The 71,852-nt window shown below is 45.2% G+C and overlaps 4 protein-coding genes and 1 pseudogene across 4 annotated transcripts; 2 read left to right on the top strand and 3 right to left on the bottom strand.

Moving 5' to 3' along the window:
* Positions 1-8,248: 8,248 nt before the first annotated feature.
* LOC124684342 (probable homogentisate phytyltransferase 1, chloroplastic) lies at positions 8,249-13,008 on the bottom strand. Its single transcript, XM_047218677.1, has 12 exons — positions 12,905-13,008; positions 11,435-11,724; positions 11,240-11,323; positions 11,089-11,163; positions 10,897-10,980; positions 10,588-10,677; positions 9,775-9,876; positions 9,498-9,593; positions 9,289-9,360; positions 9,115-9,210; positions 8,656-8,760; positions 8,249-8,497 (listed from the first exon to the last, which is right to left on the bottom strand). Exons 1-12 carry the CDS (start codon positions 12,975-12,977, stop codon positions 8,456-8,458), a joined length of 1,209 nt encoding a protein of 402 aa, XP_047074633.1. The 5' UTR covers positions 12,978-13,008; the 3' UTR covers positions 8,249-8,455.
* Positions 13,009-19,980: 6,972 nt separating this feature from the next.
* Positions 19,981-22,744, bottom strand: LOC124699473 (pentatricopeptide repeat-containing protein 10, chloroplastic-like). The gene has a single exon (XM_047231778.1). It carries the CDS (start codon positions 22,622-22,624, stop codon positions 20,207-20,209), a length of 2,418 nt encoding a protein of 805 aa, XP_047087734.1. The 5' UTR covers positions 22,625-22,744; the 3' UTR covers positions 19,981-20,206.
* A 1,813-nt stretch (positions 22,745-24,557) lies between these two features.
* Positions 24,558-29,399, bottom strand: LOC124663015. The gene is made up of 9 exons (XM_047200782.1): positions 29,150-29,399; positions 28,154-28,203; positions 27,908-28,002; positions 26,581-26,863; positions 26,349-26,478; positions 25,956-26,008; positions 25,741-25,837; positions 25,583-25,652; positions 24,558-25,242 (listed from the first exon to the last, which is right to left on the bottom strand). The coding sequence occupies exons 1-9, from the start codon at positions 29,397-29,399 to the stop codon at positions 24,930-24,932; spliced, it is 1,341 nt and encodes a 446-aa protein (XP_047056738.1). The 3' UTR covers positions 24,558-24,929.
* Positions 29,400-35,580: 6,181 nt separating this feature from the next.
* On the top strand, positions 35,581-39,946 carry LOC124663026 (annotated as a pseudogene).
* Positions 39,947-44,164: 4,218 nt separating this feature from the next.
* On the top strand, positions 44,165-44,710 carry LOC124663036. Its single transcript, XM_047200798.1, has one exon. It carries the CDS (start codon positions 44,165-44,167, stop codon positions 44,708-44,710), a length of 546 nt encoding a protein of 181 aa, XP_047056754.1.
* The last annotated feature ends 27,142 nt before the right edge of the window (positions 44,711-71,852 follow it).

Raw genomic sequence — 71,852 nt, forward strand, 5'->3', positions numbered from 1 at the left:
TGCTTCACTATCTATTTTGAGTGGCTGGACCACAGCAGTAACAATTGATAAATTGAAAAGGGAAGAGTGGATATGCTGCTTTAGAAATTGTATTGGAGAGGGAGCACACAGTTCAGCAGTAACCTGTCTACATGTGTCCATCTTCAGTATATGTATTTTTTTGCTCATTTATATCGGCCTTCAGAGCTGGATAGCTATCATAAAAGTTCGAACCAATTTTGCTGTTAAAATTAAGAAATCTTGGACATTCAACGAGCACTACTCTCGATCTTTTAAGATTTCTCAAGCATATATAGTTATTGTTGCATATTTCTCCATTGTTTTGGGTGTGCATTTATTATTGAAAACAAACTCTTGTCCTGTGTATAGATTGTTAGCCGATCCATCACACAGTTTTGTAACTTCCTATATTTCTAGATGAAATAGTAATCTTTTTTTTTTTAGGAGACCTCTGAACCTCCACAGTATAAAGAGTGGATTCTCTCCTGAAAAATAAAGAGTGCCAAGCGTATTACTGATATAGAGCTACAGGTCAGCGCATGTTAATTATCTTTCCCATATAGCCCTGTGGTCAAATGGTTCCTATTTCGTGGTCATTTCATATGCTTTCTGCCTACAATTCTTGTTATTTTGCATCCCACAATTTGTTTAACGGCTGCTTAGATGAATGTCTTTGTTTGCGGTGTACGCTCTTTCTATCATGCTAATGACCAATTTTCATGCATTTAGATGTGATAAGAACATGCGATCAATTACTGTAAACAAAATTAGATATGTCTATCCAAAAACTATATGTGAATGCTATGTGAGTTAATATGAGATATTATTTTGCAAGTTGTAGATAGCACCATTTGTTTTGCAATGGAATGGACCGTTTATTCACTTAGTTTTGAGATATCGAAATGTGACCATATATATTTTGAGTTCTTGGAAGTTAGTTAATAAGCACGGTAGACGTTGGCTCTCTTGAAATTGATGTGTGCATCATGCATGTTGTGGTAATTAAAATGGATAATTCAAAGATTTACATTGGTCTATTTCTATATGAAGCCACTGGCGATAGAGAATATCCATGTTATCTTGCTGAGATTTTCTTTGCAGGCATATAGCCAATCAGAATGGTGTCATTTTTATGGAAAATTAGAAACCAGACCTATACTGGCGATTATCATGGTTTGAATATGACCTGCCTTTTTTCCTACTGTTAATAAAGGCTATTACATGTTACACTGCAATGGTTTAATTTGTACCTTCATTTGTTACTTTGTAGATGCAGATGCCTGACATGTTTACACTCCAGCGAAAGAGGGACCACTCACTCCTTGATTGCAATTCAGAACATAAAGCATAGTTTAAATAGCTAGCTATGAGATATAGCCACGACCTGTGAAAAAGGTTATAGCCAGGCTATAGCCAAAAGTTATAGCCTGGCTATAGCGGGCTATAGCCATCTTTTAGCATGAGAATGCCTTTAGCCGCACTATAGCCCGGCTATTTAAAACTATGACATAAAGTTGATACTTCTTTGCAATTAATGCTACCTTCTTGGATCTACCCATTTTTATCCATTGTTTATTATTTATCTCCACTTCATTTTGATTGTGGACATGTGGATGCTTGAGTTTAATTTTTTTATCCTTCTAAGCCAGAGTTGTATTAGTACAAATATCAGCCTTGTCTGTTGCACGTTGGATTGCCAAGCGTTGAATGGAACTCGAAATGAAACCTCTCTGTGTTACTTGTTCAGGTCATGCTTTCCGTCCCAATTAGTCACAAATGAATAAAAACGTTTTTTTTTTACTAATTTGATGATTCAATTCAGAAGTTTCACCGTGTCCCAGAGCAGCAATTGACGACCATGTTTGGTGTCTGCTTTCATCATGCGGTGTGATGAATGATTCCTAAGAACGAACAGGGATAGGTGCATGCTGGGCAGGAGCCGTCCTTGTGGTGGGTGAAGGGTTGTGTTTTGCATGTAATTCAATGGTAATTTTATGGTGGTTGTTGTGACAGTAGTTACAAGGAAATTGTAGTGTCTCACCACCAGGTTTGGCGTCCGTGGGTGGTGTCGCTGCCTCGCTTGCGTGAGTTGGAAATATGAGCCTCACTGGCCAAGAAGCTGGTATCACTACCTCAGTTGCGTGAATTGGGACTATGAGCATCACGGAGCAAGAGGCTTGAGGATTTTTTATATAAGGAAGGGGAAGCCTGTTGGGCCGTGGCATATGAAAGAAAACAGAGACAAAGCATTATCGTTGTCATTAATTTTGACGTGTGTTACACGTACACCCTTACTAGTATATATAATGAGTGTGTTACAATGGTACAATACGTACACGTATACAGAAGCTATACATTCTAACACGGGCATAGCTCGTAGAACCAGGTAAGGTGGGCATTCCAATTGATGCCAATAGCATTGGGTTGAGATCTAAGATTTTAGTGCAACTGCTTCAAAGAAAAGTGCAACTGACCACTTGTTTTTATACATGTCACAATTGTGATTTTACACTCGCCACCGGGCGTGAGGTACATGTGACTCCATCAGCCACCAGATGGAACCGTTTAGAAGAAGAAGTTACGGACCGATCGAGATTTTGGCCGCACAAGGGTGAAAAAACATGCGACGACGACAAGACTAGTTCAATAAAACCGTTAGGACCATCGATGGGATCTTTTTGGATCGATCGGTCGGGACTGGAGATCGATCGAGTGATCGACGAGACGTCGCGATCGCGCGCTCTGATTGACCGATTGATTTGGGGCCGGATTAACTCGGTCGGGGGTGAATAGTGGGCGGCTTCAATTCCCCGGTCGGCCGGCCGGCCCCGGCGGCCGGAGCAATTAACTTTTCCTGCCGGAGCTAGCCTCGCCGTCGCCGGGAGTAGTCTTGGCTCTTCCCCGTCCCCGGCGTGTTAATCATCGTACGTTCTCGTGCATGGCGGATCATCGACGACTCGACTGGCTACTGTGCATTCGCCGAGATATGGCATGTGATCCATGTCTCGCATAGTGGTAGCGACTGGCGAGTAGCTGTGTGCGAGCAGTCGTGCACGCGCGGATGCAACAGTAGGCACCTATAGCTATAGCTCGGCCACTGCTGGTACCTGTTCACTTACGTCATGCGCCGGTGGCCGGCCGGCCGGCCGGCGCCGCTGTCGCATCGCATGCGTACGTGCGGCGACCGGGAGCGCCGCCCGGAGACACCGCCGGCGGCCAGCCGGTCGGTGTCCGTACGCATTGTAGCTACCACATATCTTGGCTCAAACATTCCTACCTACACAGCGTAAGCAATTATCATATCGGACCGGGGACCGGCGGCTGCCGGCCGTGAGCGGTTTAAGGCGCCGGCTATCCGGCAACGATATCGATAAGCCGATGTGACTGCGCCTGGAACTGTACACGACGATCCGGCGCCGTACCGTACCGCCGTGGGATCCAGTGCCGGCCGGCGGCGAGGCAAGCGCAGCAGGTGGGCAATGAAGTGTGTTCTTCCGTCGAGGTCTCTTCCTTTCCTTTAACTGCGCACGATCGCGGCCCACCGGGCCAGGAATGTCCTTTCTTTGTGTTTTTATAGTGAACAGCCGGAGCCCACCGGGCCCATCCCGGATTAACTGCACTTCTGCACGCATGGTACGTAAACACTCTGATTTCTCTCTGTTAAAGGCAAGAGAACAGTCTTGAGACTCTCGGTCTCAACCAGGACAATGGACACAAGCTCTTATGGGGGACGGTAGATTCGGAGGTGATCAAGATGAAGGGGGTACTTGAGGGCTACTGATGCAATGGCTCGGGCCAGAGGATCAACAATGACATACATGTCTTCACTCTTCTTTGGGAAGGGCTGTCCCGAGGCCAGCAGAAATAGTATTAAAGCAATACCGGAGATGTTCACAATGAGGCTTTCAATGACAAGTATCTTGGCCTTCCCACCGATGTGGGTAGGTCAAAGAATGGGGCTTACAATTATCTCAAGGATGGAAAGGTTGGATGGAGAAGACCCTCTCGGTTGGTGGTAAGGAAATCTGATTAAACCCGTTATCCAAGCCATCCCAACATATTCAATGGCATTGTATAAGCTACCAAAGGGTTTGTGTGACCACATCAATTAGTCCATAGAGAGAAAATTCGGGGGTAAGAAGGGAGGACGGAAAGAGGCAAGGGTCTCATGGGATACTCGACCTCGCAATGCCAAAGTAAATGGACGGATTAGACTTTCGTGACATAGAGATTTTCAATCTAGCTCTTTTGGCACGCCAACTTGGAGATTTTTAAATGACCCCGGTTCATCGAGTGTTCGTATCTTGACGGCGGTATACTTTCCTACCACCAATATTTCTTGGGCTGCAATGGGATCAAAACCATCGCAAATCTAGATGTCTTTATGCGAGGGATGGGATATGGTAAAACGGTCCTTGATCAGACGCATTGATGATAGAACCACGACCATCTGGAATAATATCTAGATTCCTCGAGATCAGTGCTTACCTCCGCATGCATGAATTTCTAAGGACAATCCTCCTAGGATGGTCCCGGCTTCATTTGATCCGCAAGAGAACTCTTAATGTACTTACTCTATCACTGCTGAAAAGAGACTAGACAGTGTATTTATATTCAACATTCTCCCTCACGTCTATGCCATTTTAGTCTTTTGTAGTGGGTTTGGTGCAGGCCGCAAAATCTTTTTCATTTTGTTTTTATTCTGCGCGAGTAGAGTCTTGAATTTGAGACATTTTGACTCTGATACCATGACAAGTTGCTGCACTGGTCAATTAAACCAAAAGTACAACCAATAGAAAAAAACTAGTCAATGTATTTATATTCAACACGAGCCTGTCTACATCGCTAGACGTGCACACGCTGACGCGCGCGGTACGTACGTGTAACCCTTTGAAACTGAAACTTCACAGCAGCTAGCGCGGCAGCATGGCGGACTAGCTGCCTGCCGGCCGTGTGTCCTCGATCACAGGAGGGGGCGCACGCAGATCAGAGAGGGGCCGGCCGGCCAACGGCCGAGAGGCGAGAGCGGAGGAGCCTACCATGCCATGCTTCCTGATCAGCGGTGACATCGGCATCACCGGCGAGAGCAGCTGGGGCATGCATGCATGCCACTCGCTGGCATGCACATGCTCGACCATCTCGATCGAGGGCCCTGCGCAGAATCAAGCCTCGACGATATGGTGAAGATCCTGTAGGGCCGTGCCCCCAACATAGCCATCCAGTTTATCCCGGCGCGATCGACGCTACAGGACAAGCTTAGCAGCACACACGCTGCACGCATGTGTGTAGATACAAAATTCGTATCAGGCCTCCTGTGAATCATTGCCAAGCATGCATCCACGGTGCTGTAGTCCATGAATCACAGATGGATGGTCAGCTCGGTTGCTCGCACGCCCTTTTTATGCATCTAGGGAGATCTTTTGCACATAGCCACGAATTGTTGGGTCAAGTATAAAGTTATGCTATGCGTCTAGCTTGGTTGTAAATAATTTATTTTCAGTTTATTTGTGCACTTTGTTACGCTGCCAGCAGAGTTAGATTTTGGCTTGAAGATGGAAATTCAGCTTGTTTGGTTGCATATTGTCTAGTGTTGTGGGAACCACTTGTCACAAGTGGTGATCTTACCACTGTGAACTAGCAAGCACCATGTCAACCTAACGAGCACCACCAAATCAACGTCGTTTGAGAACCAACCTGTGGTTGGATGGTTAGGAGGGCAGTGGCACCCCCAACCCACCAGAGTTCAAATCCCAGATTTGACACTTTGGTGTCTCATAAAGGCGGAATATTCTTCAGTGGGAGGCGACGTTCTCGTCGACAGCGAGGCGCCTGTGGTGACTTCGTCAATCTCAAGACCCGCCAGATCAGTTCTTTGATGCAGTATCTTGGAGGTGCTCATAGGGGTAGGGTGTGCGTGTGTGCGTTCATAGGGGTGAATGTGTGCGCGTATGTATGAGCGCCTTTGATTGTACTGTGTTTCGCAAAAAAAAAAAAAAAAAAAAATCAACGTCGTTTAGCCTGAGATACTAGCAAATAGCAGTTCTTCAGGATGTTACCTAGCTGCTATTAAATAGGAGTTCGCTAGGGTATTACCGAGGTACTAACAAGTTTCAGTTATGTACACAAATAGGGGTTGTTCATAGATTAGGACGGCATGGCAATCTTCTTCTTCCTCTCCACTTCTTCCTATTCATAGCCTGATCGTGCCTCTAGCAGCACACATAGCATCATCCCGCTCCTGCATCTTTGTTCCTTCAAGCCTGACTATCACTATCATTGAGACCGACACCATGGCTAGAATCAATGTCGCCATGTGCCACGTCGTCCTCATCCGAGAAGAACTCATCAAGACCTCGGTGTAAGATCCAGTTGTGCAGAATGCAGCATGCAAGAACTAACTTAATTTGGGTAGGAAAGGATGAAATAGCTTCTGATCATGTTCTTCGAAGCAACAAATGTCCGCTTGATCGTCACTTTATGCTTTAAGTGTCTGACATTGAAAAGTTAGTTGGAATTTTTTGGGTAGTGCCTTGCAAGGAACTCACTAAGATGGTACCTTGTTGATATCAAGGGCGGAATAATACTAGGGCGACAAGCATATCTTGCATCAGCTAGGTGGAACTTACCCTTTAGGATTTTGAGGTCGGCCATCAGGTCTCTCTAAAATGTTAATCAGAATCGTGCATCATAGGCTGATCCTTCCCATCCAGCTAATACATATGTGAACCTCATATCAAAATCAACAGTTACAAGCATATTTTGGTTGGTGTCGTGCTTTCTCCCCTGCATGCATTAGAGTCGCTTCTGGACACTCTACCAGTCACATGAATACCATAAATTCCATCAACACAATCCTAACATGTGCATGAACAAATTGTTAGGCCCCATTGCAATAAATCATGTTATGGACTGCATGTTAGAGTAAATCTCACCTTAAAATATTGAAACCATCGGCAAGTACTAGCAGATAGCGGCTTGATCATCTCTCCACCTTGAGCTTCCCAATAGCATACATAACTTGCTTGAAGTACATATATATTGTCTCAGTTGATTTCCTTTATGTGTTTTGGATCACTCAAAATCTCTGGTTATGTCCAAGAACATGAAGGAAAATTTCCACTTGATCTTCAATACAAGTGTGGATGTTATCTTTAAGAAACCCCTAACCCTTAATGTGTTCACAATATAATTAAAAGGGGATCTTTTCATCCTAAGCATATTGATAGCCTCTACATCGTTGTTATTGTCATCCACTCTCCGCCGTGTTCAAACATCGGAGCATATGTTATGGGGGGCATGGCATTGCTACAAATCACTCTCTGGTGGATCAAAAGTATTCAAGCCTGAATCACCGCTATGATGGTAGCTGCCTGAACGAAAAGCTTCATCTCGGCGTCCTAATTAAGTCGATGTTGCATAAGTAGCATGGAAATCGGCCACAATTTGAAACTAACGAACTATGGAGCTAACGGTGGGGGATGGGGTTGTAGGTGCTTATAGCCTTGGTTGAGGACGGCAACATGCTGCCGGAGCCGAAGACGACGGGAAAAGAGGGTGGTGGAGACGGCGAGGGCTCGTCGGTGCCGTTGATCTGCAATTGCCGCTGTCAGTGAGAGAGAGTGGGTGGCAGAGCCGGTGGCGAAAATCTGTGAAGTCGGAGTAGCCGGTGTTGCATATCTAAATTGCCGCCGTCGCCATCTTAGAGGAAAAGTGAGAATGGTTTTCTTCTCTGATGATGGTGACCGACTAAGAGTACAGTGAGGCTACAGTTCACGCCAAACTAGGAAGCCAATTTTTCAGCTCCCTACGAACGCTTATCCCAGCGACAACTCTCAGCTCAAACGTGCCTGTACCGTGGGTGCGTTAAGGTTCATGCCAGCCAAGAACGCACAGCCCGGTTGGCAAGCAAACGGCTGATTTTTGCTTCCTGGAGCCGGGTAACAGGCTTACCAGCAACCAAATTCGCCCCTAAACTTTAAGATAGTTTGGGCCAATAGTGATGGCGTTCCGTGTCCCGGAACACCGAAGATGACAAACAACCACAGCGAGATTCACGAGCTTTCTAACAAAACAATGGGATTTCGACGGATCATATCAGCCAATAATTGCACCATCGCAAAGTCAATGTGCAGATGGAATGTAAGGCCACAAGGTATGTACGAACAAGATGAAATGGGGTGAGCTAGCTTTATTTTTCCCAGAACGTGCCTTCTGCAAGAGTTTGTTGCTACCACCTACTTCTACAGCTCACCAGGCCCAGCCTGGGTACGTTTCCAGGGGGTTGGGAGTTTGTACACCTTCAGGGAGTGACCTCATCAGGGCTGGAATATCAAGGATGTACCGGGGCTTGCTCAGGGAATTTTATTGGGCGCAGTCCGTGGCCATTCGATTTTCAAACAGATATACGTGCAGCTTTACTCAGGGCACTGAAGTTCCTCCGTGGAGTAGCTTGTCCTCATCTTACCAGAGGAATGAGCAGGTACTCCGCGTAGAACAGCTGCAGGTCCATGTGGGGAATGAATGTGAGTTAAAATGGGGCATATATCATTCCAGGATTCAACAAGGTGAAGTAATTGAATTCATTAGGGCAGTACACGTGGCCCTACAAAGGATTTTACAAAGATCAGGAATGGGTGTGCTGGCGTCAGCAATTACCTTCCAGATGAACATGTAGAAGGATGTTATTGCAGCTTTGCTTGTCATATCGACGGACCGTGCGCAGCTCCATAAGATCGAGGCAAGGATTGCATGGCCAGCGACCTGCAAAACACACGTTCGTAAACCTTCCAGAATGGAACTGCAAAAAACCATTTACGACAACCTATAGAAGGTGAAGCCTTGTGGTTATCTTTTTTTTGCGAAATAAGCATTGTGATTATCTAAAACAAGATAAGTAGTCCATTTCGATTTCCATAATAATATCTCCATCAAAATTCATAAGAGAAAGGAAGTCCTTCAAATCGCTACAGATGTAAGCCATGATGGTAATCAGTTCAAAACTTCTGCCAATACTCATATTGCTTAGGTTGGCAAAGATGAATAACTTAAACAATTACTACACTTAAGTCTCTACTGATGGACATTGCTGAGAGATCTATGAGATATGATCCATACTGTTACAGATTTGCTCCACAAACTGGAAGAAGTTACCCCCATCAGTATTGCAACACCATAGGCCATCTCAAGTAAACCAACACAAATCCAGAAAACCTGTGTGGAAGTTTAGATCAGAAAATTCAAGAGTAAGGCTCTTAGCAAAATAACGTTGTTTACTATTTATTTACTAACCTTGTTTTGACCTAATCTAACACTGAAAGACTGAATTCCAAAAATACGGTCCCCTTCAATATCAGGTATATCCTGCGAAAACAGTAAAATTCCTTCAGGCAATTTGTTTATACTATATTGAAAGCAATGCAACAAATGAAGCAAACGATGAAAGGATATTTATGACTTATGATCTGCAGTAATGTAGTACAGAAACTAGATATTGTTACCTTGAATAGTGCTATTACAACTGAGAAGAAAGTCATGAATGCAGTTGCAAATATCAATGGCTTTGAAAAGACTGCTGGCCTTCTGAAAACAAATGTCTGATAGAAAAACAAGGCAACACAGTATAAATCATATGCAGCAGTTATCAACTTATCATGTTTTATCAATTCCTTCAGGAAATTACTTTATAAAACAAATCACAATTACAACTGCAGACAGAATAATATGTTTTAATATAAGTTGCTTCTTTGTTTTCAAATAGCTCATCAGAAGACTTGCCTGAATGTGGAGAAAAAATGCCAGTTGAACAATCACCGCACGCACTGCTAATATGCAGAGTGCTGCAACAACAGCAAATCTCTTCCATCGAAAGTATGGCAGCTGTAGAGTACCAAAATGGGAATTTCAGCTCTTTAATTAGGTAATAAAAGGGTATCGATGGCTCACACCAAACAGAGTGATATTCCAGATAATTATGCAACAATAGAAACAAATATACAAAAAAAATACTTTCACATTTTAACATGCAGTCATCATTCTGTGATTCAAGAAAAAAAAAAGATTTTCTTGTATCATTTTGGGCTTTACCACATGCCGACCCCGAAACAGTTTCAAGGCCCAAGCCTATCTAATTTGAGTGTTGTGCAGAATGCAGAGCAATCTTTTCAGCTGCAACATGTTAGCCCATTAAACCTGCAGCTCAGATATAGGCCTATTGGTGGGCTCCACATGTGTCAGTTTCCACATCTTTCAGGCCCATGTGAAAGTAAGAAAATGGCTGGCATGAGCATTTCACTAAGATTGCAAAAGTATTTTCTAAAGTAGGTTTCTTAACTATTATTATTACTGCAAAAAAAACTGTCAAACTAAATCTTTGTACTACAGCAGAATAGGCAGCAAAATCATCACAGAGAAATATGAATATACAGAAAACGTCAAGTTATATGTCGTGAATTGATGATCGTAAACGTAAGCTAATAAATCTCTGTATTACAGCAGAATAGGCAGCAAAATGATCACAGAAAATATGAATATACAGAAAACGTCAAGTTATATGTGGTGAATTGATGATCATAAGACGTAAGCTCTTACATTGACTGAATAAGCAGTTCCAAGAACAAAGCTAATAAAAAGAGCCCAAAACAGAGGTGGTGATCCAACAACCCATCCAAGGGCAAAGCTCTGCAATATAAACAGCAATGCTCCAGAATTAGTCAGACAGAACTGACAGCAAATAGCCTTCTACCAAGATTAGCGCAAGTACAAATGAATGAAAATAGACTTTATTTCACTGACGAGTAACTACTAAACACTAAACCGGAAAAGAGGAACTGCAATTATAAAAAGATGTTATCATAGTTACAACAGAAGCAAAATAGCAAATATCTAAAAAGACGTTACCATAGCAGCAGAAACTGACACTATTGCAACCCCAGTTGCAGGAGAGTATTCCCCAGATGCTAGTGGAAGAGTTGGCTTGTTAACCTGGTGAGTCACCAGCATTAGCTTCAACAGAAGTTCAGAACAGACATAATAAAAAGTAGCACTGTGAAGCCGAAATCTAAACATTTGAGCTCAATGAATCTACCATACCTTGTCTATTTCAATGTCAAACAGCTGATTCAATCCCACAATATAGATGTTCATAAAAAAGGCAGCCACCACTGCCTACATAGGAGTAAAAATGCATCAACTTTTATACAGCTCCATCACTGCAGAAGAGAAGTGTTGCTCAAAGTTGTACCTCCAGCAAACCAGTGAGGAACAAGGGCGAAATATCAGACAAGCTCTCGACAGCTAGCAGGGAAACCGAGACTATGCTTAGTGCCTGCCTAAACAAGAAATTTACTCTTAGATGCAGGGAGAGTAAAAGCATAGCACAGCCCAATTCTATAGCTGGTGATGTCATCTAAATGAAACAACAGCAACATGACTTAACTGTTCCTATGACGGTATGTGGCCGAGAAAACCTGTAAAATGCATCCAGAGAAGATGATATTGGCTTCCAGATGCTTGCTGGATCATGGGCTTCAGCTTCAGGCTGCAGCGATTGCCCCGAAGCTATTGCAGAAGTATTTCTTGATTGATCTGATATCCTATGATAGGAGTATTTCCAATCCAAGAATTTTTTACAATGATCGACCCTAGGGCCTTTGGACCCTTGGATGGACAAAGAAACTCGCCCTTGGCCATTTGGTTGGATAGAACAAATTGATGGTAGAATATGATCTGGAAAATCAAAATTTCAAAGCTACGTCAAAATTTCAGAAAACAAATATGGAAGAACTTCATCCATAATGCATGGTACGTGACAATTTGTAAGCTCAAATACGGGTGTATCTATTATCTGGTTAGGCCTTTGACTACAAAATAGGATCAGTTAAAGCACAAAGAAGAAAATGACTTTTAAGCCTTGCCTACTCCGTTTCCATCAGGTCGGCTCGTTAGGTTCACCGAAAGAAGATGGGAGGTGTGTGATAAGACAGAGATGCTAGACTTGTTTGAGTACAATTCCTTCCGATTATCGCAGCGGTGAATTTCACACGAGCGACAAAGAAGTCTGATCATACAGCACTACAATAGGGGAGAAACAATAAAGTAGTTCTACGATTTCAGCGATTTGTCAGCGTATCCATTTGTGCCTGACATAATCGACATGGAACGCTTCTCTAACTGGAACTAGAAATGCCTTGGCATCTGCTTGATACTTCACAGGCCTTCGCACGCAGCATGAGGGATCATTCCAACCAAAACAGGAAAGTACTTCACTGTAACTTAAAGAAGTTGAAAACCTGCAGCATTATTCCTCCATAAATCTCTTCCCCGTTGACCTATCCTTCTGCTAAGTGCTAAATTGACCACACACACACAAAAAACAAACATGCATCATATCCCTCTCTACACAACACGAGCAAAACCACCAGGTGGCTAACGAAATCGTTGTGTTTTGCCCCACCCAAAGAAAAAAGCAGAAGTACCCGAATGCCTAACTGTTTCACATCTTTGCCCACCGATAAACATTCAATGCATCAGCTCTGGTCCACTATGATACTGAGCCAGAGAGCAAGTATAAACCCCTAAACCCAGCCCTTCCAACTGATTTCCAATAGCAAGCGAAAAAATAAACAGATGCTACTGATCCCTTTTCTAATTTCCATCGATTAAGCATGGACCCATTTAGGCTTACTCTTCCTATTCCGGAAAAGGGCGTTCCAAGGAGAAGATTCGTATCCCAGCGATTCGCATCCCGCGACATCGCTTTCGGTCCGCGAATCCGGCAAGGGCTTCCACTGAGTAGTACATCCATTCGTACGGTTACGACAACTGGGCAAAGCTACTGCACGGCGCTAATCGCCAATCATACGGAGCGTGCGGAGCGGGGCAGCACGAGGGGTAGAGAAGCACTCACCTCGCCGGCGGGTGGCGGCGCCGGCGGCGGGCGCGGAGCGCAGGGACGAGGGGCGGAGGCAGAGCGAATCCATCGCCGTGGCCCGTGGGCGAGAGGGAGTGAGTGGGCAGTGCGAGACAACTGAGAGGAGGAGAGGAGAAACACATGCCAGGTTTAAGTAAGTAAATTTGGATTGTTTAGTCCAAGCAAATTGACCTTTTTTTTCCTTGACAGTGATGCAGTGTCTGAAGTTGTAGCTTTGTTTTACATGCAACTTTTGCTGACATGACAAAAAGATTGCTTTTTTAATTACTATTGCTATTATTGGAGAATTCACTTCTCAATTGTCTCTCTAGTTGTAGACTTGACAAGGTTTGCCATATTTGTGTGAGGAGTTCCCTTCTCCACTGAACTAAGTATATGTCTGTGTCTAGACATGACAGGTTTCCAAGGTTTTTTCATGTGAGTAATTCTCTTCTGAATTGTCTCTCTTGTTACAGTGCACATGACAAGCCTTGTCATGTTTTGGTAGAAAACGACAAGCAAACAAAGAAGTAAAGATCAAGGATATGAGCATACTTCCTCTATCCACAAATAAGTGAACGTTTATCTTTATCATAAGTTAAGAGTTAATCCCTCGTTCCATAATGTAAGTTGTTTTAGCAAACTATTTTAGGTTGTTAAAACGGCTTATATTATTGACCAAAGTGATATTAAATTTGAACATTTTTTAAAAAAAAAGTAGCAATAATTATAATACTAAATTAGTATCACTAGATTCATCTTAAAATTCACTTCCATACTTCGTCCTTGCCAAAATGTAGTGCATACGTTTTTTTCATGTGAGTAATTCTCTGCTGAATTGCCTCTCTAGTTGGAGTACACATGAAAACCTAGTCATGTTTTACTCGAAAATTACAAGCAAATGAAGAAGCAAAGATCAAGAATATGAACATACACCCTCCATCCATGAACTTCTATCTTTGCCATAAGTTAAACCTTACTCCCTCTGTTTCATAATGTAAGTTGTTTTAGCAAACTATTTTAGTTTGCTAAAACGGATTACATTATGAAGCAGAGTGATACTAAATTTGAACAATTTTTTAAAAAGTAGCAACACTTATGTCACTAAATTAGTATCACTAGGTTCATCTTTAAATGCAGTTTCATATTTCATCCTTGCCAAAATGTAGTGCGTAAGTTTTTTTTCATGTGAGTAATTATCTTCTGAATTGTCTAGTTGAAGTACACATGACAAGCCGTGTCATGTTTTGCTCAAAAACTATAAGCAAACAAAGTAGTAAAGATCAGCAATATGAATATACTTCTTCCATCTACAAATAAGTGAACATTTAGTTTTTTCCTAAGTTAAACATTATCAAATTTGACCAACTTTTATTTAAAAAAATAGCAATATTTGTGACACTAATTAAATTAGTATCAACAATTCACCTTAAAATATAGTTTCATAATATACTAATTTAATATCACATATGTTGCTATTTTTATTAAAAAGTTAGTTGAATTGAAGCAAAAGCAAAACTTACACTTTTTCACCGACGGGAGAGTGGATTTTCTCTTGTGGATGTAATATATAAACATATAGATTTATAACGTAAAAACACACATACACAAGACAAAACACCGAAGGAGTCACTTTTTCGGAGTTTTTACAGACCTAGCTAGGGGTTTATAGTGAGTCATCACTCTCGTGCGTTGAGGTATTTGTACAAAAGAAAACGTAGTGGCCTTATGTCTCTACTCATGGAAAATACAAGTCTAAATCCGGTTCCAATGGGAAAATACAAAATATGTAGTGGGCTTATGTCCTTTCTCATGGAATATAGTGGCCGAAGGGAGTAACAAAGTTCATTTTTGTTGGAGGGAGCAACATATATTTCACTAATATGTTAGGCCAGATTCAGACTTGTATTTTGACTTTACCATGGATGTTGGTACTTTCTCTATAAACTTGGTCAAAGATAGAACGGCTTGACTTATGAAACATGCTAATACACCTTATAAAAAGAAATGAAAATGCTAAGCACACATATGTTGAGTTGAAACTTTTGGTAGCACATGACCATTTGCTACCTTTGAGGTGTAGCTAAGCTTGAAAATCCGCTGGCCGGAATCACGCGTGCTACATACTCTACATTCTAGATTTTAGTCAACACGAATACGGAAAACAAACTAGGCCTCATTTATCTATTGGATATCACTATTTTCAATGTAGTCTAGATTAGTTGTTTACCAATTTAAGTAATACTAATAAATGCACTACTAATTTATCTAATCTTAGAACGTGAACTAAAAGATACGGAGGAAGTACATTTTTTCGATAAGGGGCGCTTTATTACTCAAAAAGTTTTAAGAATTACACCCACCAGATGCACACAGCCGTTCAGAAGTCTAGGATCCATCGATATGCGATACCAAAAAAAAAAGATAAAGGCCAACTACTATGACACTCTGTTGGCTTCAATCCTCCGACTATGCAGCCACCCATGTTGGGAAATAAACTCTGTGGCCGTGTTCTCCAATCGTGTAGACACCTCCATAAAGAGGTCGCGATCCTCCAAACGCTGAAGTGGCGATCATGAACGGAGCAAAGACGTACACCGGTAGATGACCTGCATAAGAGAAGAATTTTTATCATTAAAAACCTTGTTGTTCCTACATAGTCAAAGCAACCATGCAACCGCAATCGCTCCCACTGTGATAATCGTTTTGTACCTAGAATCCACCCCATTAAGTCAATTGCCAAAAATGTTTGCAATGCTACGCGGAGGTATAAGGTAGAACCTATCTGAATGATTGATCATATAGATCTAGCAACTCGACAGTTGAAGAAACGATGTTTTATTGTCTCTTCCTCGTGACAGAACACACATTTCGTACGTCCTTGCCAGTTGCGCTTTACAAGGTTATCTTAGTAAGAATCACACCTCGACGAAGATACCATGCAAATACCTTTGTTTTGAGAGGTATCTTCATCTTCCAGATGAATTATTTAAAACTGGTTTGTGCAGATAGGGATAGTGCTTTGTACGTAGAGCTAACCGAAAATATGTCATTTTTGGTGAGACTCCAACGGAATCCCCTGAACCAGCTGGATAGAACCTAACCGCTGAAGCAATTCATTCCAGTAAGCTAGCTAAGGACCGACAAGATCACGCCTGAACGTCATAGAGGGGGGAGAAGATTTCATCACCTTCTGCAAAGTATCCCCTTTATGACGAACAATGTTGTACAAGGCCGGATACTGTTCACGAAGAGTGGTTGTTCCCAACCAGTGATCCTCCCAGAACCGTATATCCGCCCCATTCTTAATGGAGAAAGAACCAAATGGAAAAAAGTACTTCTTAGTTGCCATGATGCCAACACAAAAATATGAATCTCCTGGTTCCCAAAGAACCTGAGAGATCGCCTTTGAGCAACATACTTTTTTTGCAAAAGTTGTTGCCATACCCCATCCTCCGCTAACAACCTGGCTAGCCATTTACCGACCAAAGCCCTGTTCTAACTTCAAAATCATGAACACCAAGTTCACCTTGATCTTTCGGATGGCATACAACAACTCCATTTAGTTAACCAGTATTTTTTTCTTCTCACTATCCCCTTGCCAAAAGAATCTTGATCGGAAATAGTCCAATCTATGCAAGACTCATTTCGGCAACTGGAAGAAAGAAATCATATACAGTACCATATTTGTGAGTACCGAATTAATGAGAACTGATCTTCCACCAAGAAAAGTATTTTTCCTTTCCAACTAGTAAGACGTTTTTGAAGTCTTTCTTCAACAATTTTCCATTCAGCCAAAGTGAGTCGCCGATAGTGTATCGGAATACACAGGTAACTAATTGGAAAAGAACCAATCCTACAACCAAATAATTCAGCATATGAGTTGGCTTCATCGAAACAAAATAATTCACTCTTATGGAAATTAATCTTAAGACCGGACAACTGCTCGAATGCTGAAAGAATTAATTTCAGATTTCGTGCATTTTCTAAGTCATGATTCATAAATAGAATTGTGTCATCAGGTACTAAAGAAAAGATAAGCCGCGATCAACTAAGTGGAGAACTACACCTTCAATTTGACCATCTTACGGAGGAAATACATGTGAACTTGTGAAGCCGAAAGTAGCAAGGAGAGGGGCCGTCGTCGGACGGAGACCGGCCGGGGCCGGAGCGGAGACGTGGAAGAAACGAGAACCCGTTCCCCGTCGCGGTCGCCGTTGCCCGGTTGCCGTCTGGTGGTATGTAGCTGGACAGTACGTGGACAGGAACCCCACGTGGACGTGGGATCGGAATCTTTGGACCTAGTACGTACTACTGTTGCTTGCCGCGAGCTGCAGAAACACGTACTTTCCGTTGGGAATGATTAAACTAGAGCAAGAAATCAAAACGTGATCTCGTGCGAGCGTGCTTCCAGAGGGCACATCGGCCGATTGGTAATTCCACGGGACGTCACTGTTCGTAGATCGCCGCGCCGCCACTGTGCTTGCCCGTGGTCGTGGAGGATGGCTGGCCGCCGGAACTACTCGGAACGTGAAGCCTTCGACAAGTGATGCATCAGACAGTGATATATACGGGATGAGTGACGAGTGTGAGTGTGTGAGGGAAAAAAGAAATTAATGGTGCTAGCTTTGCTTCCGACTTAAGGGCAACTCCAACGGGATGCACACGCGTGTCCATTTTGGTATGCACGGAGAGAGTGTTGGAGCTAACGGGACGACATAAACAGAGTGGTGTTTTTCAAAGGGGGTAAAGAGGCGTCTCCATCCACATTTCCACCACCATACTCTCGCCATCCACTCCACTTGCCTCCTCCATTGGCGAACCTGGACGGCGAGGCCGATTACAAAGGGGTGGTGGAAGCCGGTGAAGCACGACCACGAGGCCAACTTGGCGTCGGCCTCGGACTCCATACTGCCCTCGCCACCCATTCTATGTCTCTCAACTCGCGGCGGCGTGCCAACTCATCGGTGGAGGTGGCGCAGTCGTATTGGGAGGCCGCCGCGCCTCTATCGGGGCTCGACGTCTCCAAAAAGTTGGTACCAAAAGCACAACAAGGTTCCGGTGCGGGCAGCACCAACTTCTTGGCCAACACGTCATCGGGAGATTTGCCGCCACCACGATTTCTCATGCCCCGATCTACACGACATCCCGCCTACGCCATCGATTCCGAACTATGAGATCGGTAGTTTTAGATGGAGCACGACCTCTGGCACCGGTGGGGTCGGACGATGCCGACATCGACACCGGCAGCAGCACCGACGAGTCCTCCAACCGATGTTGGGTGGCACATCATGACAAGAAGTTCTACGTTTGCTAACCGAGCAAGTTGGGATACCGCGGCTGGTGGTGGCCGAATGGTCGGTTATGAAGAAGGAAGACAACACTGACCTCTAGGCCGCCATGGAGGCCTCTAAGCTGGAGAAGGTCGGCCAGCGGGTGGATCTATCGTGGCGCCCCATGAGTCGGCCGTGGAGGCGAGGCAGCCACACGTTACTCCACCGGTGTACTCCTGGTGGGAGTCATGGTCAACGCTGAAGCACCAGCGTACGCACAACTGGCGTGTACATGGACACAGCAGGCTATGGCCCCACCGTTGTTCCTCAACAAGATCGGGGACGATGATGAGCTCTAGGCCACTGGCAGCGAAGTGTATGTCGCTAGGGTTTATCTATGTTTTTTTGGTTTAAATATGTTCCTTAATGGCTATGTATAATTATTCTAGTTAAAAAAATTACCCTTTTGCTGAAATAGGTCACTTTATTGGGTGCATGACACACCCCAAACCTACGAGAGGAAGACGTTCTTTGTGTTCTCTTCACACCCTAAACACACTAAATTGGACACTTTTCGTGTTCAATTGGCCCGATGGTGTTGCCCTAACTCTAAAATAGTTTCGAGTTCTTTTTCATTTAAACGTAAATAGAAAATACAAACTTTTTCAGAAAGTTAATTTAACTTTCTTAAAAAGCTTGTATTTTAGAACGGATGTAATAGCTCATAGGTCTAGGTTGCTAATTAGATACGCAGACATGTTTATTGTGTAAATTAATATATGAATCTAACAAATATGCGAGGTCAATTTTTTTGTGTCGGTTGTGGTACTTCGTTTTAGTGGTACACGCAGCCACGCAGGTGACGGGGACAGTGTACAGGTGCGCATCCAAGTTGACTAGATAGTGTGAAAGACTGAAAGTGTACTGATAACAGTTGATTTGATAGAGGTTGAGCTCTACAAGATTACGCAAGGGCGGGCCATACGACAGCGGGATTGGCTGCCGCATAGGTTGCCGTTGCATTCAGGATTCGGCTCTGAGACTACTGCCAAATTTGTGTGAACATCTAGACATTCAGGATTCAGCCAGGTGACTTGACTGTGTAGTACAAGTGTGCAGCCAAGTGAGCTGACGGTGTACAAGTGTGCATCTAAGTGACCTGACATTGTACAGGTGTGTAGCCAAGTTGCCTGATGGAGATTGAGCTCTTACGCAAGGACGGACCATGACACCGGCTTCAGCAACAGATAAATGCTGTGGAATCCGGAGAGCAGGTCAAACCAAATGATGCATCTACGGCACCTCGAAATTCAGACATCCAGAGTTTCAGACTATTATAAAGGCCAACATCTGTACAGCAGATAGTGACTTCCACAACTTCATGAGAATGCTTCTTTACGGAAAAAAAAAAACTTCATAAGAATGAGAGGAACTTATTGTATTTTTTATTTTCTGACATTTTGCAGCACCGTTTTCACGAGTCATACACTACACTCCCCTGTCAAACAAAACTTGGGAACACCAGAAATCTGTAATAAGCAAGCACGAACACAGCTCTATGAACAGTTCAACTATCTCCCGAACTGGGCGGTCTCTACAGCCAAGTGATCTGATAGAGTTCGAGCCTCATAAGATCATGCAAGGACGGACCATAATGGCAGCAGGATTGGCTACCACATACTCCAGGTTGTAGCATTCAGGCTTCAGCAACTGAGAATACTGTCAAATTTGTGCGACAGGCTCGACCTTTCGTAATGTATTCCACAAAATCAAATGATACATCTGGGGGCTGGGGTAAGCTCAAAATTCAGACATTCAGACTCCTATATAGGCTAACATCTGTACAGCAGAATGTGATTCTCATAATAACTTCATAAGAATGAGAGGAAAGCTTCAGTTTTTTTCTACATTTCGCAGCACCGTCTTCACAAGTAAATATGCTACGTCCCACTGTCAAAACTTGGAAATCCCCAACCTCTGTAACAAACACACATGGAAACAGCTCTGAACTCTATGGACAGTTCAATTATCTACCGAATTGGGCGCTCTCTACACGGGCCGAGAGTGTGCTCAACATTTTCTGATCCGCATTCGGGTCGGTTTCCGCGACCACAGCCAGGAAGTCGCGAGCCTCCTCGTAGCGCTTGGCTCTGCAGTAGCTGTCGACCACTCTCCTGTAGGTCAGCTCCATGGGCCTCAGCTTGCGCTGGATCATGTAGCTGACGACCTCTCTGGCCTCGCTGAACATCTCTGTACTCGCGTACCCTCCAACAAGCGTGTGATAGGTCACGACACAGGGGGCCACGCCGTCCGCGATCATCTCCGACAGCACCCTCTGGGCCTCCTTGATCAGCCCTTGCTTGCAGAACCCGTTTATGACGGTGTTGTACGACACCACGTCAGGCTTCAGCTTGCTGGAGCTCTTGAGCCGCATCAGTATCTTCTCGGCGTCCCATGGCTCGTTGCTCTTCGCGTACATGTCCATCAGGCTGTTGTAGGTGATGAGGTCAGGGCTCAGCCCGCTCTGCTTGATCAAGTCGAACATCTCGGTCGCCTTGCTGTACAGCCCGTTCTTCGCGTACATAGAGAGCATGGAGTTGAGTATGACGAGGTCCGGCTTGTGACCCCGCGCCTTCACCTCTTGAAACGCCCTCTCGATTCCCTCCAACCGCCGGCACTTGAAGTTGGCGATGACAAGGGTCCTCAGAACAACCCAGCTCGGGAAGATCGTGCCTTGGTAAACTTCTTTCTCGATGGCCTCTATCCCCGCGGCATTGCCCCCCTTGGCATGGCACTGGAGCAATAGCGAGTACGACATATCATTCGGCTTGAATCCCTCGCCCTTCATCTTGCTTACGATGGACTGAGCAGCGGTCCAATCCCCTTGCCGAGACAGCACATTCAGCAGCGCGTTGTACGTGGTGAGGCAAGGGGCGAAGCCGGCAGCGGTCATCTCATCATACATCTTGAAAGCGTTGGCCCTGGAACCGGCCCGGCCATAAGCGGTGATCAGCGTGTTGTAGGTGTCCCGGCACAGCTCAACCCCGCAAGACTTCATCCCCTTGAGCACCCGAGTGACATAGCTCTCCATGCCCCGCTTCCCGCAGACGGCCAGCAGCGTGTTCCACGTGACCCGGTTCGGCGTGCACCCGCTCCTCGACATCTCCCCGAGAGTCTCCAGCATCGCGGCGAACCTCGACTTCTTCCCCAGCATGCCGATGATGAGGTTGTAGGTGTTCACGTACGGGACGAACCCGCTCCTCTTCATCCGGTCGAACAGCGCGAGCGCCTCGTCCACCTTCCCGGCGTTCCCGTACGCCGTCATGATCGTGTTGTAGGTGAATGTGTTCGGTAGCAACCCTTTGTCGACCATTGTTTCGAGGCACTTGGCGGCCTCCTCGCAGAACCCGGCCCTCGCGTACGAGCCCGCGAGCTCGTTGTAGGTGACGGCGTCGGGCTTGCACCCGGCGTCCTCCATCTCCTCGACGACCCGCAGCGCCTCGGTGTAGTTCCCGGCCTTGCCGAACACCTGGAGGAGCGCGTTGTAGGTGACGACGCACGGGGCGTGGCCGCGGGCCTTGAGGTCGGCGAAGAATGCGGCGGCCTCGTCGACGAGCCCGTCGCGGCCGCACGCGGCGATGACGGTGCTGGCGGTGAAGCCGTCGGGGCGGACCCCCGCGGCGCGCATCTCGGCCAGCAGCGCGAGGATGCGCGGCCAGGAGCGGCCCATCTTGCCGTAGACGTCGAGCACGACGTTGTAGGTCACGAGCGTCGGCTGCACGCCCTCGCGCCGCAGCTCGGCGAAGAGCGCCAGCGCGCGCTCGTAGCGGCCCTCGCGGGACAGCGCGTGCAGCACGGTGGTGTAGGAGCGGACGTCGAGGGTAGAGCCGGGGGGGAGCGGCATTTCGTCGAGCAGGTCGCAGATGGCGCCGTGGCGGCCCTCGCGGCTTAGAGCGCGGAGGACCATCTCGAGCGCGGGCGCGTCGGCGGCGGCGGCGACGCCGTCGGCGCGCGCCCAGCGGAGGAGGGCCAGGGCCCACTCCCAGTGGCCGGAGAGCTCGAGCGCCTTGAGGAGGGATGGGAGGTCGGCGGCGCGCAGGAGGTCGGCGCGGCGGGTGGAGAGGAAGGCCGGGAGGGATGGGAGCGGCGTGGAGGAGAGCTCGTGCACGAGGGCCTGCGCGGCGGGGGAGAGGAAGGAGTGTGCTGGGGTTGGGGTGGCGTGGTGGTTCTGCTGGTGCTGGTGGTGGTGGCGGCGCGGGACTGGGGCTGGGGCTGGGGCCGGCGTGGCGGTGAGGTGGAGGAGGAAGGAGTCGAGCGGGAGCGTGGGGGACTGCGGCGGGGGCGCGGCCGGGAGGAGCGTCTGCGGGGACGGGGAAGGTCGCTTCTTGGGGGCGGTCGGGAGGGTGGGCTTGTTGGGGAACACCCCGCGCCCGGTGAGCTCCATCGCCGGCGCCCCGTGCGCGGTGGATTGGCAGCTACGACGAGCTCAAGAACCAGCAATTGGACTGGGTGTGCGAGGGGACGATGGGGTTTTGGGATACGGTGGCGGCAGCGGGTGGACGGGGATTGGCGGCAAATGGATTACACGAGAGAGACGAGCGCCATCTGCCAGACTGACATTGCCAAATTTGCCTGCCGTTTCCCTCGGAATATTTTTTAACAGAAGGCACAGAGTGCCCAACTTTAAATTAATAAAGCCACACGGGGCTAGGTTACAAAGATGCTGAAGAACAGCTTACAACTCACACACACACCAGCAAATATAAGGTAAACAAGAAACTAGTTGGAGCCCGAGGAGCTCTTCCAACGCGATGACACCGGGGAGCGGGAAAGGGGAATCTTGGAGTGGGATCATCAGCTTTGCTTGGGAGAACTTGCGGCTGGACCAAGAGGGCGAGTCGTCGCCTGTCCATTCTCTTCCATGAGCGGAGAGGGACCCCTGCCCCCTCGCCCTGGCTCGAAGAGCGCCGTACCGCCACCCATGGAGACACACTCACCCAGAGCAGAGAAGGGACAAGAGCCAGACTATCCAATTGAGCCAACATCAGAGCCCACCCGAACGCGGCGTCAAGCAAACCACGAGAAGCGTTGCCGCCGACCGCGGCACCGAACACGAAGAGACGAAGCTGTAGGGCGAGGATGCTGAAGAGAAGGAGCTATGAAGGAAACGAGAGGTAACAGAGCCAAGCCCCGGGGCATCGCCTGCGAGGGAGAAGAACTGTGCTCCTGTCGTCCCACAACCTCGCACCCGAGCGAGTGCAGAGCACGAACCAGCGAGCAGCCAAAGGGATTGCAGGAGCCCGGCCCACGAGCTCAGCATCATCACCACCGCCCAAACCACGGCCACGGCTTCGACCCCCAAACACAGCGCCACCCACAACCCCAACTGACCCAAGGCGACACCTTCAGGAAGGTGACGGCGCACGGGGCGTCGCTGCCGCCCAATCCGAAGGATTTGGGATTTCTCCCGGATATCAGGAAGGGGAAGGGAGGGGCAAGATACCTCGACGGCGCTCCAGGAAGAATGCGGCACCCACGGGCGTCGCCACCGTCACGGCTGACCCAGCCAGCCAGGGATTTCTCCCGGAATCTGCACCACCTCCAACACTCCGCCCGGCATCAGATCTGCCAGCCAAAAGACCGCTGGAGCTCGACGTTGGGGGTTAGGCGCGCCAAAACGAAGGGGGGAAGTTGCCATCCTTCTGATCTGGTCCGGGGCACCGATGCTGCAGCCCCAAAACCACGTCCAGCACCCTCCGCCTCCCCTCCGTCCACACAGCCGAGGAGGACATTCATCGCGTGCGCCGCTCACCGCAGAGCCCGCGCCGCCACACCACCAGAGGCCGCCGCCTCGGATTCCGAGCCCCCACCGGAGAAGCCGTCGGACAAGCCCACCCGCGAAGGGGAAGCTCGTCGTGCCGCCGCCTCGGTCATGGCAAACCCCGCGCGGAGATCCTCCATCTAGCAACCACGGGGGGGACGGGGGGGGGGAGCTGAGAGCTCAGATCCCCGCCGCCACCTTCACCGGCGTCGCGAGCACAGCCCAGCGGCATCTCTAGGGGCGGCGCAAGGCTGGGTTTCGCCACCCCGGTCGCCTAGAGGAGGCGACACGAGGGGCGAAACTGTTTGATAGGGCCTTTCCCTCGGAATATCTGTATCTCTGATTCTCTGATCCACTGGCGCGTCAAAGATGCAATTTGCCTGTTCCGAATACTCTATCAGTGCAACTGACAGAGCAAATCGAAGCTAAACATGGTGTGATAGAATCATATACAGCATCACATGAGACCGTGTCAGATATGAACAACACATTAGACAGAGTTAAGGGTGAACCAAGGCAGTTTTTAACACAAGAATAACATGGAACTGAATGGTATTACAGCACGCCCTAACCCTATGCCATGGATGTATATTGCAGCACATTAGTCGACTAAACCACTTGGTTATACTAGGGGCATGTTTGTCCTTTCTCCCTTTGAACACCTAATAATTACCCATGACACCTGCAACAGGCATGTCTCTGCAGAGTAAAGATTGCAAATCCTGGAAGTGTTCTGAGCTGTGGCATGTTCCTCCCACACTGCAAAAATCTTGCCACCATTCCTGGCTTACCGTCACCCTCTGAAGAATCTGAATGGTCACAAGAATTTTGCACGACGAGACCGCTGATAACACGATGCCCCCAAATGGAGGAAGCTGACAGATCACAAGAACGCCATAAACAGAATCAAGGACAGGTCGCCTCACGTTCACTTCCCCTTCTTCGGCTTCCCAACAGGTTTCTTCTCTGGAACATAGTCTGGATCTCGCTTGTCCCTCGATACCGGAGTGATTTGCTCTAGCAGGTCGATCTCTACTTTGACCGTGCTGTCGCTGATTTTGCTACGTGTGCCCCTGGCAGGTGGCTCTGAGAGTCTTGGAATCGTCCTTGGGGAGTTGGCTTGATTCCGTGTGCCCATGGCAGGTGGTAGCTCTGAAACTTTTGGAGTTGTCCTTGGGGAGTTGGACTGCTTTCTTCTTCGGTTCTTCGAACCATTTTGTAGCTGCAAGCCCATTTGTACGCTGAAATGGACAATCATGTTAGTTTGCATCCATAGTATACACATCACATAAACCAAACCGGACAGCTAATAGTAGTTTGCTGGAAGCCTGCTGCGATATTTAATTAGAAATTGAAATCCAATAAATAATAGATGAAGGCAGGCCTTTTTTATCAGTGAGGCATTGCTGTATTGCTGTACGCTACGCTAGGGCCATATCGGCTGACAACTTTGCATGAGCAACAGCAAGCACAAATTCGATCCAACAAAAAATAAGAACGATCTAGATGTAGTATAATATTCAAGTTCTACTGACAGCAGTCACCACAATAATGGAATAGATGAGGTGTGATCTGGCATACCTAGGCATGGCCTCAATATCCTCCTTGAACATTAATTTTGAAACGGAACCTGAATCATCACATGCAGCATCTGCTCAAGAGGAACCAACAGAATCAGATATTAGTCATCATGCTCATCAATAATCAGCATACATAGCAAATCAAAGATCACAACACACCCTTATGTTTTTCGTGTGATAAGTCCATCATCTTTCTCTCAAAAGGAATAAGGTCATTCAAATGTTTCACCTTCAAAGGAAAGCCATGCTTCAGATCCTACGTTAAAGTTTGGCATTATTTTCCACATGTCAGCATGCATTATTACATTTGTGATTTTACTGGTATGAAAGAAAGACACCAAAAAAATTCATGTGTTTGAGAGGGGTTCCAGTACCTCAATGGGACCTGATTTGAAGAATGTGGGCTCATTGTTTTTATGGTCACCACCTGCTACAAAGGAATTTGAATCAAAACGCTGGTGGTGGCACTGCCGGAATTTTGTTAGGGACATAAAATATGTCGTCAGCTCTTTCAAATTTTGAGAAACATTAGAATGTGCTAAGTTGTTGGCCCAAGACAAGGGACATTGGATAATAGTTTATTGGCATGTCCTAAAACCTTGAAACACATTACAACTATTGGAATTGAGTTTTCACTGGGAACTTGAAACTGGCGAAGAAATATATATTACATGCACAGATAATCATAGGTGGTTAGTAAGAAAAATAGTTTGTACAGCTTCATGGCACTTATCAAAGAATTGCAGAAACTTTATTGTAATCAGTACCTGGCCGGTTTCTAACAACATCAACTTGCTTAAATTTTGTGATGTTTATCGGATTTCCATCAATCTTTGTCCTGACTCTTCGAAGGTCCTCGGGAGTATCCCGCACGACAGAGTAACTTCGTTTTTTAGTCTGCAAATCCAGTATACCCTTAGACAAACAGGTGTGGCATATAACCGAATGGGCTTGAGATACCATTCACATGACAACTTTGTACAAGCAAAGAGCACTCACGGACTCAATGTTGTCATCATTATGGTTGAAAAGGCCACGACTGGCAGCAGTTTTTGTCGGAACTGTGTCTGCAGCAGCATTACTATCATAACCATGACGATGGATTGGAAAAGGTGACGCTGAAGGTGAGGACACATTTGGACTAAATGAAGAATATCCAAGGGCTGGTTCTTTGTCATCCTTCCAGCTAATCGGAAGAGGAATATAACCATCAATAACTCCAGCTGAATCTGGATCCACAACCCGCTCCTGAATTATCTTGATTAGCGTAGCGCACTCAGACCTAACATCAAAATTAAGATTCCAAAATATTCTATTAGTACTGTCACTTAAATCTTCACAAATGTTTATTTGTACAGAATAGAGGTATATGTTAAAATGACACCAGTCGTGACTTTTGGTTGCTATTATCACAGGATGCAGGGACATAGCATAACATATTCTTGAGGGTAAGCAACTTTCAAACACAGCTAGATGATCGTTATTTTTTGAGAAAACACAAACTGTTTTGTTTATTAATGCACTATAGAAGAAAAAAAAATATATTAACAAGCCTATCGCTAGGCAGAGCACACAATATAATTATGAAACCAAGATTCCAAGAATAAGTTTGAACTCCAATCTTGCAACACTTGTACATCATAATCCAACACTTGTCGTGATATTCATCATACTTTTCCCAAAATGAAATATACAACATGTGTTTGTAAACAATGTTTCATACGCTAATTGCTCATACTGAAGCATCGTGAATGGTTTACATAACTACATATTATGCATGTGTAATCAATCAATATATACGTATAAGTTTGAGAGCTAGGCGCAAGTGATCTTAGGTCTATTATTTACACAAATGCCAAGCCAAGAGAAAAGAGGTATTCTGAAAACATTAAGACGGTCTGGACCAAGGAATCGCCTCATCAATCAAAGGATGATCCTGCAAAATTGGTGGGTGACCCAATCCCTCACTTTATACTAGGCTACGCTTCTGAGGTACAAGGTTATGATGGACCAACCCATTACATTCCTCAACTAAACAAGGAAGCTAGGATTGCATGGTCAATTCACAACTGTGAAACGAAATAACCCTTTTGCATAGGCCCAACTTTCTGTATCGTAGTAAACAAAATGCAGAGTGCGTTAACTAAAAAAAAAAGACTGCAATCCGTTTTTGTTTCATCAGAGTGTGAAACAAGTACAACTAAAGCCCAATATTTTAAGTACATATCTGGAAATGAGAATAGCTATATGACACCACAAAGCAAAATACAAATTAAACAATACTTTCCTGAAGGACATCAATGGAAGTAAACAGGATATATAATACCTTGAAAAGGTTTCCTGCATAAGAAGCTGCATTATCACATCTTTCGGCTCAATTTCTGAGATAAGTGCGAGGGATGCCCCGGCATAGCCTTCACTCTAGTAACAAGGAAAAAACATGACACCATGGAAAGTACTTAGATAACTGAGGAGTTAGTTAGTCCTAAGCTCAGTGAGAAATGGTTGTTAGGAATAATTAGAAAGTAACTGGTAAGATAGCAATTAGCCAATTACAAAGGTTGTGGGCTACCTGATTTAACTGGTTATTTTTCGATGCAAAGCGCATGGAATCATCAAGACCTGTGAAATACAAGGAATCACCAGGTAGGCACATCACACAATTTATTCACATGTGAGTTGCAAAATACAATGCCAACGAAGTTAGAAAACACTTCGTTTTACAGGGAAAAAAACTAGCACTGACCAAACACAGTGGCACTTACAAAATTGCGTGAAAACCTTATGGAATAAACAGCATCCACCAAAGGTGGGGCGAAGGAGGGTGTATCTTCAGAAAATAGTAAATGATGGGGGAAAAACTGGGTGCTAATTCAGTTTAGGTAATCCTATTTTTTAATCACATCTTTAAAGATTTTGGCAAAATTGAGAGCAACATGCAAATATGAGGACATTGAGAGGCTTCAAAACTTTGTGATGGATGAGGACATCTGAAAAACTATGACCGCCGGTATCACCTTCCAGGACCAAGTCATCGGTAAACGCTGGAAGTCCTGAAATAATGCATGCATCCCAAACAGACGCTTAGCACAGGAATTTACGGGTAATCTATAAACTGGTCTGTTCCCCCAGTTAATTATTGACTTGGTGCCGATGCACTAAACTCCACGACCCGATGTCGTTTTTTATAGTACCAGCGAACATGGATTGACTTTTGGCAGGGAGCGTCTCGCGACGACACTCGAACGGGGTTTGAAAACGCACGTCGTGAGACTACCAACAGCTGACGAATCGAACATCTGCTTCTGTGCAGACATGAAGTAGGGGAGTCTGCAGCGTCCAATTTCGAATTCTGTAATTTCTAGCGAGGGCGGCACCACCGTGCAGGGGATTCGTGACGGGAAATGCGAGATCGTTTGATTCGAAGCAGCGCCTACGAGATCACGGCGAAAACCTAGCCCGAACGTGGAGGTACGCGGATAATTTGGACGGAAATCAGTGCGGCACGGCACAAGGAAGGCGCGGACTCCGAGGCGTGATTTGAGGAGAGGGCAGTGATTTCGCGTACCGGAACCGCCGTCGCGCGCGCGGGCATGGCGGAGGGAGGTCGGGGAGGAGGAGGCGGACCGGCCCGAGGCGGTGGAGCCGGAGCAGGTCGGGGAGGAGTCGGGGCCGAGCACGGACGCGAGGAGGCGGCCCGCGCCGGAGACGAGGCCCGCGAGCCACCCGCTCGGCGGCGGAGGGGGCGGCGGAGGCGGCGGGGAGGCGCCTCCGGACGGCGACGGGCGCGGGTCGCCGCCCGCGGCGGGCGACTCCATGGGCGGGGTGGACGATGGAAAGGGCGGAGGAGGAGGAGGAAGGGGGCGAAGTGGAGGGAAGATGGGAAGGAAAATGGGAACCCGAAAAATGAAGTAAAGCGGGCCGGCGGTTTCGGGGCGCACGTTGGCAAATTTGGGCGGTGCGGTTTTGAAAACGTTCCATTTCCATCCATCCCATTGGTGCTGCTGCCTGCTGGGCTCTCCGGCGATCGCCGCGTGCTGCACGTTTTCTTCGAGGGTCCACCTGTCAATGGCATGGTGGTATCTTTTTTTTTTTTATTACGGTTAACCCTAAGACGGTAGCAATGCATGTACAATAAAAAATGCTCACATAAGTGCTCAACAAAATAAATTTATTTATTTACATACTCTGATGTATACTCCTGATGTTTATTTCGAAGGATGGATGTCTGATTCGATAACAATGCTCCTATTACTTCAAGAACCTGTACATCAAAATATCTTTTTAGATTCATAGGGAGACACCTCCCCGGTTCCATTTATATATCATAAATGAAACCACAGTGTTCAACAACATTAAAAGAAGATTCAGAACATGTGTACGTTCTTAAACGAAGCTACACCCACACAGGGGCACCACGGCACTGAAACATCATCCCAACCCAACGCCAGCAAAAGCACGCTTGAACTAAAAACTATCCGAAACCCACCTCCACTACATTACACCAAGATCACTACCACCTCTAGGGACTCCAGGGACATTGCAAAGCTGTGAGGAAAACGACTAGTCCGGCAGCAAATGGATCGAAGAGGCTTTCTCCGGATGCTCGTTCAGATACGCTAGAGAAGCCCTTCCGTCGTGTGCTAGCTTTGATGTCGGAGCCCAGGAAGCAATCCAATCGAAGCTGGCACGCTTCAGCTCGACGTTAGTGCCATAGGGGTCTTGAGGAGAGTCTGCGGTTCTGAAAACATATGCACCTTCCTCCAGGTTTGATTTTTGAAGGGGACTTTCCAATTCCTTAGATAGGACATGGTCAGCCTCCACACGTGTTTAATATCAATCCAGGTCAACCTATTAAACACTAAACCATTTCTAGAATTCCAAATCCCCCAAGGTACAACGGAAGAAATGAAATTGACGTCTATTTGTTACATCTTGTATTTCACTATCTCTTCGCCGAACTAGTGCACCTATACATCTGGCAAGTGTATTAGGTGTGTTGGGGACACAAGAGACTTCTTGCATCGTAATTGCAGGGTTGCTTGAGAGGGATATCTTTGACCTCTACCTCCCTGAGTTCGATAAACCTTGGGCGATTCACTTAAGGGAAACTTACCGCTGTTCTACAAACTTATGCACTTGGAGGCCCAATACTGTCTACAAGAATAGAAGCGTGCGTAGACATCATAGACAAGCAGGAGTAGGGGTTTTACCTCCCCACGAGGGCCTTGAACCTAGGTAAACCTTGTGTAGTGTGTATGTGTGTGTGTGTGTGTTCTTCCATCTCCCCTCCTCCGGATCCCCTGGCGCACATCGTCCCCAACTTAAGCCTACCCATGGCATCTGTTTGTTTACCACGAAGACATTTGGCGCCCACCTTGGGGCCGACGGATGCGTCGGCTGGGGTTCATATCCGGACAGGGCTCACCTCTGCTTTCCGGCGAGCGTTTGGTTTCTGGCCTCGTCCAGAGACTCGGCTTGCTGGACTTCGTCAGCGACAATGTGGGCAGCTTCTGCAATGGTGCCTTCCCCATGAGCGGCATCTTCATCTCCTTCGGCGTGCACCGCATCTACGTCGGTACTACCCTGACATGCAGGTATCCCAGCGTGGTACACGTGGCGGATGATCCGCCGGCTATCCGCATGGCTCGCGGGCGATATTCCGACCGCTCCGTTGGCTGCGTGGAGGTCATGATGGCTAGTGCGGATGGCGTCGGCAAAGGCGCAGCTGGCGACAAGGACGCCACGGGCAAACCCGGATGCTCGGCCAAACCGGCACTCGAGCGGCAGTAGAACACCATCGGCATGTCCAACGTGCCTCCTACACCGACTCTGCTCCAAGCTACCATCAGTAAGCTAGTGACGCAGGTTGCGGCCGATGCCGACTTCGTCGCGACGCATGCCGTGTTGGATGGGCAGCGCCAGAACATCCTCCGGGGAGCCAACGAAGTGGTTCGTGCCCGGCAAGAAATGGACATCACATTGTGTGAGTATAACATTGCCCATGGCTTTACTTCCATAAATGATGAGCCTAGCAGAGTAGGTGCAACCCGCATAGAGGCCGTAACCTAGATAAAGAGTTGCGCCGGGAAGTTGGTTCCGGTGTATCTGTGTCGGCATCCTTTGTGTTGGCAGAGAAATCGAAATACAGTACTCCGAATAAAAACCTTAGGGCCGCGCAAGCCGCCGCTGATGAGTTAGATTACCTGATGGGCGGTGCTTTGTAGAAGCAACAAGCCTGAGTTAAAGAATTACTTGTTGCTGCTACTAAACAAACTGCAGAGATTGCCAGGGCTAAGTCGGGTACAGGTGCGTCACAAATCGTTTCATTCGGTTGGGTCCGCTGGCGGAAATTTGAATGGACAGGCATCATCCCCCCATCCCGACAAAAGAAGAGAAGGGAGTATCAACTCCGAACAGATGACAGTGTATGATCCGATTTTAGCTAGCTGGAAAACAAAAGGCCGGGCTAGACAATGCCGGTCAGGGCAATAACAATGCCGACATAGGAAGCCAAGGGGCAGGCCATGATAATGCTGAGAATGGTCATGCCGGAAATGGGGAAGCTGGACAAAATTATCAGCCCAGGAGAGCGGCAAACTCTGCTGGTGGAGCTCTGCCTCCGCGACACCTAGAAGTCGGTGGCCAAGGGTGAAGCCTGTATGATGATGGTGACTCAGCGATGGAGAGAGCCGGTTACCAGAAGAACCCACTCGACAATCGAGTGGGAGATTGATACTTGTCGGCACAAGATGCTCGACATCGGCTAGACCAGATTTACATGTCCGAGATCATGGAAGTTGAAGGCCACCTGGTTCGGCGTGCTTCGGTCCCCGGGTCATGAGAGAAGAGCCACCGGTCCACAACTTCCAGTTGCCCCGGGATATGAGAACCTATGACGGCAGCACCAAGCCAGAAGACTGGCTCGCGGATTACACCACCGCGGTATATGTAGCAGGAGGAAATCGCCGATGGGCGGTGAGATTTGTGAGGTCAGTATTAGCAGGTCCGACTCGGATCTGGTTGAACAATCTACCGAGGGGAAGCATTGATGGGTGGCTAGACTTTGAAGAAACCTTCGTCAACAACTTTAGCAGTACTTACAAGGGGCCCAACCGACCGCAGTAGCTCGCCATGTGTCATCAGCGCAAGAACGATACCGGCAGGGAGTACTTAACCTGGTGGAGTGCAACAAGGAACTCGTGTGAAGGAGTGTGATAACTGCAAGAACACTGATCAATTGTAGCTAGTTTCGAAATAAGAGTATCGAAACACGAGGAGCTACTAGTCAGGGACTTAATGCCCCTTTCTACTATCTATTAAAGATTACTTATAAGTTGTTTTCTAATCTCAAAATGTTTTAAGGGGATGGTTGTAATTGGTTGAAAATAAAGTAAATAAAGCAGTAAAAATCATTGTAGAAAATGGGTTGAAACTTAATAAGACAAGGTGCTCTCAGGAATTATTGGATCCACCTCTAGCATTAGGATTCATGTTAATCAAGATTAAGTATAATTTTAATCATATTTTGTCTAGGAGAGCTCCGTAATAAGATGTGCTCAGAAAGCCATCTGTCATCGCATCTCTAAATAACCACAACAACCAGTATTTTACAAGCCACACATTGACTATTGCTATTAAGGGTTTTATCCCGTGGTTATCGATATGAGCTTGGTGAGTCCCTCTTATCCCCCTCATTCATGTGTTAAAGTGCTGATACGGTAATGTCACTTCTCACCGTTCACTTTACCACACTTTAAAAGGGTGGTTCCCTCTCGAGACCATAAGGCAAATATTACATGGTGCACAACACATAATTTCAAGAAAGAGAACTAACACACATTAATACTTAAAACCATAGATCATCTTAGATTCATTTCATATTCATGCTAGGGTTTATCCATCTCCCCTAGAAGCAATCAAGAAAATCATCATAATCTTATGGAGGGGATAAAAGGAAATGGATGAATTCGAATACAAATTCACAATATCAATTCTCAAGAAACGCTAGTTCATATTTTTTGGGCATGTTCTTTTGCTGAACAATGTTGGAATTTTGTATGCCCGAGAGAAATAGAGGACTTTCGGTTCTTGAAGCTTTTGAAGACATGAGAACTAAAATCAAATTGCCTTTTGCAATGAAAATTTTGATTCTTACAGCGTGGGGCATCTGGATTGTCATAAATAATAAAGTTTTTAATGACCATAATGCAAATTTTAATAGCTGGAAGGCCATCTACAAGCAAGAGTTAAGGATGATGGTGCATAGGATAAAGAAAAAACATGCATATACCTTTAAAGAATGGCTCCAGTCACAAGTTTAGAACCATGTATAGTGTTGTTCTGTGTTTTTTGGTTTTAGCTTGGACTTTGAGAGTTTCTCACTCTCATTTGTAATTCTTATGTCTTTATATAAATTTTAATAAAAATTGCAGTGGTGTTTTCCTTCAAAAAATAACAATAGCAATCAAGATTACAACTATGCTTGAAGATGAATGACGTTAGTGATGCAACGGTTGATGATGAAGGGAATGATGCCTTGTCCTCCGAGGATCCATGGAGCAGCCCAGATGTTGTCTTCTCTAAAGTTCCTTCTCTAGATCTGATCTGGGGTGGTATTTCTCTGTTTTACAGAGCTGCGTGTCTTGGATCTCTGCACCGTCTGCGCCGTCTGCGCGATGCGGCAGAAGCAATGTACCGATTGCTAAGCGGGGCCCGAACAAAAGCAAGCGGTCATGAACATGCCGGGCCGACGTATTTTTTGACCACTCGGACGCAAACAATCACTTTTTGTCCATTCACATAGGACCGTTGGAGATGCTCTTACAATCGAAGCGGACATTGGGCGACCATAAACATAGAGAGAGAGTTACATCCACTCAGCGAGAGACGAAGGTGGCTATTGGCGACACGAAGAGAAGCTACGTGAAGTATGTTTAACGCTTTATTATATTTGTGGACTTTTTTCTCTCCTAGTGCAACGTACGGGTATTTTTGGACGAAAATGGGGAGAAACCTTACTTCATTTCCTTTATTAGTAGGTATAGGAAATTAGCCTCTGAGTTGCTATGGTGCAGTGCGACATGAAATATATGAATGCTGAACTAAAAATTAATTTGCCCTTTTGTACGTGCTGGATATGTAGAAATATCTCACAAGATATAAAAAAAACAATAGCTGACATATCTGCAAAATAAAATTGATTGCATACACGATGCCCTTTCCTTTTCTTATTTTCAGCAGTCTAACCATCAAAAGTAGAAGTAATAATGGTAAAAGTGGAATGCCCGCTTTATACTACTGAAATAAATATACTTTCATGCATGTTGAGTAGCAGGAAGAAGGATGAGAACACACGAGCGCTTTTCAGTCGGCGCGCGTCCTTCATCAGCACCAAATTCGGAAGTTGTGATTGGCCGAACCCCGAACCAGCCGATCGGTCAAGTAAGTAGTTTCGGACAAGGAAAAGGAGCTCCGCTCTCGTGCGACTGAGCCGGGCCGCACTGGAGCGCCGCAGATCCGGCGAGCGGTCAACCTCCCCATCTCACCCGTCCTCGCTACCACTAGCGGGCGTCGTCGGGCAAAGCTCTGGTGGCGCAGTGGCAATGGGTAGCCCTCCTGCGCGCGGGATCTGGGCAGCCTGCTTCGGCGTCCTTTTCTAGCGGTTGTGGCGGCCGGACGATGGCGACACGAGGCAGCGCAGCTACTGCATGTGGTGGATCCCCGGCTGCTTCCTTCGTAGAGGGTGGTAGGGGTTCCCGGGCGGCGGCCGGTGTTGGGTCTTGGTGATGGCGGCCAGCGTGGCCGCGTTGGGCAACACATCGGTTATGGAGGTGCTCCTGCCCTTTTTTGCGGTGCTCCTGCTAGCATGATTTTTGGTGGTCTGGTGGTGGTCGGTGTTGTGGTTGCGAGGGTCGTCTCCTCTTTACTCAGCCATCAGCTTGCAACGGGTTGCCGGTTGGGGCTAGCTGATGCCATGGTTTCGCAGTGGTGGCCACGATGGTGACGAGCTTCCCACGCGGGGGCCATCGTGGCTGGGTGTCGAGCCCCTTTGTCTTGCCATCAGTGGCAGAGGACGCTGCTTCCGTCTGTTCTGGTGTGCCCCATGGTTATGCAGATGGCGACCATGGGTGCGGTCTCCTCTCCAATGCGAGGTGAGCCGTGGCAGGGGTGGTGGTAGCTTCTTCTTGCCGGTTGCTAGGCTCTAGTGTTGGGTCCTTCTCGGAGCTCTTCGGCGCATTGAGGGTGCTCCATGAGAGAGTGCTCAATGGGTGTGTCTCTACTTTGTGATGCCCTTCGACTCCACCCAGTGGCACACATGCATCGTGGAGTCATCTCGGCCGCGCGCGATCTTTCGGCCAGATTCTCGACACGGGTGGTGTCGGTGCGTAGCGTGGTCTCGGGTGCACTTGCCCTTCGATTATGTCGATGGTGCAGTGTCGTTGCTGGGTCTCGGCGGACCGAAGTTCGTTCGATTACTCCGGCGAGGCCTCGAGCTGTGTGTCCCTCCAGCGTGTCCTGAGGGCTCTTCATTGTGATTGATGTGCTTGGGTTGTGATGAGTTTTCTCATCGGCCAACCGTCCCCCCAGGTTTGTGGGGTGGCCACTTTTCTCCTCGGTCTTGTGTGTTGTGGGTGTGTTTTCTTTTGTTCTCCTCTCTTGTAACCTCCGTTCGTTGCAATATCCAATGAGTGACACCACATGAAGGTGCTGCACTCGTGATAGCAGCTCAATCTCTGCCTGGAATTGCATGTTACCTTGACTAGATCCAACCATGTTTCACCGCTTAATTGCAATTTTACAACCACCCTTCATGACTGTTTTGTAAAACTTTCCAATACCTCCGGTGCCGATAACCTTTTCCTCATAAAATTGATTTGTTGCCTCTTCTAGCACATGCAAAGATATACAGTGGGGGTTGCGAACCAAGCAAGATATTATTTGAACTTTTGGATGTTGGCTGTTTCTTTTTTATCACATGAACAAAGAATATACCAATTGCTATGATTAATAAAGAAAGAATACCAGCAAGGGAAAATGAAATACATGAGTTCACGGGGGTGGAAAATACACAAAAATTCCATAATCTAGGCTCTCCCAAAAAATTCTTCAATGCATGTACAAATCATTGGGGGGGGGGCGGTGGCCCCCTGCCATGCACTAACCTCCGCCAGTGGATGCTTGGTAATTTAAATTACCTTTGATAACTTCTATAGTATTGTTGGAGTTCAGTAAGAAATCACCATCTATAACCCAAATTCTCCATAGTTTATCATTGACAGCTTCCACTCGGGCTCCACCCACGTTGATTTTGTAAGTTGTCTGCAATGGAACCTCTGATAGACCTAAGGAATTCAATTTTATGGTTGATTCAGTTGTCACAGAAAGGCCTGATATGACTTCAATTGCATTAATGTAGGAGACACTGCTCCCTATTGGATCAAAAGTGATGGTGAGAATATCATCAGTAATGTTCAGAATAAACTCGATCCCTGACTAGGGAGGAGCTACTTTGTGGTGTAAACCTGTCAAGAAGAAGAAAAAATTGTGGACACCTTGAAGTTTGTTACTGTAAGATCATAGATCTCACATCTCGAAGCTAGATGTGTACTTCAAGATTGTACGCCAGAAAATTTCGTTTTGAAATACCTTGTATTTTGGAAAGTAAAAAAAATTCTAAATTCTGACAAAAAATATCTGTCTATATTTTTTTTTCTATAGTCTAAAATATAAAGAGTTTTCTACTGAAACTTCAGACGGGTATACAGTCCATCCATGTACCTATTCCCGAATTAGTTTTTAGAAAAAATTTAAACTTAAAAATACAAATTTCAAACTTTCAAAACAAGGGCACAATTCTGCCCGGGTGCTGCTAATTCGTGTCCGGCAATGAATCAGTGATGTAACACCATATATTCTCTCTGAACATGGATATACAAAGGGGATGCATTGCACACACAAAAAAGATTAAAAAAGATTACAAATAGCCACGTCGGACATCAATAAGTTACCGGGCCAGAAGGCCGCGCAATTTTCGTAGGTACAGGAGTCAGCCGAGAGCAGTGGCCTAGAGCGGATCAGCGGAGCTCTTCGGCGTGCCGGCGGCGCCACGGGACAACGGACGACCGCGACGCCGTCCGCTCACCCGGTCACTCCGATTCCTGAAGACCGCGGTGGCGCTCAGCGGTGAAGCAGGCCACTGCTCCGCCGCCACAACAATCCCCCAACTGAGGATCTGTGAGTCATTTTTTCTTCTTCAATCTTTTGCCGATTGAGAACGCTGGATGATTCGTGTGCATTGTAGCATTAAACTACAGCAGCGGTTTTCCTTTTGATTTTTCAATTTAACTAGAGACACTGTTGCTACGAATAACTTTTTGTATCTTATTAGTTTTTTTATGGTGAAATTTAGGTTTTATACTGTTAGCCCAAGAGAAATGTTTTAACTCCGCATACCCATGATGGAAATCCTCCCCATAGGTCCACCACTGATGGTAATTCCTCTTGTGTGCCAAATTTCTGTTTATCATATTGTTTTAGCCAACTAATTATTTTGTTCTTTATGGCTTATCTTTAACATTCCACAATAAATAAATTCGTTCAATCACATTCCAACCAAATTTTACATGAGCTAATAGCTGTCGTGAAATTGAGTTAAGATTCCCTAGCTACAATACACAAAATATGCTTTTGATTCTGTATGATCTAAATAAGTGTTTATATTTTTTCTCTGATTTAATAAAAAAAGTTCTATTTCTTGTTGTCCTGTTTTCAGTCTATTTAGGTTTGGACATGTCATGCCATGACCATGGCATCTAATTACTATGTTTGTGGAATCCTCTGAATTAATGTGGCCTTTCTAGCAAAAAAATTATGCACATAGATGGTACTATATAATATGACAACTTCTTTTTCTTACATAATTCCACTAGTGCTCTTATAAAAAAGTCAAATTACTTAGTGAATCCAGATCGTGTTGTAAGGTAGCTAGCGAAGAGAAACATATGAATAGCTATTACTCAGTTCAGTTACAATACGAGAACAGACAGAAATTCTGTCTGTCACAGAATACCAATGGATTGTTTCGCAAAAAAAAAAAATACAGAATACCAATGGATTATAGTAACAGGGAAGCCACTGAAGAAAGATAGGCAACATTAAGGAATCATAGATGCAGCAGGATACATAACCAAATAAGATTAACATCTCCGGTCCGCAGTTAGAGAGGTAAAGTTTTGACTGAACGCCATGACACTCTCCCTAACATATAGCAAGAAGCCAAGAAATACTGTATGTTCTTCTAATACATGCCCAGTTTCAATGAAAGCAGCACCTTAGCTGTTCTCCCAACATATTTCTGGCTAGCTTACCTCTACTGTATGTGCGCCTACTTCGGAGGCTTGAAGTAGGCATAGACAGCAAAGAAGGTCTGCAACACAGACATGGCGAGCAGGACCAGGGCAGCAAGCACCGACATGGTCACCCAAGGGTTGCTGAAATAGTTGCGGACAAGCGCAGCACGCCACTTATGCCGTCTGCTGTCTCTGTACCTGTTCACCGCGCCCATCAGGTCGACCAGGTAGTTGTCGGTGGACCAGTGCACCTGCGTGACGATGTCGCTGAAGAATCGCCAGACGACGTCCCTCCTGCTGTTGAGATGGTTGACGAGGATGCCGTGCAGGTCCAGGATCCTCATGTCCTCTGGCGAGGTGATGAGACAGTTCATGAAGACGGCGTAGGTGGAGACGTCCCGCGGGGTGTCGGGGTAAGTTTGCTCGAACGCGATTAGGTTCCGGAGCAGCGACTCGCTGGAGTCGTTGAGCTCCAGCTGCGGGATCTCCAGTACGCCACGGGCGAAGACAATGTCCAGGAAGCTCCTTGCATTACTTCTCTTCCGAAACCGGATCCCGGCCTCCTCCAGCTCCTTGGCGCATGGGATCCACTGTGGAAGCTCCGGCAGCAAAGCGTCACTTTGGTGGTGCCAGTGCTGCTGCTGGCGTTGGCTCGGCGGTAGGCTGACAGAGAGGTAGAAGAGATGCAGCAGGTGGTGCACTTTGTTGCATGCGATGTGCGAGCGGTGCAACATTTGGGGACGAAGAGAGCGGAAAAGCCTGAGGCTGCCAGTCACGAGGAGCTCTTCGGGTTCGTCCTCATTCCTGAGCTGCTGAAAGAGATTCCGGATGACGGAAAAGGGGATCTGGTTCTCCAGAAGCAGCAGGTCACGCGTCACCAGCTGCCACACTCCACACCTGCCGTATACCTGAGTCCAGTCCTCGTAACCATCCTCGTCAAATTGATCTCTGTAGCCATCAGCTTCCATTTTCGCGCGGCGCGCATACTTTAGCAAGCGGTGTAGGATGAAACAACCGTCGAGTAACATCATCTCGGCCACCTCATCTTCGGCATGGGAACCCGAAGTCCTCAAAGTTCCTTGAGAGTAGGAGGCCTGAATTTGAGGCAAAAGGCGTTTCATGCTCGTGAAACATCTGTCCAGTAGCACCACAGTCCTGGCGGGCTCCAAAAGGGTACAGTGCCGGCTAATGAGCTGCCGCACACAGCACCATTTGTATTTATCAAATTGCACCAAGCTCTCTTTGTACTTGCACGGGGGAAGACCACCAATCTTGGAGTTTCTGCTGCCTAGACAAACAGCAACTGGCTCATATTCTCCCCTGGCGTCATAACCAGAGTTATAAAGCTCCTGGGGGACCATGTAGATGGTGGGTTGCTGCGAGTCACCATATACCGCAGGAACTGCGCTGCACAATTTCTTTAGCATTATCTTAAAATAGCGCTTGTTTACATGCACGTCGCTGATCTCTGAGGAAAAGACCAATACACAGTTAAATTTTACCTAGTTCTTAATTTCAATCCTTGTCTCATTCATGAAGATGGAGTTTTAAGAATGCAAGAACAAAAGAAGGCCAGTTTAGTCAACACAATATATTTTTATGCTGCAGATTGGCATGGGTTTGTAATCTGCAGGGACATCCTCAACTAAACCTAGCTCTCAAAGATGGCTGAGGCTAAAACTATTATTCCAAAACTTTCCAAGTTACATTCTTGTGCATGTACTGATGTAGCAGGTAGTTTATTGGCATCGGTGAACTAGCCATTTTTTATTTTTTATAGTGTGATGTTAACACAAAACTGTGCTCATGCTGATACACAGTGATCTAACAGGCCGTATAGTATCCTAGAAGCTATCAACTCGGAATTTATTCCTGGTACGGTATACTGATGTTAACTCAAAAGTAATGGAATAGGTACATCATCGTATAAACTGTCTATATTTATGTACTGTTGACTGATCATATCTGAGATACAACAAAATTCCTTTCGGACTGATGCTAACTTATCAGTACACGTTGAGATATGTTGCTTTATTCTGTTGAGTATTCTCAGCTACTTTTCTTAATGATCGCAATTTGCATAAAGCAGCCAGTTAGCATCACATCCGGAGCAAAAAAGTATATATTGATGGTCATGGTGACAGTATCAAGCTGGCGTGAATAGCTGCCGGCAGTTCGTGTGAACCAGAGGTGGACGCCACATAGTTCAGAGGATGATCGATGCATCGTAGCACATGAAAATAATGGTGGGAATCTTGTTTTCTTTTTTTCTTGATATGATAAAATAGTTTTTTTCCCTGATTATTCTAGGAATATATAGCCCTGAAAGCTAACAAGATGACTGAAACCCACTTGCACCACAATTATGAATACATAATCCGAGCAAGCTTATTTGTATTTTTTAAATATCAATATCTGGATATACCTGATCATAACAATGCAAAACTATCTAGTCTAGATTCAAAAGCACTACAATCAAACATTTTATGGTAGTTTGGGTAGGTTGAAATGTGATATTACATGCCTAGATTTATGTATATGTGGTCCAAGTATTTCCAAAATATTTGGAAGTTATCTATTTATTTTGAGCATGTATATATTTCGGTGTATGTCTCAAAACTGAATTTCTGAAAAAAAAAGTATATTCGTGAATTTCTGCACATGAAAGCATAGCGCCTGGCACCATGAAGCCTCGGTTAATTAGTACCATCCAGATTTAAATTAATGCAGGTTATAACAAATAGTAGCTTCTGCAAAGTGAAACTACAATTCAGAATTGAATGCTATAATCACATTCCTTTTGATGCGTTAAAAAGAATGGAGAAGGTTATAGACCTGAACGTCCTGGATTAGTCCAGATGTTGCGAATGGCCCCGATAAGCTCATAGTGTTCTGGTGCTGGGGCTGACGCGGTATGGACTTCATTCACAAATGACACTACGGGGTATCTGGAAAACGCAGTGTTATGGACAAAATGAAGATTAAATAAAGATGTTTTGACAAGCAGAAAATGATAGCCTGCGGCACCCTGCATAAGTCGACGAGTTTGGCAGCAGTACCCACACAAATAACACATTGCATCTATCATTCGGTTCACTACTCATGCTGTTTAGGCTTTCTACTACTCACATCTTTCACCAAGTTTGCATAAACTTCCAAAAGAAAAGCCCAAAATCAAGGAATCTCAAGACAATAGTCCTGGGGCACAAAAAAATTGAACCAAGAACAACAAGTTTTTTTTAAGAGCAAAAGAATGGGGAGGACAACGCATGCTGTGGTCATAATCCAAGCCAGATTCGGCCTCGTGTATATTCTTTTCTATTTTCTTGTAGTGAAGGCCTAGTTTTGATGTACTGACCTACGAGATGGAGTATCAACTTGATGCTCCCAGGTGGCAAGCTTTGGTTTGGCGCCCACCATCTCACTCTGAGGCTCGCCCATGTTGCTCATGTCGTCGTTACCGCTCATGTCGCTCATGGTGCTGATCCGAGCTTAGGGAGGAAGATGGAGTGGCAAAGACGCAAAGTGCATAATCAAGCTGGGAGCAGCTGATCTAGATCGACTCTAGAGCGCGTTGGATAAAGGCAGGCAATAGCTAAACTAATGATCGTTAAAGAGAGTGAGTGTGGGTGCCATTTGGTGGAGGACTATGACCGTCTCTCGATGTATATAAAGGGAAAGAAAGAGAGTTTTGGATACTAGATGAGAACATAAGAGTAAATAGAAAAAGGAAACTGCTTGCTCTACTTTCTTTACTTTTCGCTCCCGCTCATTCTCTTGTGTAGTTGTGGGAACTGATAATAGATAATCCAATTTATCAGACATTCATATTGTAAAATAAAAAATGGCACGGTAATATCCGAATCTAGGTGAGCATAAAAATGGATGTGGTAGATATCCAAATTGGTTTTACAAATGCAAAAACAAATGTGATATTGGATTTTGCATCAAATGCGGATATGAAAATAGATATATCCATATCTGAATAAAATTATGTTAGCATATTTTTAGAATTTCTATCCCGATATGCCAATTATATTCAACCAAAAAACACTAACAAAGTGTAAAATGTGAGTGAAAAGCTGGCTGAGCACGGACCCGACCAATCTGGTGTGCATGTCGCTGGGTGACGAGGAAGGGGAGATGACAAGATGAGTTGGATGATGCGAACTTGGGCCGGTGCACTCTATTGGGAGGTGGGCGAACAACAAGACGACATGAACCGGTTGATGCTTCAGCCGGTTGCACAATAGAGTTTTCCTTAACAAATTTTCTGACCATTAATTTGGTAAAAATATGTAAATTATATGTCACAAACATTATACTATATGAAACTTTTTAAACTATAAATCAAATGAAATAACTTTTATAGCATATATTTCATATTTTGTTGACAAAATTAGTGGTCAAAGTTTTCTTAAAAGTACATGCATGCCTTATGAAACGAACCGGGAGAGTACCTGAAATGCGTTATTGCCCTTATATACAAAAACGGAGGAAGTACTATTTTGTCTTGGTGTAGTTTTTTATTAAGTAATGTATTTCGAAACACCGGGTACGACATACAAGTGTACACATATAAACACTCATACAGAGTCTCCTTTTTTTTTGGGGGGGGGGGGGGATCATACAGAGTCTATTGATGAAGTACTATGGACGGATAACAAATAGCCCTTTGTAGTTTGTAGCAGAAAATGATATGGTCAATACAAACTGACAATTGGACTGCTTATAGAATTCCATTTGTGTACCCGGGGAAAACAAACACTTATTTGTGAATCGGGACGTATATATCTATGGCAATGACTCAATTCAGTTTACAAAGAGTACTGAATACAAGGGAATACATCAACACGCAATCCGCTGAAGAAATATAAGCAACATTATGCAATCATCATACATGCGCATAGCAGGCTACACATGGCCAAATTAAGATCGGAAGCAATTTAAATCTCCGGTCCATGGTTAGAGAGTATTGTAAACCGCCCCCAATACATGGTCCAGTTTTATTGAAAGCAGCAACTGAGATGTTCTCCGAACATAACATTACCGGCTAAGCTTACCTGTGTTGTGCTCTTACTTGGGGTTTGGGGGCTTGAAGTAGGCATAGACAGTGAAGAAGGTCTGCAGCACAGACATGACGAGCACGAGCAGGGCAGCGAGCACCGCCTGCTGTCCCTGTACCTGTTCACCGCGCCCATCAGGTCGAGCAGGTAGTTATCGGTGGACCAATGCACCTGCCCGACGATGTCGCTGAAGAATCGCCAAGCGACGTCCCTCCTGCTGTTGAGATGGTTGACGAGGATGCCGTGCAGGTCCAGGATCCTCATGTCCTCCGGCGAGGTGACGAGGCAGCTCATGAAGACGCCGTAGGCGGAGATGTCTCGCGGGGTGTCCGGGTACGTCTGCTCGAACGCGATCAGGTTCCGGAAGAACGAGTCGCTGAAGTCGTTGAGCTCCAGTTGTGGGATCTCGAGCACGCCACGGGCGAACTTGATGTCAAGGAAGCTCGTGGCGTTCTTCCTCATCTTGAACCGGATCCCGGCCTCCTTCAGCTCCTTGGCGCACGGGATCCACTGCGGGAGCTCCGACAGCAGCTCGCCACTCTGACGATGGCGGGAATGCTGCTGGCGGTCAGTCGTCGGCAGGCCGACGGAGAGGTAGAAGAGGTGCAGCAGGTGGTGCACGTCGTCGCATGTGATGCTCGAGTTGTGCAGCATCTGGGGACGAAGGGTCCGGAAAAGCCTGAGGCTGCCGCTCACAAGGAGCTCTTCTGACTCATCCTCATTCCTGAGCTGCTTAGAGCAGGTCTAACAGACCCCGTAAAAGGGGCAAACCCGTATAATAACCGCCGGTTTGAGGGTTTCGCGTCTACCCGGCCGTCTAGCACGCCCCGTAAAAACGGCCCCCGAATCGTTTTTTGCTGTTTTCGAGTACGGGGCGGGTCCTCGCCCCTACTTGTGCGGGGTGGGAGCGGGGATAGTGGGCGAAGCCAGCATCCCAATTCCGAGCGCGCGCGGACATTTCCAGTTCCCCCACCCGTTTCCCCCGCGCGCCGCCGCCGCCACCCGCGCGCCGCCGCCGCAATCCGTCAGATCCGCCGCCACCCGTGCCCCTCCGCCGTCCGCCCAGCCTCGTCGAGGTTCTTCGACGCCCGCCGCACCTCCGCCGAACCCCCGCCGAAGTTCCGCGTCCGTCCGCACCGCCACACGCCCGCCGCACCTCCGCCGCACCTCGGTGAGTATTCCGCCGCGTTCTTCTTCGTTGCCGCCGGTAAATTGGTCGGATTTGGGGCTGATGTATGGTACACCGTGGTAGATGGCTTCGGAGGATGTGCACATGGCGGATTTGGACACGACGTCCACCGATTGGTCGTCGTCGGATGATTCCGACATCGACGATTTGCTCAACGACGACGACACGGAGATGATGGTGCTGCTCTTCGGCTTGAAGCAAACGGAGGACCGCATGAAGCTGCTGGATCAGCGGAAAGGATCCGTGATGGGGCGTATGTGCATTCCGCGGAACCGCGCGCTCGGCCACGAGCAGCTGATGCAAGATTACTTCGCCGAGGTACCGACCTATCCTCCCCGCCTCTTCCGTAGACGGTACCGAATGCGTAGGACTTTGTTCGAGAAAATCGTCAAAGATTGCGAGGCAAATTGCGATTATTTCAAGCAAAGAAGAAATGCTGCCCAAGTCATGGGATTTAGCCCATACCAAAAAATTTCTGCCGCCATGAGGGTTATTGCATACGGTATACCAGCAGATTATACCGATGAGTACCTTCGCATTGGTGTGCAAACAACCACGGATTGCGTGCGTATGTTTGCCAAGATGGTGATCAAGTTGTATGGAGAGAAGTATCTCCGAGCTCCAAATGAGGATGATACAAAAAGGCTCATGGAGATCAATGAAAAGAGGGGTGGCCGGGGATGCTTGGTAGTTTGGATTGCATGCATTGGACATGGAAAAATTGTCCAAAAGCATGGCATGGCATGTATTGTGGCAAAAGCCGTGATGCTACCATTGTTCTTGAAGCTGTGGCCTCTCAAGACTTATGGATTTGGCATGCTTTTTTGGATTGCCGGGGACACTCAACGATATCAACATCTTGAATAGATCCCCTTTGTTTAAAAGACTAGTTAAGGGTGATGCTCCACCTTGTAACTACAAAGTTATGAACAATGAGTACACCATGGGGTACTATCTCACAGATGGTATTTACCCTAACTATGCAACCCTTGTCAAGTCCATAAAAGAGAAAAAGGACAGGCCTTTGACAAGAAAGGAAGCTTGCTTCACCAGAAATCAAGAGGCATGCCGCAAGGATATTGAGAGAGCTTTTGGTGTCCTTCAAGCAAGGTTTGCAATTGTCAGGGGTCCTGCTAGGTTTTGGGACAAGGAAACTCTTGTTGATGTCATGACATGTTGTGTGATTCTTCACAACATGATCATTGAAGATGAAAGCGGTTTAAACTTGCCATGTTTCTATGACAATGTTGGCACCCGAGTGCAGCCCGAGAGGAACCCTGATCGGCTTGAAGCTTTTCTTGCAGCTCATCGAGGCATTGAAAATGCCGAGACTCATCACCAGCTCACCCAAGATCTGATTGATCACCATTGGCAGTTGCATGGCCAATGATTTTTTACATTCATTTCCCATTGTTGTATGTGTGAAACATTCATTTCCTATTTGTTGTATGTGTGAAACATTTGTTATTTGTTTAATTCTTCCATTAGAACATTTGTTGACATTTCCGAGAAACATTATTGTAATAATTAAGACGATTATTGTGTGATGTAAAACATTTATTTTATGTGAATGGTGTGTTGGTTCTAATATGCAATTTGTCAAAAAACCCTGTTTTGAGGGGCCAAAACTCGGGCGAGCTAGCAGAGCCCATATCCCACCCCGTAAAACAGAATATTCTGTTTTACGGGGTGGGGATACGGGCTCTGCTAGCTCGCCCGAGTTTTTGGCCGGCGAAACCCGGATACAGGGCCCTCTACTCGTGTTATACGGGGCGAAAAAATACGGGGCCTGTTAGACATGCTCTTAAAAAGCTCCCGGATCACGAAGAAAGGGATCTGGTTCTCAAGCAGCAGCAGGTCGCGCGTCACGAACTGCCAGACGAAGCACCTGCCATAAACCTGAGTCCAGTCCTCATCGTCGTCAAACTGATCGCTGCCGCCATCAGCTTCCATTTTCGCGCGGTGCGCGTACTTGAGCAAGCGGTGTAGGATGAAGCAGCCGTCTTCTAGCATAAGCCGGGCCACCTGGTTGTCGCTGTTGCCCAAATCCATTGAGATTTCTTCAGAGTAGGATGCGCGAATTCGAGGCAGGAGACCCTTCATGCTCTCGAAACATCCGTCCAGTACAGCTGGAGTCCTGGCAGGCTCCAAGAGGCGACTGTGCCGGCTGATGAGCTGACGCAAACAGCACCATTTGTATTTCTCAAGCCGTCGAATTCCCTGAGGATGACGGTGCGGAACAGGCCTGCCCAGATAAACAGCAACAGGGACATGTTGTCGTCGGGGATTAGAGCATCTCCAGTCGCGTCCCTCAAACCGTCCCCCAAAGCGATTTGGGGCGCGCCGGACAAAAAAAGCGTTCCAGCCGCGTCCCCCAAAGCCCATTTTTGTCCGGCGCGGCCCGATACGGTGTCCGGCGCCTCGAGCCCGTCCCCGTCCCACGGGGGACGCTCCGGGGACGCCGGACACAACGATAAGCGAGGCGGGGAGTGGCGGGGCCGACGCGTCAGCGGCACAGTTAATTTTAACCTAACCGTCGCCTACCTCGCGACGGAAGTTATTCGCGCGCAGTGACACACGGCGGCATCTTTGCCTTAATGGCGACGGAGGGGCAGGCGAGACGTTTCGTCGGTGCTGCGCGGCCTCCACGCGTCGCCGGCGTTCGCACGCCACCGCCCGTTCCCGCGCGATCTTCCCGCCTCTTCTCGTCTGTTCCCGCGCTTTCTTCCCGACGCCGACGTCTATAAAAGGTCTCCCGGCTCATCAATGGTAGCCACCACACCCCGCCGGCAACAAACACAGCCCTCGTCGCTCCACAGCCGTCTCCTCCATCACCAGTGGCAATGGCGAACCGCCCCGGCGATGGCCACTTCCCTCCACCGCCGTCTCCTCCATTGACGAGCCGGCAGCGGCGTGCGGCACTCGAGGAGGAGGCCCGCCAGCGGCGTGAGGCGCAGCAGGCGGCGGATCTTGCGGCGTTCTCCGCCCCTGCCTCCGCAGCTGAGGAGGCCGCGGCGGCAGCAGCGTGGCAGGAGCAGCAGTGCGACACCGTTGCGGCGTTCGACGCCTCGACGGGACAAGGGCGCGACGGCGCCGGTTCCGGGAGGACATGGAGCAGCGATGGGCTGACGAGCGCCGGCGCCAGCGCGATGAGCGGCAGGCGCTGTTCCGTGAACGGCGTGACTCGATCGAGCGCCGGCGGCGTGAGTCGATCGAGCTCCAGCAGCAGGCGACGGCGGAGGAGCGTCGACAACGGGAGTCGGCGCTTACGGCGCTATGGGGGAGGCGGGCGGAGCAGTTGGCGGCGGCCGACGCGTATGCGGCGGCGATGATGGAGGCGCCAACAGATGTGGAGGAGGAGGCGCCAATGGAGGAGGAGGCCGAGGCGGAGGAGACCGAGGTGGAGGACGACGACGACGACGACGACTTCGACTGGTCCGACGACGACGCCCCGCACCCGGACGAGACGGCCGATCAGCAATGCGCCCTCGTCGAGTCCTTCGAGTCGGAGAAGAAGCTCCAGGACGACGCCCGTGCCCGCGAAGAGGCGCAGATTCGTCGCGCCGTCGAGCTCTCCCTCCTGCCGGCCCGGCGGGGAGGGCGGAGGAGGACTATCGGCGGGAGCGGCACCGTCCGGCCACCGCCGAACGCAAGGAGAGGAGGCGCGCGCAGGAGGAGCTGCGGCGTAGGGGAGGCGACCGACGGGGCGGGGCCGTCGAACGCGCCGCCGGGCGGTCAGTAGCCTCGGTTTAGATGAAATCTAGCCGTTTTCATTCAAACTTTGTAATATATAATCAAAATTGAATGAAAACCTTTATTTTCCTGCACAAATATTCATTTGGGGGCGGCGTTTGGGGGACGCGGCTGGGGAGCGACGTCCCCCAAACGCGGCACGAGCAAAACACGTCCCCCAAACGCTTAATCCGGCGCGGTTTGAGGGACGGTTTGGGGGACGCGACTGGAGATGCTCTTATGATCCAAGTTTGTAAGCTCCTCGAGGACCAAGTAGATGGTGGGAGGCTGCGTCGGGTCACCATATTCTGCAGGAACCGCCGCATACAACTGGTCCAACATTGCCTTGAACATGGGCGGAACCGACCGAACTGTTATGGTATTGGGGTCATTCGGGTCATCTGATAAGAATGAATATTGGAAAATACTTCACTAATTAGTACTTACGTAACTCTCAAAAAAGTTACTCCTAAAGTAATGTATGTTGACAAGATACGATCTAATTAGCTTGATCTTGTAATAACTCTATTCTCCCCTTGTAATAACTCTATTCTCCCTGGGTCAGACTATTCCAAAGAAAGCTCTCCTCTACCGAAGATGACACAATTGCATTAAAGATAATATAGAGATGATCTCATAGAGAATCTTTTTTATACTCTCTGGCCTTAAAATGGAAATCAATGGTCCCCTTTTTCTGACAAAAGAGCAATACACAGTTGAAAGTTCTACTCCATTCTGATTTTCTTTCTCATAAATTCTGATTTTCTTCCTAGAAGTGCAGTGTACAAACAAACTACCGCCTAAGTTTAACTTACAACCCTCGACCCAAAACTAGTTAGGATGCAACCTTGAACTATCAATAATGATTGTTACTTTACCTAGTTAGGTCTTGTTTGGTATTAGAGTTTTTGTGGGGATAATCTCCAGCAAATTCCAAATCTCCATATTATCTATTCCATCAGCCAATAAAAATTCCATATCATCCCACAAACATTTATGTCGCCAATTTCATGTGTATTATACCATTTTATTTATATAATATAATTTCCTAGAAGATTCGTGCGGCAACGCGCAGGGTATCGTTCTAGTTTCTAAATGCGTGTTTGGTACAGAAGTATTGGCCTAGTTTAATTCCCACTTTCCCAAATCCCAGTGTATTTTTCTCGGTCCTCAAAACTGTACCTCTACCCAGTGGATTGGGATTAGGGTTTTGTGAGAACTAGGTGAAGGTAAAGGTTTCACCCAATCCTATAGTAGATTATCCTCACTAATTCTCATAAAATATCACGAGTACCAAACAAAGCCTTAGGAGTATGAAAAGGTAGTTTCGGTGAGGTGGCATCTGAGTGGACTAGTCAAGGTTTGATTCTGCATCCTAGCAGGGATATAAATTGTACTATGTATAATTACCGCGCAAAAGCCGCATCCACATATGTTTTGAAGATATGTATGGAGATTTTAGAAATCCAATGAATATGGATGTAGCCGTAACGGTCAGCTGGATATCCAACATATACCATAGCGGATATGGTATTGTCGATATCTCACGAATATGAACGTGGATATTATTGAGTTCATCAAATAAGATTTTCTGATGAAATAAGAACATCCATATATGTTGAGATAACATAGACCCCCTCCCCTCCTTTTGTGTGCTCTCCCATATTGCTATAAGGCGGCACAGTACCAACCCCTACCCCATGCTCCCACCTTGCTGTCGTCACCGGCCTCCTCTCCTCCTTTCCCAATCCCCCTCTTCTTTTCTCTTCCCTAAGAGGACGTCCCTCTCCACCGCCCCGCTAGTCCTCCTCGCCGAGCAAGATAGGTCGCGCGAGTTAACCCTAGCCAGTCCTCGTTGCCACACCGTCCGGTGGTCCTCGCCCTGCTTGGGTGTGGTGTCACCCAGATCCTTGGATGGATCTGACGTGCGTGGTGGACCTTCTTGGATGGAACAAAGGAAATTCTGAGTGATATGGCAATCACTTCTTCTGAATCGTGGTCGAAGTTAGAGCTTTGCCATATCCCAGTTTGCACTTTGACCATTTTCTTTTCCAGGAAAGTTACAAAACAGAAATGCTCGATTTACACTTCTCCAGGCGTCAAACCCCAACGAACATACCTCCGATAGCTACCGGCCTACCACTACCACACCCATGTGTGCAAGTATAAATTTATTTCTGAACATAGTTTGGAAACTTGGAAAACTCAAAATAAAACATACATGCGTACATGTAGTTGCCTAGTATGTAGGTACTGAGTTTTGTCGACATATTTTTTTAGACGTGATCTAGACAATAAAATAAGACAAATGTGAGGAGCAGATACGAGTTTTTCTACGCAAAAAAAAGAGAGATGAGTTTCTTTATTCCTTTTTTATAGCCATGATTTTTTTCTTTTTTCGTAGACCAATCCGTTATGAATTTTGTTAGATGAAACTCTACAAATCTGCAGAGTACATGTGAATCTATACACATATTTTTATTTAGAATTTCCTGAAAATAAAACTATTATTTTTGATTTTTCAAAATAAAGGGCTACCTGATACGTGAAAGCCATGCCCCGCCATGCCACCGCACAGGTACCACACCCACGCAAGAACAAAAAGGAAACACATACACCGAGAGAAATTTGGACGAATTTAAAGCTAGAATTATAGTATTTGTCAGGGAGCCGACGGGCGCGGGCTAGCCACTTTCTCTGTTCCAAGAAGGGCTGAAGAAAAGGACTAACCTGGATATCCTGGATTAACATAGGTGTTACGGGAGGTGGCGCGATCAAGATCGAAGTCTTCTGTTGCTATCCGGTATTGAGGACGATGGGCTTCTTCACTGCAAAATCAACGTCAAAATAACGTAGCGTTACCATAAAGAAAAAAAATAGCCCACGCCCCACGGCACCGTGCACCAGATCCGATCGTACATGCACGTGAGGTTGGAGGCATTGCCAATCTTAATATGACAAAATTAACAATGTTCCAAGTTTAATGATGACGCATGTACTAATCACAATTGATTTATTTATCTTTCTTTGAAGAATTATAAAAGCAATTTTCTTTGTTTGTTATGATTGTGCTGTTAATGTTGCATGTCTTCTTTGGTGTAATTGGTGAACTGTTTAGAGTACAGTAATTGGTGAACTGTTAATCTGTGATGAACAATTAGAATTTAGTGTTTTTCTAGATCTGCTGTCAATGATTCATGGTCTGCGTCAAACAACCAACAGTTTAAGTTCTTTATCAATACCTTATATTCAAGATGCTGACTGTTCTTTTTTTTTTTTCAGTTTTCTCTGAAGTATGACCTGTGGACAAGTCTAGAGCTGTGGAGGAAGATACAAATGAATTGCCGGCATAATTTTGCATTTGGGAAAACATCAATTGACATCATAAAATGGCTGGAAGGGATAACACTTAGGATTTTAGGTAACTTGAGAATTAATCACTGGTGTGTTTTACTTTCGGAATTCCCTTTAGAATAGCACTTCAACTATCCTTTGGTGCTTACTGTTTTTTAATATAAAGGAACATGCTTCTTTTGAAAAAAAATCAAATAGAACTTTTAATTGTCAGATAGCTCTCGTTGATTAGATATATTTGTTCAGACTTCAGAAGCGCAACTCATTCAATTTACTGATGCAGTACACATATTTTTTTCAGACTTTACGAGAGGGAGAATGCCTACAGCTGGACTCCTCATATCCAATTTTAGTTTTTTTATGTTTATTGGACCATACATATCTTTATTCTTACTGCTATGTGGATTTCCTACAAATTGGGTGCTACTTTCTTGGTCATTTGTTACGTAATCTGAACATAATCAGCTTTGCTATCTTTATTTTTGTAAATGCAAGTGTTGCATACACTAGTAGAAAAACGGCCCTTGGTACCGGTTCCAGAGAGGCTTTGGTACCGCTTTGGCAACCGGTACCAAAATCGGGACTAAAGCGCCCCCCCCCCCTTTGGTACCGGTTTTTTACGAACCGGTACTAAAGGTGCCTCCACGAGGAGCCCGCGAGGCTGGAGACTTTTGGTAACGATTTGTAACACGAACCGGTACCAAAGGATACCAGTGCCATTTTTTATATCTAATTTTTTTTTGAATTATTTTCCACTCCCTCTTTTTATCTATTTTCCAGAATTTCTAATAATTTAGTTATTTGACAAGTTTAGTCTCTAACTACACTTATCTCTAGTCAAATTACTTACTTGTGGTCAAACTTCCCCCTCCTCTCACTACGCTAGCACTAGCACGCTTAAATTTCGAGTTCCTTCACATCTCACTACCAAGTGCTTCGCGCGCATGTTATTGATAGTAGTATCATATCAATCCTATTAACATGTTGGTCATGATATCACACTTCTTTATTGTTTGAATTTCAAAAGATTATTTTAATAAACAAAAGTAAAGATGTAAAAGTAATATTGAATAAATAAATAAACAATAATTTTTTATTTTTAAATATATTTTAAATTTTAAATTGTTTTTGCAAAATCTAAACCTGAAAATTTGTAAATCTAAAAATTTACTAACCTTTATGGTTAAGTAATAGTAATCTTTATTAATTTAAATTTTTTTAAATAAAAAATATATAGAATCCTAAATTTCTGGTGAAAACTAAAATGTTCCTGCGTTCATATTTTCATTTTAAATTTTGAGAATCTAAAAATTGGATAACCGAGTAAACCTTGGTAGAGTCTACATAACTTTTTCCCACGATAATTTTCATATATTATACTTTTTTTCTGACATCGTATGCAACCAGAAAAGCCGTTTGATTATTTTTCTATTTTTTTGCAAAAAAAATCAAAATTCGAATTTCTTAATTTCACTGAATAGTTGGTTGCATAACATACTAGAATCTCGAAGGATTTTATTTTTTGAATTTTTTATAATTTTCTTTTGTATTTTATACCCGAATAGTAGGGAGAAAAAACCCAAAAAAACCTTTAGTCCCGGTTGGGGACACCAACCGGGACTAAAGGGTAGACCTTTAGTCCCAGTTGGTAACATCAACCGGGACTAAAGAGGCCTACGCCGGCCGCAGCCAGCCATAGGCTTTTATTTTTTGAATTTTCAATCATATTTTTTGTATATTTTTTGAACTAACAAAGAAATGAGCTAAATTAGGAAACGCTGGAAGAAAGGATGATATTTCTAACCTTGGATAGATGGGTGCCATCAATCTTGACAAAATGGTGGAGAAAAATGGAGATTTGTTGGAGTGTGAGAGGAGGGAAATATTTGGAAATGTGAGAGGAGAGACAAAAATGGAAACCTAGCTGGCTCGGGTGGCTCGGGTGAAGAAATAGGGCTAAATACCCTTTAGTACTGGTTCTTTATACGAACCGGTACTAAAGGTGCAGCGCTGGCCCCACCTCCGCCTTAAATTTGGCGCGAAACCCTTTAGTACCGGTTCGTAGGTTGCCAGCGCCCTGGGCAGTGAAACCGGTACTAATGCAACCTTTAGTACCGGTTCGTAAGGAAACTGGTACTAAAGGTCAAATCCTTTGGCTAGTTTTCTACTAGTGATACCATTTTATATCGAGTTTACCATATATCTCGAGGCAATTTGCGTGTTCAGACTTACTATAGTCCATATACTAATGAAAACACTTCCTATAATGAGAAAGACAATAAACTTATGTCTGTGGTATCAGTCAATGTCACTGATTTTTTTGCTAGCCAGTTATTTGCATCTTCCCTTGTATAAAAGTCCTTCCAAGTCTATGAGCTAATTGTTAAGGAGCTTGCACTTTGTCAGTTTCTGAGTTGATGAGCTAGAGGATACCATCGATGAAGAAAATCAAGGTAATGTGTTTGGTCCTCTCATGTGATTCTGTAAACTTCGACTTCTTTTGCTGGTTGGCACAAATATTTTTTTGTTACATCTGATGTGTATTGAAGGTTAATTTCTTTTGATGTGTTTGTTGCAAATATGTCAGGTTAATGCTCGGAGTTTCTGAATCCTATTTGTAAGAGTATTGTTTTGGAGAAACGGAAATGGGTGCTTTGTCTACACTGATATATGTTTGCATTATGACAAGCAGGTGAGCTGCTAGCTTGTGAGTGTGTGTGACCTAATGAGGATGTACGATTTTGGTTTGGTAGAGACCTAAGAGATTTGGGGTGCCTGTGAAGTGTGCAGGGTTGGCTGTGTGACCTAATGAGGAAGTATGACATTCAATATTGTTTCCGTATTTTCTCTTTAGCTCATGTACATCTCTCAAACGGAATGGAATGGAATAGAATGCTACTCATCTCTCTCGCCCTTTCTTCAAAAATATTTATTGTACAAGTTTTCTTAAATTAAACTTGTGGCTTACTTGCACAGAAGACTGGACGACCAGCGGTTTCTTTAAGCTCATAATTTATCTTTCCTGAGTTAAATAGATGTAGAGGGTAGGGTTACGCTAAACTTGATCCACTTACATCTCTAGGCAATACGTACGCAAATACAACACATATAAAATCAGAATATATCTCTTGAAGAAGGCTTTAATTACGCTTTATTAATTAAATCACAAACGATTAAAACAAATATAAGCTGATGAATACACTCTCTTACAAAAAAGCAATCTAAAAGAAGCAATAACCGATGATGTATGCCACTAACTTCAAAACAAGAATATATCGATGTCGATCTGTCTATTATTATATACTAAAATTAGTATACGGATGTCTAACAGAAACACCATGTTAAGCCACATCATATAAATTAATTTAGTAATCGGATGTACAATTTGTGGCAAAGATTTAAAATCACAATCGTGAGATTTTTGTAGCAGATATGACACATGTTCCAAATAGCACAAAACGTTGGGTCCAACATGAAGCTCAACACGTCAAAGCTACTAGTTCATGTACACAAGAGTTGGATCCAACACAAATCCTAATTCACGCACACTTGGTCCAACACATCGTAGCATGTACTTTCAATTTCCCTAGCCAAAAATCTAAATGTTTATTTGGTTAACCACCTATATTAGAGATGTTAAAGTTTTGTTTAAAACTAGGTGCTGACATGCCTTAGTTAGCATACTATTGATCTATCAGGAATTGGTGATCCATCGTAACTTTTCTCTTTGGCGTACATGCATGCATGGTTGTCGAATAGAGACATCGGGTTAAGCCACATCATCTAAATTATTTTAATGGCTAACTCTAAAATTTGTAGCTATGATTTTAATTCATAATCGTAAAATTCATGTAACAAATATGAAATGTAATCCAAATAATACAAAACGTTGGGTCCAACATGTAGTCGAACACACCCAGCATATACTCACAATTTCCTACAAAAAAATCAGACTTTTTATTTGGTGGACCACCTCTATTAGAATTGTTAAGATTTTGTTTTAAAATCTGGTGCCGACAGACCTGACTTACTTAGCATACTATTGATTGATCATGGACTGGTGATTCATCATAACTTTTCTCTTTGCCGTGTGTCTTTCTCCTAATGAAATTCTATTATATACTAAAAACAATATATGGACACTAGTGGAGAAGAGGCCTTTGGTCCCAAGCAAATGTCCCAGTGCTGAACCAAACCGGGTCCAATGGGGGCATTGGTCCCGGTTCGTTTCTGCCTAGGACGACCCCACCCGCTGGAGCTTGTCCGGTAGTGGCCTTTGGACCCGGTTTGTATTACAAACCGGGTCTAAAGGGTCCACCGCAGGGCGCGGCAGGCCGTGTCAGTCGTGGGGAACCCTTTAGTCCCGGTTTGTAATACAAACCGGGTCCAAATGCCCCGCCTCTGGCTACATAACCTTGCCCCTGCCCAAGTGTGAGCCACACTTAGCCATTTTTTCACTTTCTTCACAAGAGGGGTGTATTGCTCTCCTCTCTTCTTCACATGCACAAGAGGTGTTCGATGAAATGCTTAAGAGGATTTGCCACTTGAGTTTACACAAATCAAACCACACTTAACTTGCTTTTTTCTTCTTCATCGAGGTTAACAACTTTATCCTTTTCATCTGCAATTGATAAAATGCATGTGTATATATACATCGTGATGTTCTGTAATGGTTTTGATCAGCTTAATTATATCATGCGATGAATCGGCAATGGATGTACATTGACCGACGGTTTGACGAGTTCACTCGCGGGCCTGGATAATTTTATGGCCGTGGCGAAGGCAAACAAACATGGTGGCTTCATGTATTGTCTATGTGTGGACTGCAAGAATATCGTAAATTACGCTCACTCGAGTCTCATTCACAGCCACCTTCTCGCGATCCGGTTTCATGCCCGAGCTACTATTGTTGGACCAAGCACGGAGAAAGAGGGGTTATGATGGAAGACAATGAAGAAGAGGAAGAGGATGATGACGGTTATCCAAAATTCCCTGAATACGATGATACCGCGAAGGCAATGAAGACAATGAAGTAGAAGATCAAGAGGCACCAGATGAGCCTGCCGATGATGATCTTGGCCGGGCCATTGCTCGATGCAAGGAGAGAATGTGAAACTGAAAAGAAAAGGTTGGCCTTCGACAAGATGATAGAAGATCACAACAAATTGTTATACCCAACTTGCGAAGATGGCCATAAAAAGCTAGGCAGCACGCTGGAATTGTTGCAATGGAAGGCAGAGAACGGTGTCACCGACTCGGGATTTGGAAAATTGCCGACAATAATTAAGAGGAAGCTTCCAAGGGGTAACGAATTGCCCGCCGATACGTACGAAGCGAAGAAGATTGTCTGCCCTCTAGGATTAGATGTGCAAAAGATACATGCATGCATTAATGATCGCATCCTCTACCGCGGTGAGTACGAGAATTTGGATGCATGTCCGGTGTGCACTGCATTGCGGTATAAGATCGGACGAGATGACCCTGGTGATGTTGAGGGCGAGCGCCCCAAGAAGAGGGTTCCTGCCAAGGTTATGTGGTATGCTCCTATAATACCACGGCTGAAACGCTTGTTCAGGAATAAAGAGCACGCTAGGTTGTTGCAATGGCACAAAGAAAACCGTAAGAAAGACGTGATGTTGAGGCACCCTGCTGATGGATCCCAATGGAGAAAAATCGATAGAGAGTTCCCAAACTTTGGACAGGATGCAAGGAACTTAAGGTTTGGTCTAAGTACAGATGGCATGAATCCTTTTGGAGAGCGTAGCTGCAGCCATAGCACCTGGCCTCGTGACTCTTTGTATATATAACCTTCCTCCTTGGTTGTGCATGAAGCGGAAGTTCATTATGATGCCGGTGCTCATACAAGGCCCGAAGCAACCCGGGAACGACATTGATGTGTACCTGAAGCCATTAGTCGAAGAACTTCTACAGCTGTGGTCCCTAGCAGGTGTACGTGTGTGGGACGAGCACAAGAAGGAGGAATTTGACCTAAGAGCGATGCTTTTCGTAACCATCAATGACTGGCCTGCTCTTGGTAACATTTCAGGACAGTCAAACAAGGAATACAATGCATGCACACACTGTTTACATGAGCTCGAAGGTGATTATTTGGAAAAAGGTCAGAAGGTCGTGTACCTGGGGCATCGTCGATTTCTTAGGAGTACCCATCCCGTAAGAAAGAAAGGAAAGCATTACGACGGTGAGGCTGATCACCGGAGGAAGCCTCCCCATCGTGATGGTGTTGATATATTTGGTATGGTCAAGGATCTAGATGTAATATTTGGAAAGGGTCCTGGCGGACGGTCTGTTCCGAATGACGCTGCCGGACACGCGCCCATGTGGAAGAAGAAATCTATTTTTTGGGAGCTAGAATATTGGAAAGTCTTAGAAGTCCGCTCTCTGGCCGCACCACGTGTCGAGGCCTTTAGGCCCGGTTTATCTTTGAACCGGGACTAAAGGGTACCCCCTTTAGTCCCGCCTTGTTGGTCCCGGTTCGGGAACCGGGTCTAAAGGCCCAAATGGACCGGGCCTATTGCCCCGTTTTCCACTAGTGGGATGTCTAATATGGACACCACTAAAAGCAATATATCACTATTAGGAAAAGCCTATAGCTGCAAAAAATATTGCCGGCGCACCAAAAATTGTGCCCACCGGTGCTAAATAGTATCGGCGCACCATGTTTCCGCCGCGCCGGTGATGACCCAATACCGCCGGTGAAGAAGAAATTTAGTGCGCCGGAAATAAGGGTGAACCAGGTTCCAGGCAAAGTTGAAAATCGGGACCCCCTTACTACCGGCGCACCATTACCACCGGCGCATCTACATGATGGTGTTCGAGATGCAATTTTCCCTCCCCACCACCCCCTCGCCTTTTCAGTTTTTTGAAAAAATAAAAGAAAATGATAGAAATTTCAAAAAATAAAATCCTTTGAACTGCCCATGTATTATGTAATCTGGTTTTTGTGAAAATTTTAAAAAATGAACTTCGATATATTATGCAAAATGGCGCCATCTTCCGGTAAAATTGGGATTTCTGGTTGCATACGACCTCCGATGAAAAACTTTTTTATATCAAATGTATGTGGACAAAAATTGGATTCGTCAAATTCAAAACAGAAATAGAACTTTTTTCAGCATTTAGATTTTGATGAGAAAAAAGGAAAAAAATTACACCCCGCACACCACCATACTAGTTGCGCCGGCGGTAACCAATGGTATATAGGCACGACTCGGCAGGCTCCTCCTCCTCCTCTTCCACTTCTCCTCTCCTCCTTCACTTCTCCTTTCCTTCTCCATTTCTCCTCCTCCTCCTCCTCCTCCTCCTCCTCCACTTCTCCATTTCTCCTCCTCCGGCCACCTTCTCTTCTCCTCCCTCCACTTTCCCTTCTCATCTTCTACCTTTTTCATCTCCCTCCGGCAAGAACCTTCTCAAGATACTCACCGGCGACCACCTCGGCGACCACCTCCTCGACCTCCCTCCGATGAGCTTCTACCTCCGACTGGCCGGCCTCCCTCCGACGAGCTTCTACCTCCGGTTGCCTCCCTCCGACAAGCTTCTCCGGCGACCTCCTCTCACTCCGGCGGCCACCTCCTTTCACTCATACGGACACAGCCACGGCGACAACCATGGTGACGGCGCCGACCATGGTGATGGAGGTGCCACAGTGACGAACTAGAACTTGACCTAGAGCTAGATCTAGATCTAGATCTAGAATGTACTTTTTTTGAATCCTGGAATAAATACCACCAGTGCACTAGGCTGGTGCGCCGGCAATAACTCGTGTTACCACCGGCGCACGTGCAGGTGCGCCGGCAATAAGACATTACCACCGGCCCGTTCCCACCGGCGAGCGCTAGTGCGGCGGAGATAAGTGATTTTGGTACGACGGGGATAAGCCTTTTCCTAGTAGTGTATGGATGCATAATATAGATGACACTAGGTTAAGCCACATTATCTAAATTGTTCTAATGGTTAGTTTTTAAATTTGCGACTAAGATTTTAAATCATAATTGTGAGATTTATCATAGTTTAAACAAAATCTTAATAGTTTATAATTATAAATGTGTCGTGCACATTTTGTTTGATCAAAGTTATAAGTTATTGGTCATCAGATTTATTACAAAACATATGATCATGTGTGAAAATAAAATGTATGAGTCTGTCATAGTAATACTATAATAATATGGCACTTATTTTAGGTTTTACATTTCTTTTGGTATAGTCAAAATTGAGTGCCAATGAATAGTCTTTTCAAAGACACAATGTAGTATTAAATAATTAATTCTTTGAATTAAAGTTAAGGAAAACATGTTTTAAACATGTGTGTTTGTTTTCTCCATTAGTCACTTGCAATATCTTCTAAACTATGACGTTCTTCCAAATGGCATAGGTTAAATATCTTTTACGAGATCATAAATTTTAGCATAAAAGGTAAAAATATTGGAATAAATATCCTTAGATATATACACATGTAATAAAAGAAAATCTTTAGCACCTTTGACAAACTAAAGTTGATGCCCCCGCAATTGCGAGGGCCACCATGCTAGTTTATTGAATATTGAAGAACACTTTCCGAGAAATCAGGACAGCTAGACCCTTTCTTCCTGTTACGGCAGAAAGCTACTTGTAGCCAAAAAATTATGAACCATCCTTTTATGTATGTGCATATAAATTCTCATAATTGTTTTTTGCTAGTAGCGACCAGTGTACGGAAATTATAAGATTAATATTTGCAAGACAAACTACGGGACAAAGCTACCTCACACGTCCAGATTCCTTTAACAGAGGACCAGACCGAATGCATCTTAGAGGTCAGACCTCCAATGCGCCAGCAGCTGATGCAAATCCGACGTCGACCGGTCAGGGAGATTTGGTCTTGGGCTGATGATCAGGTCGCCCTCTATCTGGTTGTGTGTCCTTTTCGACCCGGGGCTCCATAGAGCCCGGTATTTTAGAAATATGATATATTGAATTATTGATGTGATATACACATCTGTAAAATTTCTAAAAAAATAAGTTGTATATTGAGCTACAGGAAAATGCCAAGTTCGTGGCTCTAGAAAAAGGAAAAAAAATCTTGTGTTTTGGTTAAAAAAAATTCTTTTTTGTATGCAGATCAACGATGATAATTTTTTTCGATGAAACTTGTGACGTGCATACTTGACGCACGGGTATACTCGTATGAATTTTTTCAGAGATTTTAAAGTTTTTAAAGGGGGGCCAAGGAACTTGGGACTAATGTTATTTTCGGTTGTGGTGCTGCCTTTTTCAAAGAGAGTCTAATCTACCCATAGTGGGAGTATCCTTTACAGTGAATAAGGTTTATTTTTTTTGAAAATTAAAACTATGTAAACTTTATCCAAATTTAAGAAATAAAATTTTAATATGTACAATACAAAATTATGAAATGAATTTTAATATAATATTAATATAATATTATAGCTGTTAATAGTTTTTTATTAAAAATTTCTCAAAGTTTACTTTGCTTGATTTTTTGACATAAATATAAGCCATATTCATCATAATTGATGGAGTAACCAGTAAATACAATCAATGTCATCAAAATGATGATGTGGCACTGCAATTAATAAAAAAGGGAAGTGATAGTAGTATCTTATTAGAGTTCGATATCATAGCACATAAAAGTTAAAAAAAAAGACACGTGGATCTCTTATACAAATTTGCACTGAGATTCTACAAATAAATAAATATTACTCCTATTACTAGAATACTAGTGTATGATACTATGTACTACCTCCATTTCAAGGAATAAGGCGTCCTCGTTTTACGAGCTTTTTGTTTGACCAAGAATAACTTCATATACGTCAAATTTGTTTTTATGAAATTAGTACCATTAAAAAGTTCTTTTCAATACGAATCCAACGGTACTAATTACATATAATATAATCAAGATTTTGTTGCTCAATTTTTATGGTCAAAGTTCGTCTTGTAATACGCGTGCGCCTTATTCCTTGAAACGGAGGTAGTATTATATAGTAGTATCATGTACTAGTATATTTGCATGATATTAGTATATGATAATCCTTGCTATCACCAGCCTAATCACATCCCACCATTATTTTATTGCAGATCATTCTAAGCCTACCTCTATGTCACATACGAACTATATAGACCATTAAAAATGTAAAATATCCCTAATTAATCCTAATTGTAACCAACTATAGGCATATTCGATACAACTTCATACAGATTAACTTTCTTCCGTGAAATCAATAACACCAAATTAACTTCTTCTCTTAACAACGGATTCCTTCAGCTGCCACAAGATTAGCGTGGGTCATAAGACTTTCGTATCTGTTGCTCATCGAAATGGAGAAAAGAAACGTGCAAACGTATAATTGCCGTAAGAAATGATGATCAGAAACGTGATGTATATTCTTTTCCCAAGGGAAGTTACAGTGTCGACTAACCTGTCGTAACTGTAGTCGCTCTCGCTCATGATGCTCCAAGTTTAGGGAGGATTGGAGTGGAGGAAGAGTGGAAGACGAAGTAACAAGACGATGGGCGCGGTCAAGCGGGGAATAGGCGGAGAAGAGCTTCCAGATGCGATCACGTTTGGGGTGGGATGGGGATTGGGGAATGTCTCGCCGTCTCGTCTCTTCTTGCTTATAACACCGACGACGTGACGTCCAGGATTGAATCGGCAAGGAGCGACAAACGTGCGAGGCTGGTGGGCCGGTCGGAAGCCTGGGTTGTGTTGTAGTAGTGCAGACTGCAGAGCACTCATTTCCGTCGCCTTCGGCCTCCGGGCCGGCTGCCCTCCGACGTCCAGCTTCCTTCCTGCGTTCCCCATAGTCCCTGCCGCACAAAATCGCCCCGAATCCACCCCCGGGTCTCTAACTTACAGTAAGCTTTCGTTCAAACTGGCCGAGCCGAGCAGAAATAGCGGGAGGAATGCACTGATTTATCTTTGTGAGACTTCGATCGCAGCCAGGAGAACCAATGCCGGTCCGAAACGATCGCGGCTAGGAGGGAGATGTGGGCGATGACAGGGCCTCCCGGTGTCCTTTTAACGGACGGCAGAAAAGGAGACCTTCAATACGGCGCGGGACTCCAACTGCATGTCATTTAGGGCGGCGCAAAAGTCCAGCCGTGGAGCGTCAAATAGACGTAGCCGCATGTCATTGATGGCGGTGCTGAAGCCAACAGGAAGCGTAGGCGTCCAAGCAATGCGACAGAAGCAATGTACAAACTGCTAAGCGGGGCTTGAACGCAAGCAAGCGATCACGAAAGTGCCGGTCAGTTTCCGCCGGGCCGCTGGCCTAGGGCCGGCGTATTTTTTGACCATCCGGACGCAAACAATTATTTTTTGTCCATTTGCATCGAGCCGCTGGAGATGCTCTTAAGATCGAAGCGGACATTGGGCGACTATAAACTTAGAGAGAGTTACATCCACTCAGCGAGAGCTCGAAAGCGGCTATTGGCGACACGAAGAGAAGCTACATGGAGTATGTTTAACATTTTATTACATTTGTGGATTTTTTTCTCTCCCAATGCAACGCACGGGTATTTTTGGATGAAAAATGAGGAAAAAAACCTTACTTCCTTTATTAATAAGTAGGTATAGGAAATTTGCCCGTGAGTTGCTACGGTGTAGTGCACTAGTGCGGCATGAAATATATGAATGCTGAAGTAAAAATTAATTTGCCCTTGTGTACGTGTTGGATATGTAGAAATATCTCACAAAATATAAACTCAAAAACAATAGCTGACATATCCGCAAAATAAAATTGATTTCATATACGTTTCATGCATGTTGAATACCAAGAAGGGTGAGAACACAGGAACGCTTTTCAGTTGGCGCGCGTCGCACGAGCTAGCTAGCTCCTTCATCAGCACCAAATGGGCACCGGGATCGGCTCCCGATCATGCCCGAGGTAAGCCCGATGCAAAAAAATTGGCCCAAGCCCGGCCTGACCAAATACCCACCAAGCCCGTTGGGCAGCGGGCCAGGCCGTAGTGCTAAACTGTGTTTTCGAGCTACCCAGGCCCAGCCCGGCCCGACAGTCGGGCCAACATTTCTCGGTCCAAGCCCAAGTTTTTTGGCCCGGGCTTTGGGCCGGGCTGCCCATGGCCAGGTCTGCTCCCGAATCCCGATAGGAGGCTTTCCATCCGACCAACGTTTGGCTGTACGATCGGAACTTGGATGGACGTCCCCCATGACTCGTTCCGTGATACTAGATTGCATGCTTCCTGTAACTACTTCGCTGACCATTTAAAAAAAAAAACTAGTACTCCGGACGGCCTGACGCGATTGCATGCTTCCATAATAACTACTCCGTTGGCGCTAATTACTCCAGCCAGATTTACGTCCACGCGGTAGTACTACTAATTCAATATTGCTTGCACAAGAAAGTGTATGCTTCCAATGAAACAATATATGTTTCTAGCATCATTGCTTCGAAAAAAGAACTGAATTTGCATCTAAAGGAAATAGTATTAGCTTCTACTAAAATTACATTTTGCTTCGATATACAATATTGGGACATTGGGAAGTCATGCTACTCGACCCCGAAACTTAGAAACCGCCCGCTAGGACGATGCATTCTTGAACATGGCACCACTGTGTAGACAAATGTTTTCGAGAAGGAGCGTCAACGAGATCAGATCAACTTCCGCGAACAACGACGGTGTTGATGAAGAATGATGGGGGCTCATCGACTGCCTGCAATCATCCCCTGGTAGAAACAAATGGATGTGTGTAAGAGATATGAAGCATGGATGCTCTAAATCAAAACTAGGATCCTATCACAACATATATGATACTTAATTAGGAAGCATGGATTCTCAGACGCAAAATTGTGTATTATCACAACATATATGATACTGATTGGAAGCATCAATTTTCGGAAGCACCTAATATGGACGTAGTATAGCCTGATCAGCAATCTATATTGGGAAGCATGTTCCAAACAAAAACAACCACCGGTTCTATGAACCAGCATGTGCACACAAATTACATTGCCGCAACCACCAGTGACTGGATCTATGAAGTAGCAACTAAAATTCCTTTCATAAATAATTACGACAATATATGGATTTTATAAATCTTGTAAAGGGTCGAAATTATAGACAGATTGGGATCAAAGTCAAAAGAAATTACCTACAGCCACACTGTGTAGTCCTTGAATGGACCGAGAGAATGGTTGGGACTAGTTTAAGCACACTCCGGCCGACTGCTCTGGCCGAAGTATAGCCTGGTTGACCCGTGTAAGCCGCCGACCATAAGGTACCAGCGCACAAGTCGATCTAGGAGAGCGCAACTATCTCCGGCGGATGGAGGTTTGCATCACGGTGAGGAAAGCTGATGCGCGGTCGGGCGAGAAGAATTGTGGCGGCGGCGAGGCTAGCAGATGGCGTGGTAGGTGCCGATTTGGGGAGGCGCAGAAACATTCCGGCCATAATTGTTGGGATGGATTAGGGGAGGTGCTCAATTAGGGGAGCAGTACGTGGGGATGGTCGCTGGCGGGAAAAAAAGTCACCGAAATATGGGCCCGTTCGATGGAAATGGGATGGACGGTTTCGGAGGGGTCCGTAGTGATGCCCTTCGACTCCAGCTAGTGGCACACATGCGTCGTGGAGTCATCTCGGACGCGCGCGATCTTTCGGCCAGATTCTCAACACAAGTGGTGTCGGTGCGTAGTGTGGTCTCGGATGCACGTTGCTCTTCGATTACGTCGATGTTGCAGTGTCGTTGCTGGGTCTCGATGGACCAAAGTTGTTTGATTACTCCGGCGAGAGGCCTGAGTTGTGTGTCCCTCTGACGTGTCCTGAGAGCTCTTCATTGTGATTGTTGTGCTTGGGTTGTGATGAGTTTTCTCATCGGCCAACCATCCCACCAGGTTTGCGGGGTCACCACTTCTCTCCCCGGTCTTGTGTGTTGCCGGTTTATGTTTTTTTTTATTCTCCTCTCTTATAATCTCCATTCGTTGCAATATCCAATGAGTGACACCACATGAAGGTGCTGCACTTGTGATAGCAGCTCGATCTCTGCATGGAATTCCCTGTTACCTTGACTAGATCCAACCATGTTCCGCTGCTTAATTGCAATTTTACAACCACCTTGCATGACTGCTTTGTAAACCTTTCCAAAACCTCCAGTGCCGATAACCTTTTCCTCGTCAAACTGATTTGTTGCCTCTTCTAGCACATACAAAGGTATACGGTGGGGGTCGGCTTCACTGTTTGAACGAAGCAAGATATTATTTGAACGTGTGGATGTTGGCTGCTTCTTTTTTATCACAAGAACAAAGAATATACCAATTGCTATGATTAATAAAGAAAGAATACCTGCATGGGAGCCTAGAATATGGTCAGTCTCTTCATCTGGTTCTCCATGTTCCTGACATGACTTGCCCTGGGTGGCTCCACTACAATAGTTGGTCTAATACCCACCTTAAATATTTCTATCCTATTTAGGATGCCGATAGTGGTGGAGCTTGTTGGAAGTTTCTAGGGGGGCAAAATACAAAAAAAAATCCATAATTTAGTCTCTCCGAAAAAATTCTTCAGTGGATGTGCAAATCATGGGGGGGCGTTGGCCCCCCTTACATGCACTAAGCTCCGCCACTGGATGCCATCTCGCGTCACATTTTTCCACTAGTGTAATAAGGAACAGATAACGAACCATGTGATATCTCCGAGAGATAAAAAAAATCTGTTCCACAATGTCATCAATATACATCAAAGAAGAGAGAATGGACAACCTTGCTCACAATGTCACAAAAGTGCAACCGGATCAACAACTCTGAATGCCCATCCACATCAAAAATCTAACTCATGTTGTTTCTTCCCATCAGCCTTCTCTCTGTAGAGTATACATCATTTGGAGCATCATACTCTTGGATTCCTTGCTCTCAATGAGGCAGTACAGAAAAAATTCCTCACGAAAAAATGTTCAATATCACAAATAATAGAACGAAGTCAATCGAGCGCTCATAAAAATTCCACTATTCTTTGCATAAGAAATGGAAGAATTTACGAACCAGAACGCTGTGGATTAGTCCTTTGGTTACGCGAGATGGCATTATCAAGTTCAAAGTGTTCTGGTGCTTGCGCTGAACTGCAAAATTAACATCAAAACAATAGTGTTACGATCAAAATTAAAATGTCTTTACTAGCAGAGAAGGATAGCCCACGGCAGCCTGCATCATATCCGGTCGTACACGCATGCGAGTTTGGAGGTAGTACACATGTTTTTCTTCTCGAGTATCATGCATAAAAATCCCGAGGGCTCTTTTGATTTATAGGATAGGAAAAACATAGGAATAGAAAAAGTATAGGACTGAGATGTCATGCTTAATTGAATCCTATGGGAACCATGACTCGGGCTTCTTTGATTCATAGGATAGGGAAACATAGGAATAGGAAAAAGTATAGGATTGAGATGTCATGCCTAGTTCAAACCTATGGGAAGATGAGTTCTCTTTGATTATACCAAATAAATTTTTCATGAGGTATGACCTAATATTTTTTCCCTATAGGATTTGCACTACAAGATTACCGTAGGACTAGTTCCTATGGGATATGTTCCTATGAATCAAACAACTAGTGTAGGAAAAATTCCCATAGGATCTAAATCCTACACAATTCCTATAGAAATCCTATGAATCAAAGGAGCCTGAAGTGTGTTTGATTGTAGCAAAAGAATTTTACACGAGGTATGACCTAATTTTTTTTCTATAGGATTTTTCCTACAAGATTCCTATAGGATCACTTCCTATAGAATATGTTCCTATGAATTAAAAAACCTATGAAGAAAATTTTCCAATAGGATTTAAATCCTACACAATTCATGTACAAATCCTATGAATCAAAGGATCTCTGAGTATAATCACAAACCGAGTCAGCAAGACCATGTTAAGGCTGGTGTAGGCCAGTGAGGCTGCTTAGTGTTAGATTATTAGGCAAGTTCTGCTTAGTGTTAGATTATTAGGCAAGTTCCGAGCAATTGTTGTAGTATTTATGCTCTTGATCACCATTTGGTAGTACTCCCAATGTTCATAAATACTTTGCATTTTAAGTTTGTTCAAAGTCAAACTTTGTAAAGTTTAACCAAATATTTAGAAAAAAATATTAGCATATAAAATATATTACATTAAAATCATCATAAACTAGGTTTTCATATTATATGTATTTGGTACTATAGGTATTAATATTTTTTTCATATATTCTTATCAAAATTTGCAAAGGTTGACTCTAAATAAATACAAAACGCAAAATAAATAAAAACAGAGGGAGTAATAGTGCTCCTAATTCCACATCAGCTCCTAATACTGCTCATAATATCCAATCGTAGCGTTCCTACTAATCATGGACTATTAGTTTACATGTGTTGCTATTGTTAAGACTAGTAGTACATCCTAGAGATGCCCCCCTAAACCTGATCTTCTATATCTAAATAGGATTTTCTGCAATTTTGTGAACCCAGCCACCCTGAAATGTTCACCAAACTAAATGGCTAACAGAAAGAAAAGGATCACATTTAGCTTCGCATGATCACGTCACGTCCCGTGGCCTCCCCTCCTGTTACGAACATTAATCCCTTGTTCATCATCTTCCCCTCATCATTAGTCCCCTCCTGACCTCTTAAACTCTCAACCACTAAATCACTATCGGATCCTTTCTTCTGGTCTTCTCCTAGTAGACGATGAGGCCTGCACGGCACTGCTGATGCTGTCGGTCCAGGCCACCGCCAGCCACCGGAAAGGAGATGGATAGTAAGGATTCCAACCTGATCTTTTCTACGATGCGAGTTTACGTCACCTCGGCTTAATTATCTGATGGGTTGCGGTTGGTGTTGGTGTTGCCAAGCCGATCTAGATGACCATCTGGTATGATTAGTGTGGGCGGAACATAGAATTGAGTGATTGGCCGAATAACTATGTGAACCCCAATTTTGCATGAGCTTCCAGTTAAGTTCAGTTTATAATTTCCAATGCTACATCGTGCAGGGTATTTCACTTTTTTTTTTTGCATCAAATGTAAGATTTAGGTTAAAAATTGGTATTTCACTATTTTTTGCGTCAATGTAAGATTTAGGTTAAAAATTGGCATTTCACTATTTTTTTGCATTAAATGTCAGATTTAGGTTAAAAAATGGTTCACCAAAAATTCAAATATTTTGGCCTATAAGAATGTATTTCACAAGTTAATCATGTAATCATATAAGTGTTTCACTTGATTTGGGTTGTTTCATATTAGTATGAAAAGGACGGGCGCAGTTTCACTTTTCTTGCATCACTGTGTAAGATCTAGGTGGTTCGGTAACACCCTTCTACGGTTTCAGTTGGTTGTGCATGTTTCATATCTTTAATATTAAGGTGAAACCTATGAATGCTTGGTGGTGTCACACATGCAAGAAATTAAAAAGAACATGCCACTCAATGTATTAAAAGAAAAAAAATGAACTCCTCACATCTGAAGAAACAAACGGAGTAACGCCTAAAAACATGAGACTAAGGGTGTGTTCGTTTTTAGAACCGGGTGGAATGGAACCATTCCATTCTACTGTCATGGAACCGTTCCATTCCGGTGTTTGTTTTGGACAAAAAATTGTCACGGAACTGTTCCATTCTCGTGTTCTTTTCTAGGATGGGGTGGAATGGAATGGAATGAGAACGACATCAAACTCGATTAATTATTCTCCTAATCTTGATTAATTATTGCTAAAATTGATTAATTATTGCTAAACTTGATTAATTATTCCTAATCTTAATTAATTATTGCTAAACTTGATTAAATTAGAGTTAATCGCCCAGCATTACTGTGCCGTTCCACCTCGTCCGGCCAAATCGGCCGGACCGGTCGGTTCCGCGTATTGAGGGAATATTCCTTCTTCTAGAACCATTCCATTCCACCCCATTCCACTCCATCACAGAAAAGAACACAAGAACGGTCTCACGGAATGGAACCGTTCCATTCCATTCCGGTTGGTTCCAGAAACGAACACACCCTAAAAATGCCACCGAACCATCCTTCCTGCACGCATAGTGGCTCAATAGATTATCTAGCGATGGATAGATAAAGATGAGCTCGCTAGTACATATCTGATCCTAGAAAATCAGTAACCACATGCTTACATGCAGAGATCGATTTAGCATGATAGAGAAGAGGCGGCCAACACCAAATTGATCTAGAGGACACCTCATTCTTGTACGCAGATTTCTCCCTTATTCTCTCCTCGCTCTGTCCCACGGAGACCGCCGCCGTCGTCCACCAACGATCTCTCCTGCGTATGTTGCCGTCCTTCTCCGTGAATCCGCCGGCTAGTGCTCCATGTTCAAGGTTGAGCGCCGCCGCCATGAGCTCCTACCGCCGGCGCCGTACCTAGCCACCGTCGATTAGTCAGGTCTCCTTCGATCAAGCTCTGACGGACCTCTAGGGTGGCAGATTGGTGGCCAGCGAGGTCGAATCGCCATGCTAATTCCTCCATTTTATAGTGCGAATGTTAATTTGTTGGGGATTTTTTCCATGTTACACATGGTACAACGATTATCTATATGTGTGCATAACTTTTGTTTCAGTAAGTATGTGCGCACTACAAGGATTTTTCTACGTATGCTCCATGTGCTATAGACAAATTGCGCTAATGTTATATACGTGTTTATGTAATGTTAGATAAAAATATTGGATGCATTGCAACAAAATGTTGCAAAAAGATGTTGCTTCTTAAAAATGTTATATGCACAAAGAAAAATGTCACATTCAATTTTTTCAGCATTAACGGAATTGTTTGCAGCATAACCAGAAATAGCTACAGCTATACCTGGGCATGGGCAGCCCGACCCGACCCGGCTCGAAGGAAAGCGTGATTTAAGTGGCCAAGCTTTTTCAGGCTTCGAGCCGGGCTCAATTTTTAGGCCTGATGGTCAGGCTCAGGCCTACATTTTCTACCTTGGGCTTTTTTTGGCCCGGCCCGAAGCCCGGCCCACTTTTGAGTTTGCCGTTTGAATCAAACTTGTACTACTGATAGAAACTTACTGCACAAAAATCAGAAGATCAGAAATTGCCTGATGATGGCTAGCGTGTGCCTTCGGTGCTAAGTTACTAAATTTGGAACATGGTATACAATCCAAATCATTTTGTGCTTTTTTATACAGATCATAATGGTCTGATTTAAGTTCCAAAATCTAGACACGTACACTTGTATTTATTCTCTGCATCTGTTTGTAATTTTGAAAATTCGAAAATGCGATTTTCGCGTCCCTTGTTCAGAAAATTCATCTTATGTCCGTGTGGAGAGGAAAAAGAATAGGGGTTGGCCGTTGGGGACCTTTGGTGCAGACTGCAGAGCAGATACCACCATCGGGCTTCGGCTGCTTCCCATCTCTGCCGGAAGCGCGGCGCGCTTCGTCCCGCCTACATTCCCCAGAATCCCCGCCCCAAATCAGTCGAGGTTCAGACGAATCCATCCCCCTTCCTCCACGTACCCCACCTACGGTAAGCCCTCGATGGCTCGATCCAACTGGCCGAGCGGAGCGGGGAATGCGCTCGTTTTTTCCCCATGAAACTTCGATCGCCGCCGGGGGAACCAGCGCCGTAATATACGATTCGAGG

Source organism: Lolium rigidum, chromosome 1 (genome assembly GCF_022539505.1).
Source record: "Lolium rigidum isolate FL_2022 chromosome 1, APGP_CSIRO_Lrig_0.1, whole genome shotgun sequence".
Taxonomy (NCBI): domain Eukaryota; kingdom Viridiplantae; phylum Streptophyta; class Magnoliopsida; order Poales; family Poaceae; genus Lolium; species Lolium rigidum.

Excerpts from the sequence above, each read along its gene's own strand:
- LOC124684342 (XM_047218677.1), bottom strand. The coding sequence starts at position 12,977 with ATGGATTCGCTCTGCCTCCGCCCCTCGTCCCTGCGCTCCGCGCCCGCC. Across the intron at positions 11,725-12,904 it reads CGCCGCCACCCGCCGGCGAG|ATCATATTCTACCATCAATT; the intron begins GTGAGTGCTTCT and ends TTGATTTTCCAG. Across the intron at positions 11,164-11,239 it reads TCCTCACTGGTTTGCTGGAG|GCAGTGGTGGCTGCCTTTTT; the intron begins GTACAACTTTGA and ends ACTCCTATGTAG.
- LOC124699473 (XM_047231778.1), bottom strand. The coding sequence starts at position 22,624 with ATGGAGCTCACCGGGCGCGGGGTGTTCCCCAACAAGCCCACCCTCCCG.
- LOC124663015 (XM_047200782.1), bottom strand. The coding sequence starts at position 29,399 with ATGGAGTCGCCCGCCGCGGGCGGCGACCCGCGCCCGTCGCCGTCCGGA. Across the intron at positions 26,864-27,907 it reads ATGCAGGAAACCTTTTCAAG|GTCTGAGTGCGCTACGCTAA; the intron begins GTATTATATATC and ends TTTTGATGTTAG. Across the intron at positions 26,479-26,580 it reads ATGATGACAACATTGAGTCC|ACTAAAAAACGAAGTTACTC; the intron begins GTGAGTGCTCTT and ends CTGGATTTGCAG.
- LOC124663036 (XM_047200798.1), top strand. The coding sequence starts at position 44,165 with ATGCACCTGCCCGACGATGTCGCTGAAGAATCGCCAAGCGACGTCCCT.